The sequence below is a fragment of the Myxocyprinus asiaticus genome, chromosome 21, assembly GCF_019703515.2.
Source record: "Myxocyprinus asiaticus isolate MX2 ecotype Aquarium Trade chromosome 21, UBuf_Myxa_2, whole genome shotgun sequence".
Classification (NCBI taxonomy): Eukaryota; Metazoa; Chordata; class Actinopteri; order Cypriniformes; family Catostomidae; genus Myxocyprinus; species Myxocyprinus asiaticus.
This window is the reverse complement of record NC_059364.1, coordinates 40471790-40543878: the sequence shown is the minus strand read 5'-3', so window position 1 is coordinate 40543878 and position 72089 is coordinate 40471790. Positions and strand designations below refer to the sequence as shown.

General features: G+C 39.2%; 2 protein-coding genes across 3 annotated transcripts; one reads left to right on the top strand and one right to left on the bottom strand.

The window, feature by feature from the left end:
- Positions 1 to 2848: 2848 nt before the first annotated feature.
- On the bottom strand, positions 2849 to 19200 carry LOC127412507 (PHD finger protein 10). 2 transcript variants are annotated; one of them, XM_051648966.1, is made up of 12 exons: positions 19106 to 19200; positions 18619 to 18725; positions 18296 to 18426; positions 18055 to 18138; positions 16346 to 16488; positions 15989 to 16138; positions 13277 to 13386; positions 12952 to 13102; positions 12500 to 12643; positions 4863 to 4971; positions 4330 to 4518; positions 2849 to 3143 (listed from the first exon to the last, which is right to left on the bottom strand). In XM_051648966.1, the coding sequence occupies exons 1-12, from the start codon at positions 19184 to 19186 to the stop codon at positions 3058 to 3060; spliced, it is 1485 nt and encodes a 494-aa protein (XP_051504926.1). In that variant the 5' UTR covers positions 19187 to 19200; the 3' UTR covers positions 2849 to 3057. The 2 variants fall into 2 exon arrangements, with proteins under 2 accessions (XP_051504926.1, XP_051504927.1); XM_051648967.1 differs by lacking the exon at positions 12500 to 12643.
- A 20288-nt stretch (positions 19201 to 39488) lies between these two features.
- Positions 39489 to 71219, top strand: LOC127412022 (actin-related protein 2-A-like). The gene is made up of 9 exons (XM_051648058.1): positions 39489 to 39623; positions 46575 to 46685; positions 50245 to 50460; positions 56200 to 56272; positions 57075 to 57211; positions 57787 to 57936; positions 60634 to 60779; positions 65704 to 65836; positions 67629 to 71219. The coding sequence occupies exons 1-9, from the start codon at positions 39576 to 39578 to the stop codon at positions 67797 to 67799; spliced, it is 1185 nt and encodes a 394-aa protein (XP_051504018.1). The 5' UTR covers positions 39489 to 39575; the 3' UTR covers positions 67800 to 71219.
- The last annotated feature ends 870 nt before the right edge of the window (positions 71220 to 72089 follow it).

The following is a 72089-nucleotide window of genomic DNA, read 5'->3' as shown; positions in this document are numbered from 1 at the left end:
ATGGGGACATGAAAATGCACTTCATCACACTCCTTTTTTTACAACTCAGTGAAACATTAAAAAGGAGTTATTGCGCCCTCGTGTGGTTGTCAAGGTTTATAAAAACAGAAATTCACATATGCTCATTCATGATTTTTTTTTTTTTTTTTTTTTTTTCAACAAATGTAAACGCACTATTCCATTGGATACAATTTTTAAAAAATATTTGATACCTCATTAGCACAGTGAAAAAATGACCCCCAATTTAATGTGAGAGAGCTTCAGGCATCACATTAGACAGGCATGTCTCACCAACTAGACAGGTGGAGTGAGCACCATTTTAATCTTTTACAAACTAATTTGTTCATGGTAGCCTCATCAACTTGCACCTGTTATACACTTAATAGTATCAAGAGATACTATTCTTCGTTAATTTGAAGATCTTTCAGAGTTGTAGAACACAGGATTTTTGTAAAGTTTAATAAAAAATTGCTCAGTGGAAAAATCAGGTCTGAAGGGGTTAAGTAGGATAGAAGCAATTCGTCTAGGTGTATATCAATAAGTATGTCTCGGATGTCAATAAAACATCCAGCAGATGTCTTTGAGATGTTTATGATTTAGAATGTTTGTAAATCTGATCTTTTTAAGATGTTTAGCAGATGTTAATTAGATTGTGATGCTTTCCAGATGAAAAGATCTAAAACAGACATCTCGGAGAAGTTCGTGTGCTATCTGGGTGTAGAACATTATCAAAGAACGCATACCAACTCCATATTTCATACGTCTAGCTTCCTTTAAAACGGGCATATAATTTTCCTTCCAAAGGGAGCTTTTGGAAAGGTACCTGAAGATGGTCATATCCAGTTACACAACACAAACTCACAACAGCCAGACATCATTCTTGGCTTGGTCAAAACAAGTCCTGAATGGAAAGCTGGCTCCTTTGTAAATGAGGCTTTCACAAGTGTCTCTTTCCCAAAGAGCAGATTGGCGTGTCCATTGTGGTGCATACACACCTATCAGATGGCAGAGCAGCAACACCTGCTACCTGCTCTTTTTGTCTTGACCTCCACATGGCATCTGTTTCACAACACAATACACAACAAAAACTCAGTTCCATTGACTAGGCGGTGAAAGCGGAGACGAATGACTTGTGTCATTATGGTGTAGTTAAAATATCCTCCACTGCTACTCATAGTTGAGGCAGAATTTTAATATCAGAGAATTTTCTAACAAGCTTTCATGAAACTTTTTTTTTTAAATTTTTTTTTGCCAGTCTGAATTATGAGTGGCACTAAAACAATAATCTTGTTAAACACCATTTATGAAACACTAAAAAGTACCATTTAAAGCTGAAGTGTGTAACTTTGATGTTATATAAAATTCTTTCTTCTGTCCCAGCTTAAAGGAATGTTCTGGGTTAAATATAAGTTAAGCTCAATCGACAGCATTTGTGGCATAATATTGATTACCACAAAAAATCAGTTTAACTTGCCCCTTCTCTTCTTTAAAAAGAGCAAAAATCTGGGTTACAGTGAGGCACTTCCAATGAAAGTCAATGGGGCCAATCCATTAACATTAAAATACTCACCGTTTTAAAAGTATATCCACAAGACAAACAATACGCATGTAAACATGATTTTAGTGTGATAAAATCACTTACTAACCTTTTCTTTGTAAAGTTATAGCCAATTTTACAACTTCATTGCCATGACAATGTAATTTCAACAAACCCTAAAATGACTGAAAAAATGACAATTTAAACAATTTTACAGCTCATATAATACACACATTTTAACAGAAGAATGTAAGTACTTTAATAAAATTATAAGCATCACATTTCTGCCTTTAAACCCTCCAAAAATTGGCCCCATTCACTTTCACTGTAAGTGTCTTACTGTAACCTCTATTTTTGCTTTTTTAAAGGAGGAATGAGTCAAAATAATTTTTTATGGTAATCAACATTACGCCACAAATGCTGTCGATTTAGCTTAACTTGTATTGAACTCGGAATATTCCTTTTATATGCAGAGACAACTATAAGTAAACCATTTATAGGTTGATTTCCTCAAACTGTAAACACTGTTGCTGAGTTTGGAATGGCATACTACCATACTGTGGTTAAAATTGCTGCGTCTGAATATTTATACTTCCCTACTATATAATATGACAACAGTATGCCAATGGAGTAGTATGTCAGAATCCTCAGTATTCATAAAACCCAGACAAAAATACCTTGATGATCTACAATTTGGGGATTCTGAAGTGCGGATTGACTGGTAACTTTAGGATCCCATAATCCCTCTGGAGCTGAGGCGACGTCACTTGTATGCAAAATCCAAAACAATGGATTTAAAAGAACAGCGGTGAACTGCGAGTCAGACAGCTCTTTTCAACTGTAAGTGGACTGGTGGTGGTGTAGTGGGCTGAAGCACAGAACTGGTAAGCAGAAGGTTGCCGATCCCTACAGCCACCACCATTGTGTCCTTGATCAAGGCACTTAACTCCAGGTTGCTCCGGGGGGATTGTCCCTGTAATAAATGCACTGTAAGTCGCTTTGGATAAAAGCGTCTGCCAAATGCAAAAATAAAAATAAAAAAAGTGATGTATATACAAAGTTGTTCCTTGTGCTTAAATGGTGCTTGTTTAACAAAACCAGAGTAGATGTTACCATTTTAGAACGTACTGTTTTACCGATCAAGAAGCGTGTCCGTCAAATACAGTACATATTCTGACAGTACGTTTACAGATACAGGAAATGTTTATTTATGCCACTACGTTTAGTGAAGGTAATGGTGCAGAAATTTCACACTTCAGCTTTAACAAATATGAGCAAAATAAAAGCAGTACAAACAGTACAAAAACAGACCATTTTTTTCACCTTTATTTTAAACAATACAAAAACCCTAAATCGCTAACAATCGGCGGGGGGGTGGGGGCGTGGAATAAGCAACAAATATATGGCAAACCATTGCAACATATGAAATACATAATTGTATGGGTTTATCATTTCAAAAGTAGAAAAATAGAAATTAATATCAAAACTGTCATCCGAAATAAAAATGTTCTCTTTGGAACTTATTTCGATTTTTTGGGTGTTTTCGCTGTTCCTTTTTTCCGAGGTGTAGATATGTCTTTGTTGCATAAATCACAGACCCAGCAACCTGCACGAACAAAATCACAGAAAAAACACAATGAAATACATATAAAACACTTTGGACAGTACAAAAAGACCTTTGGACGGGACATTCTCAAACGCTTAACGTGAAAATTGCTGGCTTACGTTTACTAAAACAAAAATTAAACATGACTTAATGTAATAAAACCAAAAATCTATCACATTTCTTTTGTCATAAACAGATATTACCAAACTAATGACACCGAAAGACAATATTTTTTTACATCTAGTGTTTTCTCCCCTATAAGGAAACTACTTGTATGTACTAAGACAGTGGCCTTGGAAGACCAAACTCATTTTGCATGTTATTTGTCATAAATACTGTGTACAGACAAAAGGATAAACATAGAATCTAAACGAAAGGTGCACTCAGTAACTTTCATCTTTGTGTCATCTTGGACTTACACTGACACCTAGAGGCTTGGATGCAGCATCATCTAAATCAATAGTTTTCAGTTTCAGACGCCACTGTAGAAATTTAGTATTCACAGTCAGCCATGATTACTTTAATCAATGAGTGAAAGTGTCAAATAACAGGATGGTTACTGAGATTAAGCGAGTAGAGTTCAGCTGGTCATGTGATTCTAACATGGCCGCCCCCATGTGTGGACCCTCTCCATGTAGAATAAAACAGCTTTTATAAGGATACTGATATGACTGGAGTCTTCATTTTAATGTGAGTGCTCATGATTTCCTACATATATTGCACAATAACAATTCATGTCTTTAGGAGTAAACCATTTTTAATGAGGAAAAATTAATGAGGGCACCTTTAAGGTGAAGTGTGTAATTTTGTCTGTTAAAATATTTTCTCCTATCCAAGCTTAATGCGGAGACAACTATAAGTAAGCCACTCGTAGGTTAACTCCCCCCCCAAAAAATGTAAATGGAATAGTTCTGTGGCGATATCAAAACATTGCTCTGTTTGTTTGAGCATACCGACCAGTCCAACCCAACACCATTACATGAAACACAAAATACATGAGTTTGAGGCGAAGCAATCTATTTTCCTACAGACATTATTTTCACAAATCCATTTGCTGAGGCTAGTTACACACTTTACCTTGGTACATGAAGTCACTTTAAATGTTTTTTAACATAAAGCATTATAGAATGTCCCACTTGCAGTCTGGAGAATCAAAGAACAATGAGATTCCTTGATAAAGACTCACCCAAAGGAATAGAGTCCATGCCCACACAGAAGGTGTGGAAACCACGATCACAATTGTCACAGAACATCATCTCCTCCTCATGGTGGGGCTGCTTGCAGACGGTACACGTCTTGCATTCCATGCACTGCCAGGGATACATCTTGATCTGGAACACCAAATCTGCACTCATATCCAAGCAGGACGGGTGACCTGAACACAAAACGAGGCCTCTCTCAATATATCTGCTACATACATGCTAGACTTACATTGTTACAAATGAGCAGTGTCTTTAATTATTTCAACAAGACTGTGACCTTGCGGCTTCTGGTTAAAAGTTGCCCAACTACCACTACAACAAAGAGAAATGTGAGGCATAGACAACAAAATTGGAAAAATTCATTTGATGCCATTAGTGGTGCTGAAATTACACACGTCTCCATTAATGTTTATTTCTATTGTTTTAAAATATGCCAGCTAAATTTAGAACAAAAATGCTTAGGTACTACGTTAAGGAGAGATAGTTTTGGGGTTACAATTTGTAAATTTTGACTTACCGCTGTTTTGGCACTGGGAGCAGTGGATGAGAACTTCTGGTTTGCCTCTCTTGTTGGCCTCCTTACCCTTCTGACATATGCCACATATAGCATTGGGAATGACCTTAGGCTGCGAAGGCAGAGTAATGCTATAAACGCCATGGCAACCAAGGTCATAAACACCATGTGACATTATGCTCCAGTTAAACACACTATGGTTTTTAAAATGAACCCTTTGCTAAGCTCCGCCCCCCCGGCTACTGTTGATTGCGTTGATTTTTTTTTGTTTTTGTGGGGTGTAATTTCTATAAACTTAAAACTACACCACATTACACATTATGTAGACACTTGTTGGAAAAAAGCAAGCGCTTGTCAGAAAAATGGCTGACGGCAACAGTTGCTAAGATAGGACTGGTCAGAAATGCTATTAAGGCAGGGCTTAGCGAAGCGTCAATTAAATACCTGAATATACTATGTGCAGGATCTTAAAGTGAATTGAAATGGCCTAATATTGCAATATTACAACAAAAACCAAAACATGAGAAGCAATGAGAAAGATACCTTACAAACATCTGAATCCTACATGGCAAACCATGGCAAAATAAATAATGTTTGTTTTCAATTGTAACCAAAAAACAAACAAAAAATAAATAAATAAAAACAATTAAAAAAAAAAAAGAATACAGGAAAAAATAAAAAATAAAATTTTCTTATAAGTATTTTTGAGATAATACTTAAATCATGTTTAAAAAACACAACATTGCCAGAAGTACATAGAAACTTCTATTATTTAACAGGATCGACTAGGCCGCTTAATTCGTAATTGCTTAATTTCATAGTAGGAGTTATAAATAAGTGATACATTTATAAAAAAAAATTAAAAAGCAAAAAAAAAAAAAAAACTCAGATATAAATAAAGTGATATAAAAATAATTTTAATAATAAAAAAAAAAAAAAAAGAGTTTCCTATAAGCGAATACAGAGAAGCATCCAAAACAAAGAACACACAAAATAAAGAATACAATTTTCTACAAAAGTAGTCTGGACCCTTCGTTCCAGACTGATCTCACGGGAAATCTGTGACAGGAGGTTGAATTATTTGTCTGCTAAAAACCGGTCTGTGCTTTCTGAACTGCAGCAGTTCTGTGAACGGAAATGCCTTGTTGATGAGAGAGGTCAACAGAGAATGGCCAGACTGGTTTGAACTGACAAAGTCTACGGTAACTCAGATAACTGCTCTGTACAATTCTGAGATGCGGGTTGGCGCTGTTTTGGCGGCATGAGGGGGGCCTACACAATATTAGGCAGGTGGTTTTAATGTTGTGGCTGATCGGTGTGTGTGTATATATACACTATATTGCCAAAAGTATTCGCTCACCTGCCTTTAGACGCATATGAACTTAAGTGACATCCCATTCTTAATCCATAGGGTTTAATATGATGTCGGCCCACCCTTTGCAGCTATAACAGCTTCAACTATTATGGGAAGGCTTTCCACATGGTTTAGGAGTGTGTTTATGGGAATTTTTGACCATTCTTCCATAAGCGCATTTGTGAGGTCAGACACTGATGTTGGACGAGAAGACCTGGCTCGCAGTCTTCGCTCTAATTCATCCCAAAGGTGCTCTATCGGGTTGAGGTCAGGACTCTGTGCAGGCCAGTCAAGTTCTTCCACACCAAACTCGCTCATCCATGTCTTTATGGACCTTGCTTTGTGCACTGGTGCGCAGTCATGTTGGAACAGGAAGGGGCCATCCCCAAACTGTTCCCACAAAGTTGGGAGCATGGAATTGTCCAAAATCTCTTGGTATGCTGAAGCATTCAGAGTTCCTTTCACTGGAACTAAGGGGCCAAGCCCAGCTCCTGAAAAACAACCCCACACCATAATCCCCCCTCCACCAAACTTCACAGTTGGCACAATGCAGTCAGACAAGTACCGTTCTCCTGTTAACCGCCAAACCCAGACTCGTCCATCAGATTGCCAGATGGAGAAGCGTGATTCGTCACTCCAGAGAACGCGTCTCCACTGCTCTAGAATTCAGTGGCGGCGTGCTTTACACCACTGCATCCGACGCTTTGCATTGCACTTGGTGATGTATGGCTTGGATGCAGCTGCTCGGCCATGGAAACCCATTCCATGAAGCTCTCTACGCACTGTTCTTGAGCTAATCTGAAGGCCACATGAACTTTGGAGGTCTGTAGCGACTGACTCTGCAGAAAGTTGGCGACCTCTGCGCACTATGCGCCTCAGCATCCGCTGACCCCGCTCTGTCATTTTACGTGGCCTACCACTTCGTGGCTGAGTTGCTGTCATTCCCAATCGCTTCCACTTTGTTATAATACCACTGACAGTTGACTGTGGAATATTTAGTAGCGAGGAAATTTCACAACTGGACTTGTTGCACAAGTGGCATCCTATCACAGTACCACGCTGGAATTCACTGAGCTCCTGAGAGCGGCCCATTCTTTCACAAATGTTTGTAGAAGCAGTCTGCATGCCTAGGTGCTTCATTTTATACACCTGTGGCCATGGAAGTGATTGGAACACCTGAATTCAATTATTTGGATGGGTGAGCGAATACTTTTGGCAATATAGTGTATATATATATATATATATATATATATATATATATATATATATATATATATATATATGTATATCACACACACACACACACACACACACGCACAGTATATATTTTTCTTCACCACATGAGGTTTTTTTTATTATTTACAAGATATTAAACTACTATATCTACACAAAATCTAAATATGTGTGAGTGTGTGTGTGTGTGTGTGTGTGTGTATACATACATACATACATATTTACCAGATGAGTATTTTTAAGATATGAAGTTGGAGACACGATGCATGTGCTGACTGGGCACGTTTAAATATTATAACTTTTTTTTGCATGCCCTCACTTAAATTTAGAACACTTAATTTTCTAATAAAGAAATGCAGATATGGTTCCAAGATAAAAATATGGATGAATATTGTCAATGATAAAAGATTTAAACACAGCAAATCCCTATGAGACGTTAGTGAGGCTGCTGTTATTCTGTAGTATCAAGCAGTTCTAACTGTAGAGGAACACAGAGAGAAAAACCCCAAAACAAACTATCGGCAACTATCGGCATAGATTTTTGCCGATAACCAATAGTTCCAAAAAGCAACTTTTACAGTTTTACAGATTAATTGGTACGATATATCAGTCTCTCTCTACTCCTAACCCTAACAGTTCCAAGATCAAAACTACGTCCTTTCACTCATTTCTTTGAAAGTATGTGAAGGCACAGCACGGACGACTTTCAGGAACACATGAATAATATAATATGAATGATATACTCCTAACTCTAACCCTAAACCTAACCCTAACTGAGACCAAAACTGCATTCTTTCACTTACTGCTTTCCAAATGAAGTATCTCAGCAGAAATCAAAAGTGATGTGATATCAAAGGCAAAGCACAGGTGATTTCCAGGGCATTCATTGCATATCGGGTTCAAATTTGTGTGGATAATACTTCTGAAATAACAAGCCGATTTCCTGTGAGATCATATGTTGTTCATTCAGTGCTGATCACACCCATTAAGAAATCTCTCTACAATCTAATTTCTTTAAAACCTCTTTATTAAAAGGCTTAACTGTCAAGGTTACTCTAAATACTGACAAGTCAAAGGCCCTACTATAAAAACCATTCTACTGAAAAGAGTAGTGACAGCATTATGAAAAACAAAAAAGACAGCGGAAACAGGCTGGCCAGACAACAGTTCAAAGACACATTTAGACGTAAGTGAAGCTCACAGTTACGTTAATGGAAGGGCAAAAGCCTTCATTCAGTCACAGTAGGAAAATACCAGCTGAGCTAGCAGTATTACATCATTAAAAAGAGAAACCACATAACAAGACCAAGAAAATTGAATGTTGTTTAACTACAAACACCTTAAACAAGACACAAGAAATTGTATAAAGGAAGGAATGGAAAAAAAACAAGCCAAACAACTTACTGTACAGAATCAACAGAAGCTGTAACTACCGTATTTAACAAATGCAGACTTTCATACTTAGTGCAATGACTTATTACTAAAACACATATTTAAATTAGATGAATTCAATAATTTTGTGCAAAGTGTAACCAACGTTTCCAAACACATTCTTATGGCAGCATCATGGCCATATTCAAAAAATTTTGGGAACACTGGAGGAAAAAAATAAAGAAAAACAAATCCAATCCATAAACTGTATACAAACTGTACATTTTAGCTTTAGGGAAACAACATGGAACTGTGAACATTCATGTTATGACAAACTAATGTTATAGAGTAGAAAACAAACTCAGGCTATGTTTGGAATTAAAAACGAAATTACTTGCTGAATTCTGTGTAGTATTTAGTGTATACCTGCCTACTCTTCTTTAAAAAGGGCAAGTAAAACAGACTGCATTATTTCAAAAATAAAAGTTTCAAACATTGTTGTCACATGACACCAACGTTGCATGTTAGTATCATCTAGTGCACGTTTTTTTTAATTATTATTATTTAGTGTAAAATGTCTTAATATTTGGCAGTTTTATTAAATAAGTCAAATTTATTGTTTTTTTTTTTTTTTTTTGTTACAGCTGTGTCACATCCTGCACATATAGAAAATATACATACTGTGCACAGTACACATACTATATACTGCAGGAAAGTATGAATAGCATGGTAGTGTTCTATTCCGAACAAAACCTGGGACAACTGACATTGCTTGTACTTCCCGAGACTACAAGGGAAACTAACGTGAAAATCAGCCTTTAACTTGTGTGTATTGTAAAAACTCATTCATCTACCAATACACTGATATGCAAACCTTTTTTTTTTTTTTTTCCAACAAGGTAAAGTTTGGTAAAAGGAAAACTTACATTAAAACTTTGCACACCTATTGCACAAAAAAAGCTTAATTTATGTAAAACTACAACTTCAAAAGCAAGCATATTTCTTGTGTTAAATACTTGGATAATAACCTCTGCCAAATTATTGTTTGTTGTGATATTCAATGGATAATATACTCTATGTATATATTTTGTTTTGTATAAAATTAATGAGACCTATTACTGAATGATGCTCTCTTTTATATCAATGGCGTGAAGGTAAACCTTTCATTGATCCAGCAAGCATTCTGACAAGAAAATAAACAACAAGATGCTGGTGTAGAGAGCCACTGGCATCCAGCTCAACATAATAATTTCATTTCAAACAATAGTTTGATAACCATTTCATGCCTGAAATAAAACAAGAAGTAATGCATCACTAGCAAGAATTTATTCAAAGGATAAATAAAGCTAACTTTAAAAGGTGCACTCAAAAGGTTTTATTTATGTTATAAAGGCTCCTTAACCCCGTGGAACTTTAAACAGACACCAAGTTGTCAAACGATATGTGTTTTTCAATTGCCATTGCTGATACTGACATCTATAAAATAAGGTTTATATGATACAGCAAAAGTATATGTTATCTAATTTAACAAAATCAAATAAGAGATACTTTAAATCATGGAAATAACACTGACATTTATTTTATACAATATTTAGATGAATACTCTTCCTATTGATTTCTTCAAATGTAAAACTTTAAATGAGAAAAAAATAACCTACTGAATGCACCTTTAATTTTTCTTCAACTGATATATATCAATAGAAGTTAAAGGAACAGTTCAACCAAAAATGAAAACTAATTATTTACTCACCCTCGTTCTAAACTGCAGCTTTTCCATACAATGACAGTTCAGTAACCACAGCTGTCATGCACCAAAAATGACAAAGAAACATCATAAAAGAAGTCCATATGACTTGTACACTATATTCCATGTCTTCTTAAGACATATGAAAGCTTTGTGTGAGCAACAGGTCAACATTTAGGTCGTTTTTAAAGGGAAATGGAAATTCTCATCATTTACTCACCCTCATGCCATCCCAGATGTGTATGACTTTCTTCTGCTGAACACAAACAAATAATATCTCAGCTTTATAGGTCCATTCAATGCAAGTGAAAAGCATATAAAGGCAGCGTAAAAGTAATCCATACGACTCCAGTGGTTTAATCCATGTCTTCAGAAGCTATATGATATGTGTGGATGATAAACAGATCAACATTTAAGTTTTTTTTTTTACTATTAATCTCCACTTTGAAACAGATTTGCATTCTTCTTGCATATTGCCACCTACTGGCTGTTGTGCAAATATTTATTTATTATTTTCCTTTATCCCTCCCTTTTTTCTTCCTCATCTCTGCTCAGTAGGTGGCGATATACACAAAGAATGTTAACTGCCAAAAAAAACAAAACAGAAGTAGTAGAAGAACTTGTCCTCTTGTTAACGCATAGGACGGCTGTTTAAAAGTGCATATTTATAGTAAAAATAGGACTTAAATATTGTTCTGTTTCTCACCCACACCTATCATATCCCTTCAGAAGACATTAATTAAACCACTTGAGTCGTATGGATTACTTTTACGCTGCCTTTATATGCTTTTTGGACCTGCAAAGTTTTTGCCACCATTCACTTGCATTGTATAGACCTACAGAGCTGAGATATTCTTCTAACAATCTTCATTTGTGTTCTGCAGAAGAAAGAAAGTCATACACATCTGGGATGGCATGAGGGTGAGTAAATGATGAGAGCATTTTCATTTTGGGGTAAACTATTTGTGGCGGCGGGGGCGTGGTCGAACATTCGTCCAGAGAGAAAGCGGTATAATGTCTAACACCTGTTTCTGATTGCAGAAAGCACTGCGGAGAGCAATAAAAGGAGAGAGAGAGAGAGAGAGAGACAAGCTTCTGAGTTGTGTTTGTGTTAATAAGAGTGATATGCTGAAAAGCATGTTTTTGAGTGTACAATAAATTACCCGTTTGAGTTAAACATACCCGAGTCTCACTTCAAACTCTGTTACACTATTCCTTTAACAAACAGAAAGATTTTTATGAATTTGTATGCGCATATCTGGAATATTTTTATGGTGTGTTTTTTTATTTTGTCCTTTTTGGAGCTTGACAGCTGTGATTACTATAAACTGTATAGAAAAGAACTCCAAAAGATTCTTAAAATGTCTCGTTTTGTGTTCCACGTAAGAAAATGTCACACAAATTTGGAATGACACGAGGTTGAGTAAATAATGACAGACATTTTATTTCTGGGTGAACTATTCCTTTAAGGTAAAACATTTTTTATTGTTTAGCAGCCAAATAAAATTGCTCACTTGCCCTTCAGTTCAACTGGCAGGCAGGTAGATCAGGTAGAGGTATTTTAAGCTATATGAAGTACTGATCACTTTATAAGGGTAAATAACAAGTGCATCACAGCAAAAAAAGCCCTAAACTAATGGCAGAACCACACAAAAAATATTATTGCTCCGAAGATCTGTGCAGAACACAGAAACTGTCACTGGGATTTGCTGGCACTGAAAAAATGAGTGCCACTATTTAAAGGAAGATAAGTTCCATTGACAAGTGCAGTCCCAAATTATGACCAGCAGGAGGAGTGTGTCTGTATATGTGTGTGTGTGTGTGTATCTCTGCTGAAAGTGCTGGAAAAAGGGTGGGGTGGCGAGAAGGGGAGAAGAAAGGTGTTGGGTTATATAAAAAAAAAAAAAAAAAAAAAGATCAGGGGCTTTTTTCTTCTACCTTGTACCCAGGGACAGATTTGTGTTGGATGGTGCGAGGAGTGGCGTCTTTGCTCTGGGTGCCGGGTCGGTCTTTGCTCTTGTTTTTCGACTGAATTCCACTGTCCTGGCTGTCCCCGTCCGAAGTGTTTCCACATGAACTGTCCTGTAAAATATGAAATCTAAACTGACCCTATTTACTTGCAAACGCCATTTTATTTGGACTTTTTGCACTTTTTACATCTACATTTTTGAAGGAAAGTTTCTGTATTAACAAAAAATTTGTCCAGCTAGAGGGGGCTGAAAATATCTGACCTAATGACATACTATTTAGTATTCGCAGCATCATATTCAGTATAAAACTTGATCTACATAAACCATGTGTAATTAAAACTGCAATCTTTAACTAAAGCGACTGTGCATCAATAGTAACAGTCAAAGATGTCAGGCAGTCACAACATTACATCAACTTACAGAGGAACCTTTTTTCTTGCCGTCTTCACCTTTTCCATCCTCTCCATCATCAGAATCGCCATCACTGTCCAGGGCAGGCAGCTCTGGGTCCAGGGGAGGCTCGTATAGAGCCGTGTTCATGGGCAAGTAGCGGAGCTCATTTGGAGAGTACCTGCAAATATACAAGATGAGTTCTGTTCAACAACAATGTCCTCTAAGCATGCACAACACTGGTCACATTTTTGGAGAACATTGATGTTTCTTATTATCAAAATAATTAAAAGATAAATCAGAAGCACAGCAGGGTTTTGCAATTAGGGAAGGGATGATACATGACATAACTTACCGTTTGTAGAACTCTTGGAACTGCCCAGGGATGAGGGCCACTGGGTATGGACCAGTCTTTGTTTTTTCGGGAGGTAGGACTTTGTATTTTCCTTGAGGTACCTGAATAATCTACAGGTTAAAGAGAGAGAGACATTTAGTGCACTAGCAATGATAAGTAAAGGTTAACGACATAACGAAGTTTGTCAAGACAAATTTTCAACATTGGCTTGTCAAAGTCTGCAAGTTTACAAGGTTTTCAGTGGCATTGCATAGGTTGTAATTTTTACATTAAAAGTGCAAAAATTCTGATATGATTTATCTTTGTTTAATTTTTTACATCACAAAAACCTGCTGTTGTATATACACCCTAGTCATGGGCTGCTCTCACTGCTACCATCAGGCAGGCGGTATCGCAGCATCAGGACCCGCACCAGCCGACTTCATGACAGCTTCTTCCCCCAAGCAATCAGACTTTTGAACTCTTGATCTCTCACGATCAATATACATCAGCCCTGCACTTTATTAATCTCACACTGGACTGTCATAAATAATATTTTCTCTTAACAACTGTGGCAGAATGATCCGCCCCTCCGGCTCATCATCGTCGCCCCGCCTCTTAGGGCCGCCCTTCAGCCAGGCTCACGATGGGAGTTGGGCAGGAGAGCGAGAAGAGGTGCATAATTAATAAGCCTCGTTCTGACAGCGGTGGATGAAGCACACCTGATGTGAATAATGCTTCATCACCGCTGTCTTTAAAACACAGAGCGCACCTCTTCTCAGGGGGCGGCTTCAAATCTCCATGTGTGCACACACTGGCATCCTCGCATGCCCAGGACCAGAGCTGGGAGGGTTCGGATGAGATGATGCCCCGCCAGACCCGCTCCTCGGACCCCTGGGCCGATTAGATGAGTCACCAGGGGAGAACTGCATACGTCACGGCCGACGGGCTAGAGGCCGGGCCACCTTCCCCGCTCACCTGCCGCGGACCTGGGAAAACAGGCCACCAAGGACGCCGCGGACTCTGGAGGAGAGCGTGTGCAGCCGACGGACCCAGCTCATGCCTGGGCCAAAGACACTACCCCGTAGGTGCCCCGTATGACCGCAAGGATGCCAGAGTCCCCCTTTATTATGAACACTATTCCCCTTGGACACTTTATTATCCCCCTTTATGGACTTGTTATTTTGATTGTTATTTCCAATAAATGCCTCTCCGGGGCTTGACGCCACACCCACTGTGTCGGTCTCTTACTCACCCCGCCACAGTGGTGGAGAATGCAGGCACTTTTGTGGGCAGAGACGGCACAGTTGGGCACCAACAGTGACATCACTCTTCCTCTCATTCGCCGGTTAGATGGAAAGCCTGGAGTGGGACAGATAAAACACGAGGACAGCCTCCCAGCTGCAGAAAAGGGTAAGTGGCATTTAATAAGCATTTACCCTGTGGCTGGCTTAGGCTGTCATATTAATTCGTGTTTTTTCTCTGTTCCCACCTGGGTGCGAGTGAGAGGGAGAGCTGGCCAGGAGAGGTATGCCTCATACATCCACTCCAACCGTAGGGCCTGGTTGAGGAAGTAGCATTCCCGTGTAGGCGGCTAAATAGTGTGCACCTCCGGCTCTGAACTCCATGATTGGATACGAGTGTGGGAGGAGGTGCCGATGGGGTGACGCTTGGCGGGGGAGATGTGGTGGAATGATCCACTCCCCCGTCTCATTATCGTCGCCCCGCCTCTTGGGGCTGCCCTTCAGCCAGGCTCACGACGGGAGTTGGGCAGGAGAGTGAGAAGAGGTGCATAATTAATAAGCCTCGTACTGACAGCGGTGGATGAAGCACACCTGATGTGAATAATGCTTCATCACCGCTGTCTTTAAAACGCAGAGCGCACCTCTTCTCGGGGGGCCGGCTTCAAATCTCAATGTGTGCACACACTGGCATCCTCGCACGCCCAGGACCAGAGCTGGGAGGGTTCGGACGAGATGATGCGCAGCCAGACCTGCTCCTCGGACCCCTGGGCCGATTAGATGAGTCGTGGGGGAGAACTGCACACGTCACGGCCGAGGGGCTAGAGGCCGGGCCGCCTTCCCCTCTCACCTGCCGCGAGCCTGTGAAGACAGGCTGCCAAGGACGCCGCCGCGGACCCTGGAGGGGAGCGTGTGCGGCCGACGGACCCAGCTCATGCCTGGGCCGTTCCGAAGACACTACCCCGCCCTTCACGGAGCCCCCGTCTCACCATGAGGATGCCAGATTCCCCCTTTATAGAATTGCTATTTTGATTGTTATTTCCAATAAATGCCTCTCCGAGGCTTGACGCCACACCCACTGTGTCTGTCTCTTGCTCACCCCGCCACACAACACACTGGCAACTGACTATCAACCGACAGCCTGAATGTCAATACAACACAATACAACCTACTGTATATTTTATATATATTATTTTTTATTGTATACTGTGTATTCTATATTGTGTGTATTGTATACTGTACATTGTATATTATTATTTGTATATTGTGTTGTGTGTAATTATGTGTATATTAGATATGTAAATTGTGTTGTGTAAATCTGATGTTTATTGTAAATTGGTATATGTCTCATCACTGTCATGACTGCTGTGTTGCTCAGAACTGCACCCAAGATTTTCACCCACTGTTACACTTGTGTATATGGTTGAGTGACAATAAAGTGATTTGTATATATATTATATATATATATATATATATCTATCAAGAACCTTACATGTGTTTGAAGGTCAAAATATGCCCTTCTCTCTTCCATCCGCTCTCGGTTGAAATTACTGTTGAATTCTGCAGCTTTTTTAGCTGCTTTCTTTATGTAATCTGGCACTTTACTGGCTTCAACTTTTTGAGGATTTTTTTGTTGCATTTGCTGAAAAAGAGAGAGTCAGATCATTAATACTCAAAAGACTTTCTGCAAAGTACTACCAACCTTAATAATTTTTTCTGCATAAGACGAAAGCACAGCCTTTTAAAAAGTTTGAACTTGTTAAGATGTCATCGTTGAGCCACACTAATGTAAAATCAGTCAAAACATTGGATTTGAGTTTCATAAAATAAGTGTGTGTCCATTACTTACTGCACTAAGAGTGCTCACAGAGTATTCTTTAGTTATCCTCTGCCGCTCTCGCTCTTGGAGTATAACCGAGTACTCTGCATGTTTGGCTGGGTACTCTTTAATCATCAAATCAATGACCTCATCACTGCGGAGAGCAGTGAGACCTACAGAAGAGGGAGAGGGAGGTCAGTAGGTTTGCAACGGTATGAGATTTTCACGGTACGATAATGTCTCAGAAAATATCACGGTTTCATGGTATACGGTATTACACAATTATTATTATCAGTTACAATGACCCTTAAAGGAGTGAAAACAGAAGGGTTTTTTTTTTTTTTTGGTTGAGCAAACACTTTATTATAATTGAAACTTGAAACCATTTTTTTTTTATTGAAGTATTTGTAAAAAAAAAAAAAAAAAAAAAGTCTCCCTTTTGAAAATAAATAAAATAGAATAAGAAAGCTAACAGAATAATAATAATAAACCGAATTATAAACATGATAAAAAAAATTGCATGTAACTATAACATGTTATATAACTAAAGCATGTTAGTTTACATGTTAGCACAGCATGTTAAATTAACTACTAAATGAAAAATAACAATCAGCTGTGTGAGCTTTTAAAGTAATGTCCTATGATTATTAATAATTAACATATACTGTAGGTGCATGACAGCACAGCCAGACTGCTCCTGTCTGTACCTTTAACTCAGTGGTTCTCAACTGGTTTTGCTTCAGGACCCAGATCTTACATTGGAAATCAAGTGGCGACCCACCATAGTAAAAACATAACCTGTATTTTATGTAGCCTGGGTCGCATTTCCTTTTATGTTGCATAGTTTGTTCATGGTTTCAAGTACAAGGACATGCATCAAGCGACAGGAAGTTTTCTCTCCCCCCTTTTAACAATTGAAGAGCATATTTACTTATATGAGCCCATTATTATCCCGTTTGTTTCTAATTTCAAACATAATTCAAATAGAACATACATATTACACAGGTGGAAAGGCTCCTCATTAGCATGGTTAGGTCAGTGTAGCTAGTCTTAAATAATAGTAATAATAATAACAACAAATTATAGTATTTATGAAAAATAAATACTAGCTGAAACACATTTTGAAACTTTAACTACAACTGCCACTGTTGATATAAAATGAGGTCAAATAGATTCTACCTTCAGTTTATTTCATATGAAACTATAACATTTTGTCAAAATATAACAGTTACTTTTATTTATGTAGAATCGTGAAACAATTTTGAAAAGGTGATGATGTGTAATGAAAAAACAAATGAGCACATAACACAGTGTTGCTCTTTTCCTCCTCAGTGCTGTTTGGCATGTCAGGGCTGCCTACTGTTTGAGAGGTTTGACTTGACTTCCTCCATAACACTTTAAACTAGAAAAGTCTCACTAGAATTGAAATTGGTCTCATCAGGTTTGAGGTCTGCGCTCCGCAATATCAAGGGAAGCCCGGTTGTTGCACGCATGCGCGCCAGAGAGAAGAGCAGATCATGATCGCGAGCTGGTTCCATTACACTCGTGCGAAAGTGCAGATGAGAAGCCTTTAGCTGATTGTGAGATTATCATTAAATCTGTCTCGGCAGTCCTAAATAGACTATCACTTGGGTATCAGCATTGTCAATTAGTAATTGTACAATGTATCTTTTTCTGTTACACAACTTCAAGATGCAAAAGCTATAGAAACAAGAAAGGCTGCATGAATAAAATCTTACCTAATGTACACTGTGTTTCTGTGATGACATTTTGCTCTCTCAGGTAAAGCTTCTCTTTGTGAGACAGATCTCTTCTTTCCAAATCTAGTGTGCGGTGGAAAAGGAAAAATATGCAAAACTTGCAAATGTTGTACTCCCCACAATACAGGAATTCACTTCATTAGGATCAGTGATTAAAAATAAAACCATCATTCATCACAATGCGAGACATTTTTCCTACAGAGGGGTTTGTTGCTGGTACCTGGATATTTCCGCTTAAATGACGTGACTCCTAAATACTCGCTGACTTGCTCTTGTAACATATAATACTCTCCTGTGTCATCCGCAGGCCATTTGTATTCTGTTAGATTTTCAGCAGGGAAGTATGTAGGTCTATAATAAAAAAAGTAGGTTCAATTCACAGTAATAGCCAAGGGTGTAGATTTGTCTTGAACATTGGGGGGTTGCAGCGTGAAGCATTTACATGTTTCCATTGATCATGGTGTAAATAATGGGGGGGGTTGTACTTGCTTGTTTTGATTATTGGGAGGGGGGCTTTTGTGTATTTTGATAATGGGTGCTCACCCCAGCTCATGGTTGGATGTGTCACAGCTCCTGGAACTGTCTCCTGAACCCATCCTGCGTCTCTTGGGGGCTTGACTGCCATCACTGGAATTTTCTTCAATGTCATCCTAAATAAACAACAGTCTGTCAAGGTATCCTTCCTGGCTTCTGGCTTGAGAATGAATGTTTATATGTGCTACCTTGATCTAATAGCCATTAATTAATGCTGCCCTGTCTTAAACTGTCAACTGTTTTCCAAAACCACCTAAAGAGGAAAAGTATGGTCCCTTCATATGTTTTGAAGTATCACTACTCTGAAATTCATCCATGTCTGCCATAAATGTCGTTGGCTACCTGTGCTAGCAGGCTAATTGTAAGTAAACAAAGGCGAATGTGGCGCGCACGCACACTGTTATGGACCTGTAAACTGCACAGATAAATAGTTTATAGGCAACAATGTTCTAACTGTGGTCTGTGCAAAAATATCTAGCCATAAACACACACAAACCTTCATGGACTGCGTCCCAGGAGTTGCAGGATTGCTATCGCACTGTCTAGGGGACAGTACAGCTGCCATGTTGATGCTCATCCTGCTAATGAAAGTGTGTCACATTCCGACTGAAAACTGGGAGCGAAACTGTGTGTTCCGTCCAAAACACACATGCACACACACACGCACACAAAGAGTTTTCAGATGCACTGACACTCATTATTGTGACCATTTTAAGAATGAAACAAGATTATTTTTGCAACATTGCAAGCAACATTATCCTTTAACGGAACATAAATGTTAGCAGATAAATAAACATTTGTGAACTTCTACGTTGAAGACATTTTTGAAGTGAAAAGTGTTGCTCTGAGTGCTCGTGAACGCTACACATTTTTAATGACTATTTAATTTCTTTATATGTTAACAACTCATAGGCTATAAAATTAAACATACGATTCAGAGCACTTTAAAGAGAGGCAACAAAGGAAATAATGCTCATCTGTCACTGTTTCCTGCATTCAAACTTCGATAACAATACAAAAATAAGTCAAATATGAATGAAAATACAAGTCATTACACACTGTAATCAATTTACAACAATATGTGCACAAACACACAGATTAATTAACAACAACACAGTAATAAAATAAGAAGTTATAACTGCTATTTAAAGCCATACACACTGGTGGCCAAAAGTTTGGAATAATGTACAGATTTTGCTCTTATGGAAAGAAATTGGTACTTTTATTCACCAAAGTGGCATTCAACTGATCACAATGTAAAGTCAGGACATTAATAACATGAAAAATTACTATTACAATTTGAAAAAAAAAATTCAGAACTTCTTAAACTACTTCAAAGATTTCTCATCAAAAAATCCTCCACGTGCAACAATGACAGCTTTACAGATCCTTGGCATTCTAGCTGTCAGTTTGTTCAGATACTCAGTTGACATTTCACTCCACACTTCCTGTAGCACTTGCCGTAGATGTGGCTGTCATGTAGGTAGGTCTGCCACCCGTCCTGTAAAATACGCAATTGTGCCGTATTTAAAGATAAAATGATGCATCCCATATTTAAGCTGGTCAGATGGTGTCACAGTGAAATCGTTCCAGATCAGCAATTTAACGTTGATATAAGTTATTTTAAAACTTCAAAAGTGGCAACCCTACTTGTCGGGCACTTCTCACGCACAAACGCTCAATGGGGTTAAGATCCATAACACTCTTTTCCAATTATCAGTTGTCCAATGTCTGTGTTTCTTTGCACACTTTTCTTTTTGATTTTCTGTATCAAAAGTGGCTTTTTCTTTGCAATTCTTCCCATAAGGCCATGCACCCCTGAGTCTTCTCTTTACTGTTGTACATGAAACTGGTGTTGAGCGGGTAGAATTCAATGAAGCTGTCAGCTGAGGACATGTGAGGTGTCTGTTTCTCAAACTAGAGACTCTGATGTACTTATCCTCTTGTTTAGTTGTACATCTGGCCTTCCACATCTCTTTCTGTCCTTGTTAGAGCCAGTTGTCCTTTGTCTTTGAAGACTGTAGTGTACACCTTTGATTTCAAGCATTGAAATTGCCTTCATTCCTCAAAACAATGACTGACTGACGAGTTTCTAGAGAAAGCCATTTCTTTTTTGCCATTTTTGACCTAATATTGACCTTAAGACATGCCAGTCTATTGCATACTGTGGCAACTCAAAACCAAATACAATGTTAAGCTTCATTTAATGAACCAAATAGCTTTCAACTGTGTTTGATATAAAGGTAAGTGATTTTCTAGTACCAAATTAGCAATTTATCATGATTACTCAAGGATAAGGTGTTGGAATGATGGCTGCTGGAAATGGGGCCTGTCTAGATTTGATCAGAAATGACTTTTTCAAATAGTGATGGTGCTGTTTTTAACATCAGTAATGTCCTGACTATACTTTGTGATCAGTTGAATGCCACTTTGGTGAATTTAAGTACCAATTTCCTTCCGAAACAGCGAAATCTGTATATTCTTCCAAATTTTGGTCGCCAGTGTAGGTCTAACGGATATTGCAATTTATTGGCTTGCGGAATTGTCATTTGTATACTGAGACTGCTACATTTTTAATGATATAGAGCATTTATGAAAGAAAAAAATGTTTAATCATTTATAACAAATGTTCACAATAACTCCAAACTTTACAATATTATACAATATCCCATGAAATATTATAGCTACTATAGAAATAAATATTCTTTGTTGTATCCAATTGTGTACTTTAATCCTAAAATGATGAACCTTACTGAAAAATAAACTGTGATCAATGGTTTCTATATTGTTATTGCATTTTTAATGTAGCCTATTATTGAACAAGAAAGTATATGCATAACAAACAAAAAGAAGATAAATACAAATTTAAAGAATTACAAAAATAAGCATATATAGAGCAATTAAGCCGTGGCGTCAATTTCTAAGCGAACCAGGAAGGCCAATTTGCCATGGGTTCCCTAAGGAATTTCCTATGGGTTTTTATAATGGGTTTTTAAAAATAAGGTCTGTGGCAAACATAACTTGAAGATACTTGGATGTTTTGTTTTACAACATGACACACAAAATAAATTTCCATCCAAGGGTTTTTTTGCGACAAAAAGTGTAGCACATCAAAAAGTTTAATGATATAGCTGATGGAAATGCAAATTATTGCTAAAATTTCACAAGTGTCGACATAATATTTACTCTAGCGCATAAATTCTAAACACTTTTTGTCGAGAAAATTGGCATTAACCCGAAAATATAGTGTCACACAGGGGCGTAGATTCCAGGGGGGATGGAATCTACACTTCCAGGAGTGCCAACACAAATATCTCATATCATGCACCTGTCATCGACAAGTGCACGGAGAACAAATGAATGGCCACTGCTTTGCGATTAATTGAATCGCGGTAGCCATCCAGTTATTTATTAAAGCTGCTTTGCCACACCATTCAAAATAATAGACAGCAGTCATGGAATTAGCCCACAATACAAAAAACATCATTTCTGTGCACAAATATATTTTAAATTAAAAATAAATTTACAATACTAGGAGAAAAGCTTCAGTGTGCGTTTTTGGAACACTAACATATAGCCCAATTCTATAAAAATGATTGTTTAGCTTACTTTTGAAAAAATGTTGGCTAAATTCCTTGTAATAAATAAAATAAATTACCAAACGAATAAAGCATTAAATTAAAAATATAAATTACCAAACGAGAAAATAATATTGCCTTTTTTTTTTTTTACACACACTTAAATTAGCCTTACCCTGTTCTGTAGATGGAAAAAGTCGGCTGAATGACTTTCTCAGAATGTTCTACACTTTTTTCAAGACTATCAGAACTATTTGTCCAGTGCTGAGTTCACTTTCAGAAAACTAACTTTTGAATATTTTAAAACTTTTAAATAGTTTAAATCTAACCCTCTTTACCTCGGATCGCATTTGCTGAGCTTCTTCAGAAATGTAAATTGCATTATGACACTGAAATTAATTTTAGATGACAATCAAGTTCAGTTGGTCGTTAAAAATTGCTGGACAAATATGCGGGACATAATGCAGTTGTGATGGTGATGCTTTAGATTAGATGATTGTTCAAAATAGCCTATTGAATATCAGGAATTTATCATATGTAAACCCTGATATTACACCGCTTCAGTTTTTCTTTAATAGTTGTGCACACAGCATATACACATCGATGGATGGTCCTTATACTAAGACTGAAAGTTTCCCCCACTACTTGGTGCAGGTTGCCAGCTTGAACAGGGCCATGATGATTCGCTTTAGGGTCAGAACCAGTGTCAACCTGCGATAGGCGCAACATCAGGACCAATATTACAGTCCTATCAGAAGGGCAGCTGCTCCCTTTTGATTATAATTCCTCTGCTTCTGATTGCATTTATTTGTGAAATTAAAATGACAGTAAGCTGTCTAATTTCAATGAATTGTCTCAATACTCTCCCCATTTTACCAAATAGGGACATCTGGGAGGCGAGAGGTACACAGTTAGCGATATATACACATTTCTGTATGGAAGGGGCAGATTTCTTTTGCGATAAACCAAAACTTATGCAACAAAGTGTTTTTTTTTTTTAAGCATGACGTCATACGCACACCATTTTTATCGAGTTTTTAACTTTGTCGATAACAAAACAGCGCAAAAAGTGGATGGAAACTAGGTTACAGTTATACCTCAAATGTGAATTTTGAAGCCGCCATGTTTTAAAAAAAGAAAATTGCTAATGGGTTGCTAGATAAGAACTACAAATACCATGAGCGTTTGGGTGAATGTGCCTGACAAAGTGGAAAACTGTAATAGTTCTTATCTAGCAATTTAGCAACATACTGTTTTAAAAATATGCTGGCTTCAAAATTCATGTTTGGGGCATGACTGTGTGTAATTTATGTTATAGAACAAAACGTCCAAGTAGGTAATGTATACCACAGACCTTGGTATACTCATAAATCCAAAACTGCCATTATAAAAACCCATAGGAAAATTATGAGGGAACCCATGACTCAAAAATGCTAATTGTCTTTCGGGGTTTTAGCTAAGAAAAGTCATACATTTTTACAAAGTTTTTAAAATAAAACCTAAATTAGATTCAGTTCTCTAAGGCAGTCCAGCATCTTCTTTGATATGGTGCTCCTTACACCCTCTAATGTTTCCAGGAAGTCTACGGATAAAATTACTATTTAAACTGTACAAAATTGTGTATCCTCCCATATACATTTATGAGTGCAATATTTATCTAATTACAAATAATTAATTTAGTACATAACAAAATTAGCTTTTTAAAGGTATGTCATACAATAATATACAGTATGTTTATACATTTTGCATTTGGTCAAACACTTGTATTTATGGAGGAACAAGCTAATATTAAAAAATAAATACATTTGCAAATAAATGTAAAAAATGAAAAAAGTGTACATAGAAAGTAATAAATTAATTTCAAATTCATGAAAAAAAATTTTTTCTACTTCAGGCATAGCAATCAAGCTCAGAGTGCTCCAGAATGTTTGGAGGCCACAGTGACATTATTAAAATCACATTTCACATACAACAAAATAAATCATATTATAAACAGTATCACCATAAATACAGTAAGACAATAAAAAAGGAATAAGACCCAACAACAAGTTACAAAAAAAAAAAAAAAACATACACACACCAGTTATAGTATGTAAATAGTATAGTATATATACAAATTATAGTAATGTATATTACTCTAAGACCACTATTCATATTTCTTCCAGATAAAAATACACTTTTAACAGTTATATAAGATGCACTGAAGCTTATAACTGTAATTATATATACACAGTTGAAGTCAGAAGTTAACATACACCTTTGCCAAATACATTTAAACTCTTTTTTCACAATTCCTGTCATTTAATCGTAGAAAATATTCCCTGTCTTAGGTCAGTTAGGATCACTACTTTATTTTAAGAATGTGAAATATCAGAATAATAGTAGAGAGAATTATTTCTTTCAGCTTTTATTTCTTTCATCACATTCCCAGCGGGTCAGAAGTTTACATACAATTTGATAGTATTTGGTAGCATTGCCTTTAAATTGTTTAACTTGGGTCAGACATTTTTGGTAGCCTTCCACAAGCTTCTCACAAAAAGCTGCTGGAATTTTGGCAAATTCCTCCAGACAGAACTGGTGTAACTAAGTCAGGTTTGTAGGCCTCCTTGCTCGCACACACTTTTTCAGTTCTGCCCTCAAATCAGATTGAGGTCAGGGCTTTGTGATGGTCACTCCAATACCTTGACTTTGTTGTCCTTAAGCCATTTTGCCACAAGTTTGGAGTTATGCTTGGGGTCATTGTCCATTTGGAAGACCCATTTGCTACTGAGCTTTAACTTCATAGCTGATGTCTTGAGATTTTGCTTCAATATATCCACATAATTTTCCTTCCTCAAGATGCCATCTATTTTGTGAAGTGCACCAGTCCCTCCTGCAGCAAAGTACCCCCACAACATGATTCTACCACCCCCATGCTTCACGGTCGGGATGGTGTTCTTCGGCTTGCAAGCCTCACCCTTTATCCTCCAAACATAACAATGGTCATTATGGCCAGAAAGTTAAATTTTTGTTTCATCAGACCACAGGAAATTTCTCCAAAAAGTAACATCTTTGTCCCCATGTGCACTTGAAAACTGTAGTCTGGCTTTTTTATGGTGGTTTTGGAGCAGTGGCTTCTTCCTTGCTGAGCAGCCTTTCAGGTTATGTTGATATAGGACTCGTTTTACTGTGGATTTAGATACTTGTCTACCTGTTTCCTCCAGCATCTTCACAAGGTCCTTTGCTGTTGTTCTGGGATTGATTTGCACTTTTCGCACCAAACTACGCTCAACTCTAGGAGACAGAATGCGTCTCCCCCTGAGCGGTATGATGGCTGCGTGGTCCCATGTTGTTTATACTTGCGTAGTATTGTTTGTACAGATGAGTGTGGTTATTTCAGGTGTTTAGAAATCGCTCCCAAGGATGTACCAGACTTTAGGTGGTCCACAATTTTTGTCTGAGGTCTTGGCTGTTTTATTTTGATTTTCTAATGATGACAAGCAAAGAAGCACTGAGTTTGAAGGTAGGCCTTAAAATACATCCACAGGTACACCTCCAATTCAGTATACATTCTATCAGAAGCTAATTAGCTAATTGTCTGAAGGATTGACATAATTTTTTGGAATTTTCCAAGCTGCTTAAAGGCACAGTTAACTTAGTGTATGGACCCACTGGAATTGTGATATAGTCAATTAAAAGTGAAACAATCTGTCTGTAAACAATTGTTGGAAAAATTACTTGTGTCATGTACAAAGTAGATGTCCTAAACAACTTGCCAAAACATAGTTTGGTAATATTAAATCTGTGGAGTGGTTAAAAAATTTGTTTTAGGATAGTCGCGTGGCGCCATGCGAGTGGTGGACGTGTGAACGGCGAGCTCTGCGCACTTCGCTAGTTTTTAATACTTTTTGTGTCATAAGCCGGTGAGATTTGATACACCCTGTTCCATAACAGTTATATGAAGACAATATGTCAAAGAATTTAAAATCTTTGGGCTCTGGAGACATTAAAAGACACTTATGTGCTCAAGCTGATACCCCAGACAGGGCCGCAGACCAGGGACTCAGTTTGGACGGTGCGGTGGGAGAGATTCAGCATCAACTGTCGAGCATGTCGGCAATGCTGGTGATGGTCATTGCTGACTTGGAGGATCTTGCTGTAATTCATCGATCGATCACTGCCATGGAGACTAAATTCTCTGAGTTGGTTACAAGAATGGGGGATGTCGAGAAACGGATCGATTACCTGGAGACATCGGATAGGGAATTAGCTGCTAACCCGCTACCAACCAAGACGGACTTGGAGCACGTTTGGGAAAAGTTGGAAGACTTAGAGAATCGTAGCTGGCGAAACAATGTCCCAATTGTTGGAATTCTTGAGAACGAAGAAGGCCGAGATATGGTGAAATTCCTAGATGAGCTCTTCCCGAGTCTGCTCGACATAACAGGCCATAAGCTGGAAATCGAGCGAGCTCACAGAGTTTCAGCTCAGAGATCCACTGAGGGAGACAGGCCCCGATCAATTCTGACCAAATTTCTGAGATCATCCTATAAAGATCTTGTGTTACGTGAGGTGAGGAGTAAAGGAAGGCTTTCTTGGAAGAACCACAACATTTTCTTGTTCCCAGACTTTGCGAATTCGACAAGAAAGAAACATGATTGATTTAAGGAATGCAAGAAACTCTTACATCAACGGCAGGTCGCTTTTGCACTGATGTTCCCGGCCAAATTGAGAATAGATACTAAGGATGGCTACAAAATATTTACATGCCCACAGCAAGCAATGTCCTTCATAAAGTCAATGGAATGAGTAAGTTATTGTGTGATACTGTCTATGCAGCCAAGTGGACCTGACTCATTGAACATTCACTTGACCGTCCGAGGAACTGAGCGCCTTCTTTGTTTCTTTTTGTACTGGTTCCGCCTAGTGGCTGGAGTATGTTTTGTGGAGTAGCATTCCTTCGGGACAGATTGTGGATGAATCTGCATGTTCTTTGTGCTTATGCCTCCTATTGGTTGGAGTTTGTTCTGTGGAATATTTCTTGCAAAACATTGGAGTGATTAGGGCATTTTTTGCACTCATGTAACAGCCGAGTGGGCCTGACTCACTGAATATTCACTTGACTGTCCGAGGAAACTGGGCGCCTTTTTTGTTTCTTTTTGTGCTGGTTCTGCCTAGCGGCTGGAGTTTGTTTTGTGAAGGAACGCACCTTCGGAACAGTTGTGTGGATGAATCTACATGTTCTTTGTGTTTATCCTGCCTATTGGCTGGAGTTTGTTTTATAGATTATTATCTGTTGTGTAATTCTGTCCCAAAAAATTTGTACAGAAGCACCGGACTTGAGCAATCCGATGGCAAAGTTGTCGCGGGGACTCTTGTAGGCGTACATGGACTGTTTGAGTTTAGAGGGATGGACGCCGGTTGGCACTGTTGTGCGAGGGGTCGTGCAAGGTGGTCTTTATAATTTTATTTTTGACACACAATCTATTTTTTCTAATATGTCAAAATGTCAAATGTTAATAAGAGTGGAATGTCTCTCTCCACGTGGAATATGAATGGGTTTATGGGCACCCCATAAAAAGAAGGAAGGTTATTTATTTTCTTAAACGTAAGAAATATGATATTGTGTTTCTTAAAGAAATGCATCTTTCCGTGCAGGAAGCTGAAAATCTGGGGTGAACATGTTTTCTTTAGTGCTGGCTCAAGTAAGAGCAGGGGAGTCATTACTTTGATAAGTGAACATCTACAATTCAAATGTCTCAAACAGATTAATGATACATTTGGAAGAGTCATTATTATTTTAGCAGAAATTCTGGGGCAAAGGTTGATTTTGGCTAATATTTACGCACCTAACGTTGATGATTAGGGCTTTTTTATAGATCTTGAAGGGATGTTGCAAGCCGCTGGTACCCCTCATGATATAATATTGGGAGAAGACTTTAATCTTTTGATGGACTCAGTCCTTGATCATAGTGAAGCAAAAGTGTGCAAGCCCCCTAGAGCAACATTGACGCGTCACAGGGTGTGTAAAAATCTTGGTCTTACAGATATTTGGAGACTTTTGTACCCATCTGGTAGGGACTATACATTTTTTTCATCAGTCCATAAGATTTATTCTAGAATATATATTTTTTTATATCTAAGTCCCTCATTTCATCTGTTGTGGATTGCCCAATTGGAAACATCTTAGTCTCAGATAATGCCCTAGTGTGTTTAGAGGTGTTGCCACATACGGAGAAAAAGAAATCATATAGTTGGCACTTTAATGTATCCCTTTTGCAAAATCCTGAATTCCAACAAATGTTAAAGGCTGAAATCAATGTTTATATGGAGACCAACTGGTCCTCAGTATCCTCTGTGGGCGTGGCTTGGGAGGCACTTAAAGCTGTTCTTAGGGGTCGGATCATACAGTATGCCTCGTTCATCAAAAAGTCCAAAGAATGAGAACTTGTTGGAAGGGAATATTAAAAGCGCCAAGGCAGAGCTGAAGCATTGAATGTCATCTGATGGCCTCAGAGAATTGACCCGATTGAAATACAGAAATAATAATATATTGTCGCGGAATGTGGAGTTTTGGCTATTCAGGGCAAGACAGTGGTACTTTGAGTCGGGGGACAAAGCAGGGAAGATTTTGGCTAGATATATAAAGCAGAGAGATTCTTTTTCTACTATTCCCTCAGTGAAATCTGCTGGTGGTGAAACTTTACCTCAGCCATTGATATTAATAATGATTTTAGAAAATTCTATCTTGATCTTTATAGTTCCACATCTTCGTTCACAAGATATTAGACATTTTGTGGAACCATTAGAACTCCCTAAACTGACGACTGAACAAAAAAATTCTCTTGACTCTGAGATAACCTTGGAGGAGCTTGGCAAGGTAATTAAGGCCTTGCCTACAGGCAAGACTCCGGGGCCAGATGGCTTTGCCACTGAATTTTTTAGATCTTATGCTACAGAACTGGCTCCACTTTTGTTAGAAGTTCATACGGAATCATTAAAGAATGGAAAGCTTCCGCCAATCATGACACAAGCCCGGATCAGTCTGATACTTAAAAAGGACAAAGATCCAAGCGAGTGTAAGAGTTACCGTCCAATTTCCCTAATACAGCTAGACGTTAAAATATTGTCAAAAATACTGGCTATCCGATTAAGTAGAGTTATGACATCTCTTATACATATAGATCATGTGGGGTGTATTCAGGGCCACAGCTCTTCTGATAACATTAGGCATTTCATCATATCATGTGGTCAGTGGCGAATGCTCAGACTCCGGTCGCTGCCATCTCACTTGATGCCGAAAAGGTGTTTGATATGGTAGAATGGGATTATCTTTTTAAGATTTTGGAAATATATGGGTTCGGAAATACTTTTATTGGATGGATTAAGTTACTTTATAGACACCCAGTAGTGGCGGTACAAACAATTGGATTAATTTCAGATTATATTACTCTGGATAGGGGCACCCGGCAGGGTTACCCTCTTCCTCATTATTGTTCTGTCTTGCCCTGGAACCATTAGCAGCCGTGATAAGAAGGGAAGATGATTTTCCAGGGGTGGTGGCGGGAGGTATGGCGCATAAGCTTTTGCTTTAGACAGTTGATATTTTATTATTCGTCTCCGACCCCACTAGAGCTATGCCTTGCCTCCACAGAATTATTAATTCCTTTTCTAAATTCTCAGGATACAGAGTCAATTTGTCTAAATCTGAAGCTTTGGCTCTGACAGCATACTGCCCAGTAACGGCTTTTCAGCCAGGCGCCTTCCAGTGGCCCAAACAGGGCATTAAGAATTTGGGCATTTTATTCCAAGCAAATTTGTCTGATTTAGTTAGAGTTAATTTTGACCCCTTAATAAAAAGTTTTTCGAGCGATGTGGGCACGTGGGTTTCATTACATTTATCTATGATTTGGAAGATTAATGTTATTAAAATTAATTGTATTCCAATATTTAACTACCTGCTACAGCCTCTCTCTGTAGATGTCCCCCTCTCTTATTTCAAGCAATTTGATAGCATAGCGAAGTCCTTCATTTGGAATGGTAAGCGTCCCAGATTACATTTCAATAAATTACAAAGGCCGATTGACAAAGGTGGGCTAGGCCTACCCATGATTTTGTTTTATTATTATACATTCGGTCTCAGACATTTGGCTCATTGGTCGCTTCTACCTGAGAGAGCCCCTCCCTGATTTTGTATTGAACAGGAAGTTCTTGCCCCTATTTCGCCATTGCAAAGCCTTTCTATCAAACTAACCAGAGAAGTTAAGTTACACCCCGTTATCTCACATTTGCACTTGGTATGGACAAAAGTGTCCAGAGTGTTTAATTCAGACATTTATTTAAATGTTGCCTTGAGCATATGGCTGAACCCCAAATGATGTATTAATAAGTCCCCTTTTTGCTGGTCAGAGTTGATTGTGAAGGAGGTTATTACACTTGGTGTCCTACATGAGAGTGGAGTGTTGAGATCCTTTGAAAATTTGGTTCAGCATTTTGGGATTCCCAGATCTCAGTTCTATAAATATTTACAGCTGTGCCACCTGCTCTGTACTGTTTTTGGGAGTAGTTTACACCCCCTCAAAGCAGCAGATACTCTGGGAGAGGTAATTACTGCTTTTGGAAAAGGTCATGAGGCGTCAGTGTATTACTCCCTGCTAATTCAGAGTCTGGGGGATGGAGCTTTAACTTCTATCAAGAGAGTATGGGAGAAAGATTTAAACTTGGTATTGGAGGAGGGAGTGTGGGCTAGGATTCTGAAAAACATTTTTTTTTTTTTTTTTTGCGTGTCTGTGTGTGTTTTTTTTTAAATGCTAGGGGATGGGGTAATGTCATTTGAATATATTACAGTGCAAAGAAAAATCTTAATCTCAATTACTCTTCATAAAAGCTCACCAGTTTTGTCAATTTTCTCAAAAACATCTTCTCTAACAGTTTAAACTAATTTTCTCTAACATGTAATAGTACTTCAAATATATTTTAAATGCAGGGCCCAATTCACAAAGGAGTTCTCCAAAGAGTTCCTAGCTAGCAGTTTTTACTTAAAATCTATTCACAAAACTGCTAAGAGCGAGTTTTACTAAGGAGATCTTAAAATATTAGTAAGGCAGAGTTGAACTTGTTGCTTTGTTGACGTCAAGTTTTATGAGAGCGCTCTTTTAAATTGCCCACAGTGACTGGTAGACAGGGAACCACTATTTGTCAGCGAAGACAGACAGTGATATATATATACTACACCGGGTAGCCCTGCGATGGCCGTGAATGCCACCTTTTTTTCTCTGCAGCGAGCTTGCATCCACAGGAGAAAATACGCTATGAATTGTCGGACAATGTGCGGTCTGGATAGGGCATATATAGTTTGATAGATGATTCTGCTGACGGATGACAGAAATTCTCAGTGGAAGGAGGAGGTGAGAAGCAAGGTGTAGAGCCGAGGAGGGCGGGGCCGGGCTGGAATGAAGCATGCCCGGTCCCCAATCAGCCTGATGGGGCGCGCGAGGGATAAAGGCGGCCGGGGACGACAGTTCGAGAGAGAGAGAATTACAGGCAGCTGTACTGTGTGTGTTTATGGTTGTGTGTTTTTGTTTAAGTTGTTTATTAAATTATTATTTAAGTTGTCAAGCCGGTTCTCGCCTCCTCCTTTCCACTGAACCCCCTTACACTGTTGCCGAAACCCGGGAAGGAGGAGGGATTCCCGTCGCAGTGTCCTCGACACTGCCGTCCACCCAGGGGAGCGCGCTGCCATCCGACGGGGGACGGAGTAGCCCGACCACCCAGACGCGGGGAACGGCCACCGTCCGCGAGGCGAGTGGGGACGGGACTCCCCGACTGCCTGGAGTGAGAGACCCGCTGCCGGGGGTGGAGGAGTTCCCTGCCGTCCCCCGGGAACGCGGAGGGGTCGAGAGAAGACCGCCGTCTGCGGGGGGAGGAGGGAAGCGACTTCCCGACCGCCTGGAGTGGTAGGGCCGCTGCTAGGGGCGGAGGAGTGTCCCCACGGGACGCTGGGAACACGGAGGGGCGTTCTGTCTGCTGGGGGACAGAGGTCTGACTCTGGTCCGCCCGGGGAGGAGCGGCTGCCGTCCGCCTGAGAGGGTGGAGGAGTGATCAAGGACCACGCGACGGCGCATCAGAGAACCAGTGAGTTCTTTTTCTCTCTCTCCTCTCTCTCTCTCTGTCGCTCCGTATTGGCCTTTCCCTTGCCTATTTTGTTTTGTTGTTGTTTTTCCCCTCCTGTCTCCTCCCAGGTCGAGGAAGGCGGGGATGACCCGCCGGCAGTTGGGGCGCAAGGCACGCCCCCCGGAGAGGAAGGGGGGATGTACATCATGCCGGGGGCTCTCCGGCCTGAGGCAACACCGGGAGGAGTGTAGAGCTGAGGAGGGCGGGGCCGGGCTGGAATGACGCACGCCCGGTCCCCAATCAGCCTGATGGGGTGCGCGAGGGATAAAGGCGGCTGGGGATGACAGTTAGAGAGAGAGAGAATTACAGGCAGCTGTACTGTGTGTGTTTATGGTTGTGTGTTTTTGTTTAAGTTGTTTATTAAATTATTATTTAAGTTGTCAAGCCGGTTCTCGCCTCCTCCTTTCCACTGAACCCCCTTACACAAGGTTTCCTGGTTCAGGTAGGCATTTAATTGTGCACCTTGTCGCTTACAGTTTCACACACTCAACAGTTTAAGAAGCAAATAGTTACTTAAATAGTCCCACTTCATTACATCATCGGCATAACAACATATAACACCGTGGCCTTCCTTGCGCCAATCTCTCTCCGGAGAGATGCTTGACCACGTCCATGCTGCCACATATCCCCACCGCCTGACTCAGGCCAGGGCGGCATCCGGCCTGCCTACCACTCCCCCCCATTCCTGGAGAGGAAGTCGGCGACAGCCATCTGGGCCCCCGGTCTGTGGCCCACCTTGAACTTAAATGGCTGAAGAGCCAGATACCAACGGGTGATCTGCGCGTTGGTATCTTTCATGCGGTGGAGCCACTGGAGCAGGGTGTGATCGGAACAGAGGGTGAAGGCCCACCCCAACAGGTAGTATCGGAAAGTGAGGACCGCCCACTTGATGGCGAGACACTCCTTTTCCACGGTGCTGTACTTAGTTTCCCTCAATGAGAGCTTACGGCTAATGTACAGCACCGGGCGCTCCTCCCCCCACCACCTGGGAGAGCATGGCCCCCAGCCCTCTGTCTGAAGCATCTGTCTGTAAAACAAAAGGGAGAGAGAAGTCAGGTGAATGTAAAAGCGGCCCCCCGCAAAGTGCGGCTTTAACTTGCGTGAACGCCCGCTGACACTGCTCCGTCCACTGGACCGGGTCTGGAGCTCCCTTTTTAGTGAGATCAGTCACGAGCTGGTGACGTCCGAATAATTAGGCACGAACCTTCTATAGTAGCCAGCCAGCCCCAGGAACTGTCTCACCCCCTTTTTGGTCTTTTTGGGGACGCACCTGCCCGTGGCCCAAGTGGAACCCCAGATACCGTACTTCCACCCGCCCAATCGCGCACTTCTTTGGGTTTGCTGTGAGTCCCGCTCGGTGCAGCAATCTCAGAACCGCTCTCAGATGTTGCATGTGCCGCTGCCAATCATTGCTGTAAATGATGACGTCATCTAAATAGGCAGCGGCGTAAGCTGAATGCGGTCTGAGGATTCGGTCCATGAGACGCTGAAACGTAGCCGGGGCTCCAAACAAACCGAACGGAAGTGTCACAAACTGGTGTAATCCAAACGGTGTGGAGAAAGCAGTTTTTTCACGGGAAATTGGTGTCAGGGGATCTGCCAATAACCCTTCGTCAAATCCAGTGTCTAATAAAATTGAGCAGTGCCCAACAGATCGAGCAACTCATCAACGCGAGGCATTGGATACACGTTAAATTTAGACACTGCGTTGACTTTCCTATAATCCACACAGAACCGTACAGACCCGTCGCTCTTAGGCACTAGAACAACTGGGCTGGACCAATCGCTGTGGGATCCTTCTATTACCCCCATATCGAGCACTGCATCCAATTCTTCCTGAACGATTTTCTTCTTGTGTTCGGGTAATCGGTAGGGGTGGCTACGTACCACGACCCCCGGCTCGGTCTCGATGTGGTGGTGAATGAGGTTCGTACGACCCGGTAGATGGGAGAACACAACCACAAAATCCTGTTGCAACCTGGCAACCTCCGTGAGTTGACTCGGTGAGAGGTGGTCTCCGCAAGTGACCGGGGTGAACTGTTTATGTTTTGAACACACCTCTGGTCCAAGCTCCGCCTTCTCTGGAACTACCGTTGCCAACGTCACAGGGACCACCTCCCTCCACAATTTCAGGAGGTTGAGGTGGTGTATTTGACGTGTGCCCCCTCTATCGGTTCGTTTAACTTCATAATTGAGATCTCCCACTTGTCGTGTGACCTCAAAGGGTCCTTGCCACTTGGCGAGTAATTTAGAGCTCGATGTGGGAAGTAATACAAGCACTTTATCTCCCGGTGCAAATTCCCTTAGCTGAGTTCCCCTGTCACACAGTTGGCGCTGTCGTTCTTGAGCGTGGAGCAAATTCTCCTGTGTTAGTTGTCCCAAAGTGTGGAGTTTTGCTCTAATATCAAGAACGTATTGAATTTCATTCTTACTATTTGAAGGTCCCTCCTCCCAGGCCTCTCGCAATACATCAAGTACCCCACATGGGTGTCGCCCATACAGCAGCTCAAATAGGGAGAAGCCAGTGGAGGCTTGCAGGACCTCTTGTACTGCGAATAACAGGGGGTCGAGCCATTTATACCAATTTTTAGCATCGTCGTGCATTAACTTACGAATCATGTTTTTGAGGGTTTTATTAAATCGTTCCACCAGGCCATCCGTTTGAGGATGGTACACGCTGGTACGACTTGATTTAATACTCAACAATTCGTACAGCTCGCGTAGTGTCCGTGACATAAACGTTGTGCCCTGATCGGTGAGGATTTCTTTCGGAATCCCCACCTGGGAGATTATTTTGAAGAGTGCCTCCGCAACACTGCATGCTGAGATGTTGCGAAGAGGCACTGCTTCCGGATATCGCATTGCATAGTCCACTAGGACCAATACAAAGCGATGTCCGCGTGCTGACCGTTCTAATGGCCCGATGAGGTTCATTCCAATTCTCTCAAAGGGGACCTCGATCAATGGAAGAGGGCACAATGGCGCTTTTGGGGTGGCCGGTGGGTTAACCAGCTGGCATTCGCAGCATGCCGCACACCACCTGCAGACATCGCCGCCAATGCCCGGCCAATAGAAGCAGGCTATTAGACGGTTCAGTGTTTTCCTTTCTCCTAAGTGACCCGCCATGGGATTATAATGAGCCGCCTGGAATATCATTTCCCGACGGATCCATGGTATCAAAAGTTGGGTTGTATCCTCTTTAGTCTGAGTGTCCTGTGTCACTCTAAACAACCGCTCATTTATAATCGCAAAGTAGGGCGTGTTTGAGGGTTTCATCTCCCGACTGCTCCAAAGGGAAATCCCCCTCAGGGAATTCCCTGAGAAGGGGAGGGGCTGCAGCCTCTCCCCCTCTCTCGTTAGTATGACGTGGAGCTGTCGAGGACGGCCCCGGCTCCGCTTCCCCTGCCAGAGTATTGCACATTGCACATCTCCCTAATTTCATACAGGACCCATCCTCACAAATTCCCTTTAATAAAACTCTAAAGTCAGGCCAATCAGTCCCCAAAATCAGCGGATGGGTGAGGCGGGAACTAACCGCGGCCTCCACTCTATGCTTTTTCCCCCGGAATTTAATCGTCAGGGTCACCACCGGATACTTGTGAATATCCCCGTGCACACATTTCACCCTCACCGTTTTAGTTGTGCCCAAAGCCTCGGGTTGAACAAGCGTTGGTGGATAGTGGTTTGATTACACCCAGTGTCCACCAAAGCTTGGTGAGTACCCCCGTTGACACTTACCGGTATCCGGTATGCTCCGGCCCGATCAGGGGCAGCCTGTGGGAGGTCAGAGACCCGCACCACCATCCCCAGCTCCATCAGAGGGCACTGATCCCGGAAGTGGTCCGGGTCCCCACACCTCCAGCAGGCTGGCCCAGGCGCTACGCCTGCACTTGCGTCCGTGGGTATCTACCCCGAAAGGGAGAGCGGCGGGGCATCAGGGTAGGGGAAGGTGTCACCTCCCACGCCCGGGGAACTGGTCTCAGTGTCTGAAGTCCTCCTTGTCTGCGTGTGGCAGGAACGGGCCCTGGGGAGAGAGCAGAACAAGAGGAGAGAGGGGAGCGGAATGAGACAGGGGGAAGAGAGAGAGAGTAGGAGGGCTCTTCCACCCTCGGGATCGCCGCCATGTGGTCCTCCGCAAGCCGGACGGCTTCCTCCAGCGACGCCGGGCGGTGGCACTGGACCTACTCCGCCGTCCCTTTTGGCAGTCGATGTATTAGTTGCTCCAGTACCACCTGGTCGATGATCCCGTCGACGCCGCGGTCCCCCGCTAGCAACCATCTTCGGCAGGCGTCGCAGAGCCGTTGGACAAAGGCAAACGGGCGGTCGGAGCTCTCCAGCTTCAGGTTCCGGAAGAGTTGACGATTCTCTTCCGGACTCCGCCCAACCCGTTGTAGGATGGCTTTTTTCAAATCACCATAAGCCAGGAGGCTCATTGCCGGCAGTTACCCGGACAACAGCGGAATAAGTCGGGCCGCCCAATGGCCGAGCGTCCAGCCCCAGATCTCGGCGGTGCGTTCAAACAAGTCCAGGAACGCCATCCCCATCTTCTGTAACGCAGGCAGGGGCAATGGCGTGTGGGTGTCCGGGGTCGCGGCTTGGGATGCCTCCTGGCTGAGGAGGCACCGGATCGCCTGCCGGTCCTCTGCTTGAGCTCCGGCAAGATCAAGATCGCCGGTTTGTGGAGCTCCTACGCACTCAAGCAGAGGACCGGCAGGCGATCCGGAGCCTCCTCAGCCAGGGTTTGCTGGTGGTTCTGATGTAAGCCAGCGAGGGCTTGGAGGATCTCAGCCAGCTGGGAGGACTCTACGGGGCGACTTCCATCCATCTTCAAACTTTTCCTAGGTTTCTGCACCAGTGTAACACTTCTCAGTGGAGGAGGAGGCGAGAAGCAAGGTTTCCTGGTTCAGGTAGGCGTTTAATTGTGCACCTTGTCGCTTACAGTTTCACACACTCAACAGTTTAACAAGCAAATAGTTACTTAAATAGTCCCACTTCATTACATCATCAGCATAACAACATATAACACCGTGGCCTTCCTTGTGCCAATCTCTCTCCGGAGAGATGCTTGACCACGCCCCCACTGCCACATATATCCATGCTACACATTTTCATTTTGATATGGCCAGGGAGCACAGATTTGTCAAAACCTTTATATCCGGTGTTATTGCGTTGTTTCGATTTGTGGGAGAGGTAACTGCATCTCTGACTAAGGTTACAATAATGAAAACACCCTCACGGTTCAGACAATTTGTCCTTTTTTAAAAGGACAATGTCAACATTATAATATTTATAATATTATATTATTAAAATACATCAACACAATTGTGATGGCAATATTTGAATAAATTGCTTTAATGTGGATTGACGGCAGCAGCCATGCTTTGGATCATTTGTAAGTCACTCTTAAGCCACGTTCACAGGCATTGCTAGACTTTGCGATCTATGTCACTGGTGGGCATTCCTACTGCTGCTGCCACTTTAATGTTATTGGTGGACTGCACAACTAGCCATAGTAGCATTTTAAATGCTGTTTACAGATGATACTACCAATAAAACTGAGATATCATACTAATTTGACAAGGAATCAGCCTCTAAAAATGCTCATTGTGCAGGGGAGAGTGTTTTATATAACCTGCAGCAGTGCTTAATGCATCATATCATTAAACAAGACAAACGTTATACCAATATATAAATAAACTCACTCAGAATGCTCGACACGGTTTTCCACACATCATTTTATTAGGCCATAACTATGTATGTGGTTAAAGAAAAATGATATAGAACAGTGAAATTGCTCACAGAAACTTTTAACTTCTCCTCCGTCTTGCCTGCACCTGAGTCGACTCCAGTATCTCACACTCACCCTGCCTGGAGACAGATGATGTAAGCTCCTCTTAAGTCTTCACTCTCATTGGTAGTCGCTCGCCAATGTCACTCGTTATTTGCATAAAGTTTACATTTTCTCAGCTTGTCTTGTCTCTCCCCACGGTGATCTCTGTCACCAGCGGTTGTGACAGCTCGTGTTGTGGGAACTCGCTGTGCTCTCATTGAAAATGAATGGGATGGTGTCACTGTCTCGCGTGATGTCGCTGGAAGTATGAACGGGGCTTTAGGGATTTAGAAGTTCTCAGGACGACTTCTAAGCTGTTGTGGGTTTAGGAGCTATTTTTTTTTTTTTTTTTTTCATTAAAATGCTACATGAATTACTCTTAGATGAAAATTTAAGAGTCTTAAAATTAGGAGTGAAATGCCCCTAATTTTTAAGATTGGTCCTAATTTCCATGGAAGGAGCTACTTTTAGCCTTAAGATTTTTTTGTGTGAATACGGACCCAGGTAGAGTTAAACCTTTACTATCAATTGTTTTGAAATTATATACTGTTCCATACAAAATAATACTAGAATTCAATAAAACATTTTAGTCCCCACCCACTTCTAAGTTATTCATTCAACAGAGATCATTCATTCCCTTTTAGACTTGATCTGTTCACAAGTATTTTTTCCAATTTCTAAATGCAAGTACACACCCATTTAAATCTGTAGACTCCCATTTAATTTTGTCAACCACAAAATGAGACTGTGAACTCCAACCTTCACTCAGGAGCACTCTGAGCTCGATTGCTATGCCTGAAGTACAAAACATGCCCCGTCATTACCATATGGACAAAGACATTTAGAAATAAATGTGAAGATAAATAAATAAATGTGAAAAAATATAAATGCTGAAAAAAAAAAAACATGAATAAATAAATCAATAAATTTATAAATACATAAATAAGAAAAATATTTTATAATATTATATATTTTTTACATTTATTTGCAAATTCAGAAGGTTGGGGGTTCAAGCCCCAGCACTGCCAAGATGCCACTGTTGGGCCCTTGAGCAAGGCCCTTGACCCTATCTGCTCCAGGGGAGCTGTATCATGGCTGAACCCGCAATCTGACCCCAGCTTAGCTGGGATATGTGAAAAAAAAGAATTTCACTGTATATGTGCAAAAATGTATAATGTGTGATAAATAAATAAAATTATATATATATATATATATATATATATATATTTATTTATTTCTCATAATGGCGGACTTGGTCCTCCATATGTGTTCGTGTTGTCAACGCTGCTCGCGGGAGTGTCTGTAACAGGAAGTGAAACCTCGCCGCCGCCGCTGCTGCTGCTGAGCGGGTGAAGCACTTTATTCAGAAAGTTCGGCTGCATCTGACGGCTCCGGGGCTTTGAAAAATGGACAGCCAAGGACGAAAAGTGGTGGTTTGTGATAACGGAACAGGGGTACGTCCTCAAATCTAACACCTGACACTTATTTTTTTTTGCTCGCTTGACTTTTGCTTAAAGTTTAATGAGAGTGTAAGACAGACAGACAGACAGACACCGAACAGGAAGTGCTGAAAGCTTTAGCGCAGCTCTGAGGAATGCATGCCAGTTGCGTTAAATACTTTCACTTTGCCCTAAGTTATTCTCCTCTGCCGCGAAATATATGTCTTAATTTTCACATTTAATACCAATTTTCGCTTATTCCATAGTCTGCATTAGAAGCTAGCTACTCAGATCCTAATTAATGTTGCATTATTTGTGGATATGTTCCTAATTTCTTGTTATATAATAATATACAATGTGGCACACTGATTCAAACTCCAAAAAGAAACATTTATCCTGTGGTTGCTGCATAACTCAAGCCCAAGGGTTCAGTCCTGCAGATAGCAGAGTTAACTTTAGACTGCTGGCCTGTTCCAGTCATTACTACCGTCATATATCATTTTAGATGGCTTTTGCGTAAGTATGATTAGAGGTAATGTTTCCTATACCCATTTACTCATGAATGCTACCTGTTATGATGTCATACAATTGCTTAGATATGGTTTTGCATATTGCAGTCATTGAGTAATGATGTTAGTTACTTCCTCACCTCGCCATTAGACTTGGTTGAGGGCGCGATAGGTGTGTCAGTTATTGATGTCCAGTTCGTGAACTAATCGTTCTTTTGAACCAGTTCAAAGTTAAACTAGTTCACCAAATCGGAATGAATCGTTTGAAACAGTTAGCATCTCGAGTCAACACTGATCCACAAGTTACTCTATCATAACCTGATACTCCGAATCTAAATGAGCCGATAACCAGGAGTAATACGATCCTAGAACTAGTGATATCTGCTTTTGCCATCTCTTCTTTGCAATTAACCATTGCAACTAGTTCACAAATCAGACTGAACGCTCGGGTCAGCAGTACAATGAGTCACTCTTAACAGTTCTCGGGTCAACAGTACAGTGAGTCACTCGTAACATTTCTCGGGTCAACAGTACAGTGAGTCACTCGTAACAGTTCTCGAGTCAACAGTACAGTGAGTCGCTCGTAACAGCTCTCGAGTCAACAGTACAGTGAGTCACTCGTAACAGTTCTCGAGTCAACAGTACGGTGAGTCACTCGTAACAGCTCTCGAGTCAACAGTACGGTGAGTCATTCGTAACAGCTCTCGAGTCAACTGTACAGTGAGTCACTCGTAACAGCTCTCGGGTCAACAGTACAGTGAGTCACTCGTAACAGTTCTCGAGTCAACAGTACAGTGAGTCACCCGTAACAGCTCTCGAGTCAACAGTACAGTGAGTCACCCGTAACGGCTCTCGAGTCAACAGTACAGTGAGTCACCCGTAACGGCTCTCGAGTCAACAGTACAGTGAGTCACTCGTAACAGCTCTCGAGTCAACAGTACAGTGAGTCACCCGTAACAGCTCTCGAGTCAACAGTACAGTGGGTCACTCGTAACAGCTCTCGAGTCAACAGTACAGTGAGTCACTCGTAACAGCTCTCGAGTCAGCAGTACAGTGAGTCACCCGTAACAGCTCTCGAGTCAACAGTACAGTAACAGCTCTCGAGTCAACAGTACATTGAGTCACCCGTAACGGCTCTCGAGTCAACAGTACAGTGAGTCACCCGTAACAGCTCTCGAGTCAACAGTACAGTGAGTCACAAGTGACAGCTCTCGAGTCAACAGTACAGTGAGTCACCCGTGACAGCTCTCGAGTCAACAGTACAGTGAGTCACCCGTGACAGCTCTCGAGTCAACAGTACAGTGAGTCACCCGTGACAGCTCTCGAGTCAACAGTACAGTGAGTCACTCGTAACAGCTCTCGAGTCAACAGTACAGTGAGTCACTCGTAACAGCTCTCTAGTCAGCAGTACAGTGAGTCACTTGTAACAGCTCTCGAGTCAACAGTACAGTGAGTCACCCGTAACAGCTCTCGAGTCAACAGTACAGTGAGTCACTCGTAACAGCTCTCGAGTCAACAGTACAGTGAGTCACTCGTAACAGCTCTCGAGTCAACAGTACAGTGAGTCACCCGTAACAGCTCTCGAGTCAACAGTACAGTGAGTCACCCGTAACAGCTCTCGAGTCAACAGTACAGTGAGTCACCCGTAACATCTCTCGAGTCAACAGTACAGTGAGTCACCCGTGACAGCTCTCGAGTCAACAATAGAGTGAGTCACCCGTAACAGCTCTCGAGTCATCAGTACAGTGAGTCACTCGTAACAGCTCTCGAGTCAACAGTACAGTGAGTCACCCGTAACAGCTCTCGAGTCAACAGTACAGTGAGTCACTCGTAACAGCTCTCGAGTCAACAGTACAGTGAGTCAGTCGTAACAGCTCTCGAGTCAACAGTACAGTAACAGCCCTCGAGTCAACAGTACAGTGAGTCACCCGTAACAGCTCTCGAGTCAACAGTACAGTGAGTCACCCGTAACAGCTCTCGAGTCAACAGTACAGTGAGTCACCCGTAACAGCTCTCGAGTCAACAGTACAGTGAGTCAGTCGTAACAGCTCTCGAGTCAACAGTACAGTAACAGCCCTCGAGTCAACAGTACAGTGAGTCACCCGTAACAGCTCTCGAGTCAACAGTACAGTGAGTCACCCGTAACAGCTCTCGAGTCAACAGTACAGTGAGTCACCCGTAACAGCTCTCGAGTCAACAGTACAGTGAGTCACTCGTAACAGCTCTCGAGTCAACAGTACAGTGAGTCACCCGTAACAGCTCTCGAGTCAACAGTACAGTGAGTCACTCGTAACAGCTCTCGAGTCAACAGTACAGTGAGTCACCCGTAACAGCTCTCGAGTCAACAGTACAGTGAGTCACTCGTAACAGCTCTCGAGTCAACAGTACAGTGAGTCACTCGTAACAGCTCTCGAGTCAACAGTACAGTGAGTCACCCGTAACAGCTCTCGGGTCAACAGTACAGTGAGTCACCCGTAACAGCTCTCGAGTCAACAGTACAGTGAGTCACCCGTAACAGCTCTCGAGTCAACAGTACAGTGAGTCAGTCGTAACAGCTCTCGAGTCAACAGTACAGTAACAGCCCTCGAGTCAACAGTACAGTGAGTCACCCGTAACAGCTCTCGAGTCAACAGTACATTGAGTCACCTGTAACAGCTCTCGAGTCAGCAGTACAGTGAGTCACCCGTAACAGCTCTCGAGTCAACAGTACAGTGAGTCAATCGTAATAGCTCTCGAGTCAACAGTACAGTGAGTCACCCGTAACAGCTCTCGAGTCAACAGTACGAGTCACTCGTATATTGATATTTGATACAATACAGGCATCAAAATTTAGCTAGCCTCCAATTCAACACTTTATTTTAAGAAAGGAAACCCCAGTGAACAAATTAGTTTACTTAACCTCGTGCGACCCCGCGGCCTCATATGAGGACTTGCTACTTTGGATTCGCTATACGCAACGCATAATTTAAATGAATAAAAACCAACTGAATACTGTTCACAAGACTCTAGACTGTCATTTTAAGGGTTAAACTTCTGACACACCGAGTCACATGAATCAACAGCATGCTGTCGATTTCCTTGAAGCGCTCCTACAGACAGCGGCAACAAAAGTGCCTCTGGTAAGAAATCTTTTTTTTTTTATTGAAACCTGTTTAGTTGTAAAGAGTAGAGGCTCTTGTTTCGTTTGATATGCCGCTTTAAAAAATCCATTCATTTTTTGCACATCAGCGTGCTGATAAATATAATGTCCACATGTGTGGAAACTGGAACCGCATTTCATTAAAAGTAGAAAAAAACATGTTAATTATTTTGAATAACTGTCAACATTAACATATCTCTTGGTCATTTAGCTTCATTTTAATATACACTTTATGTTTAATTTTGCTATCTCTGTGCAATACGATTCCATTCATTAACATTAGTTTATGCATTCCTATATTTCCATTTTCACATTGAGAATAAATGGGTTCATCCCAAAGCTGAAAAATATTGCTTTCAGAGGCTTTATATGGAGTTAGGATGAAAATAAGGTGCATTTCAAACTGTTCTGAGACCAGTTAAGACAGACAGCACACTAGAGGTTAAGTCATTCACTAATAGGGAGCAAGGGAACATCATATATCTTTCTATGCAGCTAAGTGCATTCAATAATAAAGTCCGACCAAAAGTTCAGAATTTTATAATGCAGAATTTTATAATGCTATATTTTATTTTAACATGATTGGCAGTGATTGGATGATGCTGGACATTACTTTGAATAAGAATTATTTATTCAGCTTTGTAGAAAATCAGCTGTAATGTCTCAAAACATGAATAACCAACACTCATGGACACATAATAAACAATTTGTTGAAAAAATCTGACTTTCTATAGCTTGGTAGTAATTAAAATTTCACAACTTAGTCCCACTGTCCACATATGTGACATTCGTTTTTAGGAAAACTATGTGCTCTAGAATTATTATTATTATTTTTATTTATTTTTGCTTGTTTATTAGGTGCTACTAGTTACAAATCAAAAAGGGAAATGGAAAATGCACACAGCAGTCATGCGGGGGTCTCAGGAGGTTATTCCATATTTATGTATGCAATACAAATTGATTTATGTCAATAACCTATCAATAACTGTAATGACAATAAGACTTCACTTGTCTCGTTTCAAATTGTGATGTTTTCTTCTGTTATACACAAAATATATTTTCTTTTTAAAATCATGGTAAGGTTTAGGGTTTGGGTTAGGGCTTACACTTTATGGTTGGGTTTAAATTTAAGTTTGGGTCAATCGTCTGTTGGTTTGTTTATTTTTCTCTGTGGGTGTAAAAATGATACTTTTCTGTAAAAGCCAACTTATCATTTCTTACAATTTCATCATCTTGTACTATTATTGAACATTTTTATACAATATTTACTCAAAATTCACAGAAATATTTGAAAAAGAATTGTGAATTTTTTAATTGGCACAAGGGAGAGCTAATGCTTCTGTTAATCGACCATCGGGAATGGTTATTGGCAGATTCAGTAATCTCAAAATGACCAAACATTGGCAGATTTATCGGCCTAGCTGATATATCAGTGTATCACTACACCAATCACTTAACTAACTTCATTCAATTGTAGACATTGGTTCCACACAATTAAAATGTAGGCTCTACTCAAATACTTTGTGTAACGAAAACCTAAATTAATTGAGTTAACCTAATTAAAATTTGATCTGTTCAAATAACTCTATTGAACTTTGCAGCTTGTTGCTAGCTAGCAACAAACACATTAGCATAATATATATATATATGCAGTGCATTCATAAAGTATTCAGAATTTCACATTTTGTTATGTTGCAGCCTTATGCTAAAATGCAAATTTATTAAAAAGAAAAAGTATTCAAACCCTTAACTCAGTACTTAGTTGAAGCACCTTTAGCAGCGATTACAGCCTCAAGTCTTTATGGGTATGATGCGCCAAATTTGCACACCTGGATTTGGGGATTTTTGCCATTCTTCTCTGCAGATCCTCTCAAGCTCTGTCAGGTTGGATGGGGTCTGTTGGTGGACAGCCATTTTCAGGTCTCTCCAGAGATGTTCGATTGGGTTCAAGTCCAGGTTCTGGCTGGGCCACTCAAGGACATTCACAGAGATGTCCTTAAGCCACTCTTGCGTTGTCTTGGCTATGTGCTAAGGGTCATTGTCCTGTTGGAAGGTGAACCCTCAGACCAGGTTTTCATTAAGGAGATCTCTGTATTTTTCTGCGTTCTGCTTTCCTTCAACAATTTTGCAGTGTGGAAGGGTGCATAATCCTGCTGAAAGAGGCCACTGCCATCAGGGAATACCATTGCCATGAATTGGTGTACGTGGTCTGCAACAATCTTTAGGCAGGTGGTACGTGTCAAAGTAATATCCACATGAATTCCAGGACCCAAGGTTTCCCAGCAGAACATTGCCCAGAGCATCACACTGCCTCTGCCGGCCTGCCTTCTTCCCATAGTGCATCCTGCTGCCATCTCTTCCCCAGGTAAACGATGCACACGCACCTGGCCGTCCACATGATCTTAAAGAAAATGTGGTTCATCAGACCAGGCAACCTTCTTCCATTGTCCATGGTCCAGTTCTGATGCTCACGTGCCCATTGTAGGCACCTTATGTGGTAGACAGGGGTCAGCATGGGCACTCTGACTGGTGTGCGGCTACACAGCACCATACGCAGCAAGCTGCAATGCACTGTGTGTTCTGACACCTTTCTATCATGGCCAGCATTAAGTTTTTCAGCAATTTGTGCTACAGTAGCTCTTGTGCGATCGGGCCAGACGGGCTAGCCTTCACTCCCCATGCACATTAATGAATCTTGGGCGCCCATGACCCTGTCGCCGGTTCACCGGTTGTCCTTCCTTGGACCACTTTTGGTAGGTACTAACCACTGCATGCCGGGAACACCCCACAAGATTTGCCATTTTGGAGATGCACTGACCCAGTCGTCTAGCCATCACAATTTGTCCCATGTCAAAGTCGCTCAGATCCTTACGCTTGCCCATTTTTCCTGTTTCCAACACATGAAATTCAAGAACTGAATGTTCACTTGCTACCTAATATATCTCACCCCTTGACAGGTGCCGTTGTAACGATATAATCAATGTTATTCACTTCACCTGTCAGTGATTTTAATGTTGTGGCTGTTCAGTATGTGTGTGTGTATATATATATTATTAGCATTTTTAATAGTTTTCCCTTTTTCTGAAAAAAAATCTTTGTGTTAATATTTTATTACATTTAATACATAAGTAATCTCTGCACCTGTTTTCCCCCAACAGTGATAAGTCATGAAGTAAAAAAACAAAAATTAAAAACAAAAACTGGTTCTTCAGTACTTTTTAAGCTAATATAGATATGAACATGCTAGTTTCATTACTTTCTCTCTCTGACATGTTTTTGTCTTGACTCTTGCACCATCTCTCTTTCTCATACTCTTAGTTTGTCAAGTGTGGCTATGCCGGATCCAACTTCCCAGAGCACATCTTCCCAGCACTGGTGGGCAGGCCCATCATCCGATCCACGGCTAAAGTGGGCAACATTGAGATAAAGGTGAGGTCCAGATTGCGTGTTGCACACCTCACGCTCTTCTATCTGCCTGGTCAAATGATCAGTTTGGACTTTGTTGTGTCAGGTTGTAGGATTTTATGAATGACAAAAGATAAATATATGGATGGATCCCCCAAGATAATATTTCAAACTTCAGCAGTTTAGTTGTTTTAAAGAAAGCCGTAATTGTCTCCTGTCCTTTGACCTGCTTTTTCATACTTGCATTCTTTCCCTCTTGTTGTACGTATGGTGAAGTAGAATAACAAAATGGTAAGTGCAGTCCAGCATGTGCTCTGTTTAACACTCATCGCCTGCTGAGGAGAGTGTGTTGCACCATGCAGTTTCTCAACGTAATAATATTTGATTTATTTTATTGCATTTTATTTATCTTCTCATCCATTTCAATTAGGGCTGGGCGATATAGTGAAATAAGGTCTATATCTTAATATTATTCCAGTGTTTTACAATATTCAGTAATACATATCTTGATATTTATGTATTTGCTCTGGAATATATATATATATATATATTTTAAATCGGAAGATTTTTTTTGAACAAACAGCAAGTGTCGTCATTTATATTTAAAACCTTTTAATGCAAGAGCTAAAATACAATTTTAATAATATCAGTCTAATGACACACTATTTAGGAAACTTACTTGCCAAATAAGCGCATTAAAATAATTTTGATGTTCACGATATGACTTAATTTTACATGGCCAGCAAAACCGTTGCGAATGTATCGTGAATATTGGATGTATTGCCCAGCCCTAGTTCTAATCTAATGTTCTGTTTGTGTATTTTCTTATTTTAAATTTTTTTAGTTAAATTGCAGTGGTGACTGATTCAGAGTTTCTCTCTAACATTTAGGTTTACTTTCTGTTTTTGGTCTTGTTTAAAATTTCTTTTCTTACTCCAATATTAACCACAGTATTTTGCTCAGTGCAGATGGAAATCTTACACTGCAGTTTCAAATCTGCAAATGTCTTTCACAGAACATGGCAACTATTCAAAGCTGCACTAGACATTATTGCTGAAGTTCCTCCTCCTCCGGTCCGAAATAGAGTTAGCAAAAGTTGACCTCAAGATGGAGGGAAATGTTGATGTGCGTGTTGCGAGTCATCCTATTTCTGTCTGTTGAATGTACTCTGGCCTCTAAAAAATGTTTGAGGAACAAAACAGAAAAGAAATGACAAGCCCTAAATAGATCTAATGTGTCATAATCAGTGTTTGGGTAAGATACTTAAAAATAATAATCCTCTACAAATTACTATTTATTTTTTTCCTAAAATTGTAATCAGATTGCTTTAGTAATTATTTTATTGAAAAAAGTAATCACATTACTAATTATTATTATTATATTAGTATTAACTATTATTACTATTAATGTTTATATTTCTTCCTTGTTCATTGTGACACAGAAGTCATACACTCAGCACCTCACATTTGTCCTTCACAGTGACTCATTACGGGCCATAATTCATGTATTCTACATAAATAATATATTAGAAATAAGCATAACCCTATACTGTACTTAAAAGTAATTCAATTAATTAAAAGTCAGTAACTGTAATCTGATTACAGTCATTTAAACTGCAATGTATTACACAACTTTTCTGACTAAGAAGTAGTTATATTAATGTAACTAATTACTTCATAATTAGATTACACCCAACAGTGGTCAGAATGGATTCTGTTCATTAGATATTGTTTTTCTAAATATGGTTACATGACGAGTTGATTTCAAAATGTTTTCTAGACATCCCTTTGCTTCCCTTTTTACATAAATAAGATGTTGCACAGTGCGCTGTACCCAGACAGATTAATTTTAAGTACTGCAGGGCTCCATTGGAAACACGTGGCACTACCAGACACATCCTGTACCAGTGCCAAAGAACACACAGTACTCATGCTGTCCTTTAAAATGCATACGATTAACATTCAATGCTTCTGTCTAGGCCTTGCGAAGGCAAGCACTCTTAGGTTCAGGGACTTTTCAAAACCCTAACCCTAAGTATTACACTTCGGTGAGGAACTTGTCTTGCACCATTTGTGCTACAGACATGAACAACACCTAAAATCATGCCATTTGTGGAGGAGAGGTTTATGTTACTCTCTAAGCAGTTAGACTTATGATTTTGAGCCTTGCAGACAAAAAACGAGTACAAAAATCCCATAGAGTTACATTGAAGGTGTCACCCAAGCCATATCTAAAGACCAGAATTTCATAGAGAATTGGAGTCGGAGTCTTTTAAACTAAGCCTGAAAAGCACCTTAGCAACCACATAGCAACTCCCTGGCAACTATCATTTTTGGTCTTTGGTTTGTGACCAAATAAAAAGCTAAACTTGTGTGTGAGGGTTGATCTGGGGTACTGGGTGGTCAGGAGAAAAGCCTGTATGAATGAAACTGACTAACAGTTCCTTGCATGGAAATCTGCAGTTCTGTGCATGCTGGTTACAGTGAGCAACTGGCTTTTAGGAGTGCAGCATCTGTCCGTCTGCCCATCTCATCTCAGCTGCTGTGTTTACTGTGCTTACACTCTCTGAGCCAATAATGGAGGCTTCCTCGCCTCATACCAGAATTTAGATAAAAAAAAGGCCTGGAGCTGATCTTGGACTTAAAATTCATGGTGTCATACATCTGTCATGGAAATGCCGCACATTTGATTCATAACTGATGCTGACTTGCTACATAGACACTGTTATGCAGTGTTACTAAACTGTGAAGCAGCACTTGCATATCTGGGTTCAGCTGTGTTCCTAAACTTAGTCAGCTGCCTTTTAAGACAGCATGCTAATATTCATGTAACCTCAAAGGTGACTAATTTGGAACCCTCTACATAGGCAGCAAGTCAAGCATTGTTACGCTGCATTCAAAGTACAAATCATTTTAACTTTGACCCCATTGCTGCTGCCCTTTTGAAGCATCAGAAAATTGATTACCAGACAGTACAGTATACAGAGTCTGTCTTTGTCACATTTTTACCTCACCAATTATGTTTTTTAGACTACAAAGCAGCAAGAAATATAAAAAAACTGTCAAAATGTATGAAGAGGAATTTCTTCTTATTAAATATTGACCTTGTTGTTTCCGAGCACCAAGAGACCGCAGTTATTACGCTAAGACCTTAACGTAAATGAGTCCTTTTATTACTTTCTGCAATCAAAGCAATTACCAGGTCTTTAATCTCTTCCAAATACATGTTTCCAATGTTTACTGTGCGCACTTCCTGCATTCTTACCTGGCAAACTCTTAAAACTGACCCCTTGTGATGCTATCTGCAACGCTTTTTGCATGGAGGTTAAAGCGGCGCTTGCCGCTGGTGTTGAGCGGTGCATTGACGCTGCGATGCAAGTCTTGTAAAAACCTTTTTAGAATATGACCAAAAGAAGGTTTCTTTAAAGGCAACGTACTAAGCTGCCTAACTTTTGGAAAAGCCTTCATGTCTGTAGTGTGCCTATGATGTCTTAAAATGCTACCTACGTAGTCAGCTCATTAGGAAATGGAACTGAGTGATTAGTGGAGATGATGTTTATAACATTTGACTTGTGATTTGTCAGGATCTGATGGTGGGAGATGAGGCAAGTGAGCTGCGGTCAATGCTGGAGGTGAACTATCCCATGGAGAACGGCATCGTCAGGAACTGGGACGATATGAAGCACTTGTGGGATTACACCTTTGGTCCAGAGAAGCTCAACATCGACTCACGCAACTGCAAGATCCTTCTTACAGAACCTCCCATGAACCCCACCAAGAACCGTGAGAAAATCATCGAGGTGTGTGTGTGTGTGTGTGATTTGTATGTTATCAGATAATTCAGGTAAATCTCACTAAATAATGTCCTAAAATAATTTTTCAGAAAGAAAATGAAGCCAGTTTTTAAGACCAGGATTTTTAGTTTCTATTAGATTTACTATAATCTAGAAATATTAAAATTCAATATTACATTATAATAGTATTATAATATTACAGTTATTATAATAAAATATTACAGTAAAAATGTATTTAATAGTGTATTTATCTGCATAAATCAGGGTTCGTACAGAGTCTTGAAAGATTGGAAAATGCTTGATTTTCCCAGTTAGGTTTTCAAGGTTTGAAATATGCTTGAATTTTGAACATGTTCCTTGAAAATGCTTGATTTTTCCTTAGTTTGTTGACAGTTATAAAATCAAATTTGAAATACAGTAGATATTATACAGTCGTTATGTTTGTGGTGTCTCGTAATACGCACACTTAAGTACTGCACGTCTCCACTGTGGTAGATTGGCACCAAATAAATTATACCTGCATCTCCTGCTTCCATCAACATGCCGGGGAGCCGTTTCAATGACAGCTGGCTGAAAGAGGAGACATAAAATATCTCTGTGCGGAGGAGCGATCAACAACAAGGGAAAAAGTGTGCAAAGAAAAAAAAAAGACGTCAATGGATGTTTGCACTCACTAAGCCATTCTGAAGGTATAAGATGAGAAAAAGATTTAGTTAAAACCTGAATTTACTTTGGAATCATTTACAATCAATAATACAATAAGTAGTATCGCATGAATACTTAAATAGGGCATGTGATTAATATAATAAATCTAGTGCTGAATTAATCACAATAAAATTGAAATTGCGATATGGCCCAGTGTGATTAATTAAACCCCCCAAAAGGCTGCAATTTTATTAAATAAATGTACTTAAAGTCTGGATTAACATGGCTAATCCAGCTGTCTCTGCAGTTCACAAACAGCGAACGGCCCACACTAACTCCATCCATCTCAGGAGTGTTCTAACTCTGAGTTTGGTTTATTTGTGCATGGTGTTTTTTTCTTATGTGCGTTGAGAATGCAAAGTGCTATGACCACTTTATTTTCATGTAATTCAGAACATTCTTGTAATAATGTGACACTGGGGCACAAAAGAGGAGGAGGTGGCATTTCACCACATTGTAAATGAGAGGCATGTTTAAAAAAAAAAAAAAAAAAAAAACTAAGCATGAAGTACAAATGTCTTTAGTTTACCGTTTACCAAGCACCGATGGTGCGAGGACCCTATTGTTCCTAGGCGTTTATTATTTTTTTCCCAAATGAATCGCATTTTTGAGGGCCTAAACATACTCGAAAACTCATGAAACTTTGCACACGCATCAGAAGTGGCGAAAATGTACATCTGATATGGGTTTCAGAATTAGGTGTGGCAAAATGGCTCGATAGCGCCACCTACAAACATTTAACGATGTGCGCTTTACGCTATGTTTCACCTACACGTGCGAAAATTGGTACACATGTGTAACATGCCAATACCTGCAAAAAAGTCTCTTTGACCCATGCCCTAAACTCAACAGGAAGTCAGCCATTTTGATTTTTCTCTTCAATTTTTGCTCAGTTTTTGCCATTTCCAGGCCTCGTACTTTAACGAACTCCTCCTAGAGATTTCATCAGATCTACTACATATTTGCTTATTCTAATCTAAATCGAAGCTTTTGAGTTTTCACTGCACGGCGTGGCTGTGACGGTCTGACAAAGTTCGATGTTTCGCCATGAAACAGGAAGTTGTTATAACTCGTACATACAATGTCCAATCTGCCCCAAACTTCACATATTTGATAATAGTCCCAGCCTGAATACACCTACATGCCTATTTTCAGTTATAGTCTTAGCGCCACCTACTGGCAACAGCCAATTCCAGGTCTTATACTTTAACAAACTCCTCCCAGAGATTTAATCAGATCAACATTATATTTAGTAAGTCTTAATCTAAAGACCTCGGTGATGTTAAATTGCAAAGCTTTTGAGTTTTCGTTGAAGGGCGTGTCTGTGGCGGCCTGATAAAGTTCGATATGAAACAAGTCACATTTTTGAGGCCTAAACATGCTTGAAAACTCATGAAACTTTGCACACATCTCAGAAGTGGGGAAAATATACATCTGATACTGGTTTTAGAATTAAATGTGGCAAAATGGCTCGATAGTGCCACCTACAAAATTTCAACGAAGCAGCCCTCACACCACGTAAGAAAATCGGTAGGCATATGTAACCTGTCAACACGTATAAAACAGTCTCTTAGAGCCATATCCTAATCCCAACAGGAAGTCAGCCATTGTGATTTTTCTCTTCAATTTTTGCTCAGTTTTTGCCATTTCCAGGCCTCGTACTTTAACAAACTCCTCCTAGAGATTAAATCAGATCAACTTCGGTCGGTGTAATCTATAGGCCTTGGTGATGCTAAATTGTGAATGGTGTGTCCGTGGCGGCCTGACAAAGTTCGATGTTTCTCCATGAAACAGGAAGTTGTTGTAACTCATACCTACAATGTCCAATCTGTCCCAGACTTGACATGTTTGATAATAGTCCCGGCCTGAATACATCTACATGCTAATATTCAGTTATAGTCATTGCGCCACCTACTGGCAACAGGAAATGACATGTTTTACACTGTGATACACTCTTAACAACATTTAAATGCTAAAAAAATTATAATAATTGGAGTGACATTCCCCTGGCACAGCAGACCCAACGTGCACCAGGGTGCGAAGGCCCATTCATCGCTGCTTGCAGCTTTAATTTATAATTGCATTTTTGTCAAGTAACATTTAGAATTGGATAATATTTAAAGCTTCGAGGTGCTTGAAAAAGATTATTAAGGTACCTTGAAAATGCTTGAAATGTGCTTGAATTTCACTCTTAAATGCTGTACGAACCCTGCTAAATGTTTTTTTTATTTTTTAAGTTTAATTTATCTGTTTTAAACAAAAATAATGAAACAAAATATTTTTTTTTATTTAAATCAGCATAAATTAAAGTACAGAAAATGCTGCAACAATGTATAAATACTTTATTATAACAATTTAGATAATATATATCATTATTTTTTACGTATTACAGTCATAGAAATTAGATTTTTTGTCGCAGTACAATAATGAGAATGGCATAGGTATGAATAATTGTCATGAAAATAATGTCACAAATTCAGTGCAAAAAGATCTTAATGATCAGAAAATATACTGTTTATACAAAATATAATTTCTCATTTTCTCCCTTTGATTTTAGGTGAAATGTTACAATGCTAGACATTTTCTTGACAAGTTTCACCATTTCAATGCCTATTCAATAAGTCAGAGTAAAATGAAAACCAAATTTTAACATTTGTAACCCCTTGGTACAGCGATTATTAGTTGTTTTATTTATTTATTTATTTTTATTTGAAAGTTAGGATGAATTTGTTCAGGTCCTGAGAAGTTAATTCAAGTGTCCAAGCTTTTTTTTTAGAGAATGACGAAAATTTGCCTTTGAATAGTGTAAATTGTTTTGATGTGAAAAATAGTTTGTAAATATATTTTACTTGCGTGTTGTTTTGGCACATTGGACATGGTGTGAACCATGTGTCTGCAGACTAATTAAGTCAACATTTTATATTGTCTTTACTGTCTACAGATTTGAATCTGCTTTTCTTAACAGTGAGAGATACAAATAGTGTGTAGAAGTGAAGGCTTTGATGTAGAAACACTGTTTTTTTGGGAGGTTCTGCAGACTGGCACCAGTACAGTCAGTTCATCAGCACGTATAATTAACTGCAGCTGTCTGCTCATCTCAGCACTCATCATTAGAGCAGCTGGGAGGCTCACAGATGCTTTGTGCACCTCCAACCTGATACCAACCATTCACTTCCTTATGGAGCAGAAATAAAACATCAGAGATTATTGGAGTTAAACGAGACTCTTATATTCAAACCTGAGTTATTGAATGCTATTTAATCTATAATATAACCTGGACATTGACTGGGTTAATGAAGTCTATTACTCAGTAATAGGCTTCATGTCATTTATTTTATTTTTATGTCATATATTAAATGGTTAATTTTAGGAATGGGACAGTATGGTTATCTCACGATTTGGTTCGATGATCGATATGAGGTTCACGATTCAATATAATCTTGATTCGATAAAACAGCACAAATAACAAAGTATGACAGAAAATTGTTTATATTTTAGATGAATGTTTGAGCAAAATTATAATTTCTCATCAGAATAAAGTATATAAAAAACATTCATAAAAAATAAAAAATTCTCATATCCTATTCTCTATAAGAAAAAAAATCACAAACATTAAAAACAATTGTCAGGCTGAGTAGGTGCAGGACAAGAATATAACTGAAAATGACATATTTGCGAAGCTGTTGGTTCACCACAATCCTTCCAGGTTTTAATAATGTGTTGGACAGTTCTTAATCTTAACCCAATTCCAGTGGTTTCAGTAATCTCCTTAGTTGTTTTCTTTGCTTGATGCAGGCCAATAATTTGCCCCTTCTGAAACACAGTAACATCTTTTCCACGACCACGGGATGCATCTTCTGACATGGTTGTTTAAGAAATGAGAAGCTACACACTGCATCAGTTAGGGTTAAAAGTATTGTTGCCTGCTGAAACATATTAATCACTGAAATAATGATCCAATCATAGGCTCTTAAAGAATCTGCTTATTTAAATGTTTTTGGCCAGGCAGGTGTATGTAGAAGGGTTGGCACTCCTAAGAACATATAATATTTAATTTTTATTCTGTCTTTCTTACATTAATGCAGAAAATCGACAAATGGACTTGACAGTTGTGCAAGCGGCACTTACTTATAGGTTCGATAGCGCCACCTACAAAATTTCAACGAAGCAGCCCTCACACCACGTTTCACAAAAAACAAAATATTCTTTCTTTATTATGGCGAGCAAAGACAAAGAGTCCAAAATGAATAAAATCCCAGAAGCAGTTTTTTTTATTTAACCAAAATCCCAATAATAGCCAGAAAAATGAAGATTTGGTGCATAACGCAGGACTTTTAAATATAAATAAGCCTGAAACACATTGGGGACTCTAATTTTGAAATGACTAAATTATGAAAAAACTATCTGCAGCTATCAACAGATTTTTGCAGATAACTGATAGTTCCAAAAAGCAACTATCGGCACAGATTAATCGTAAAACCGATATATCGGTCTACCTCTAATTTATAATGGAAATTATATGTATTGTAAATGATTTAGTGTTAGAACAGCAAAAAAGCTTTTGTGCCTCTGTATTAAATGTTTCAAGCATTCCATTTTTTAAGTAAATCAGTGAAAGTGGCAAAATATCAGTGTCGGCCTATAGTTTGGTATTGATATATACTGTATGCCAAAAATGTTCATATTGGTGCATCGCTAGTATTTACACTGAGTTTACATTCATTTGCACAACAAGCCCAAAAATGGTACTGTCTCTTTAAGAATTGTGGCAGTTCAACTAGCATCTCACAGAAGTGTTTCAGTTCAGTGCACATTAACGAGAGTGGAATCGCACAGATTTCTTTACCAGATCTATGCTATGTGTGATTAAAAGTTTCTTTAAACTTTTTGATCATCAACTTACTGTAAAGAAAAGATATGATTTGTCATTTATTTTGGTTTGCGTTATTTTAAAATGTGATATATTGTCCCATCCCTAGTCCATTTGTCTTATTTCAAAGTTCATTTGTCTTTGTCTGTATATGTCCCATTGTCCTTTAGGTCATGTTTGAGACTTACCAGTTTTCAGGCGTTTACATTGCCATACAGGCTGTGCTAACACTTTATGCTCAAGGTGAGTTACTCCAAGCACTTATTTGTCCTTGTGCTTGCATTTGTGCTGAGCTCATTGATGTAACAGACATTCTATTGCACTTATTGTGTTGTGTACTGGGGGTATTTACACTTTGTCACTTAATGCATTTTTGCTGATCAGATTTCTACCACCTCCGGAGGTGGTTTGAGATGCATTCCAGACAAAACTTGGTCAAGTGTAAATGCATCTTGCTGTTCAAGCTACATGGAAACTTTACTCTGCCCAAACAGCGCTACGTCAGCATGGGGAAAATGCAACACGTAACAGCTGTTACAGAATATTTGCATAAGGCTGGCGTCACTCAATAAATAATAACAAATTAAGAAACGGATGGACGTTGTAGGAGAGACTTAATTTTTCTTAATTGATTTGATGGAGATCGCTAAAGAAACTGAAACTAAACACTGACATTAAGCATAGCTGATGCATATGGATATATCTGAACTACAACATGCCCCGAGGGGAAAAATACACAGCGCTCAAATGCACAGAAACCTGCGTGCTGGGCAAAGTCAGTTGGAATAATAAATCACATCTTTTTAAATTGTCTGCCCGGCATTTGCACAATCACGGAAGTGAACTCCATTTTATTTGCATATAGAGCGGGAATTATAGATCAGATTTATATCCGTTTGGTGGAGACACATTGATGTGGCCAAGTGTAAATGGAATGTGCTTATTCAATCGGCTAGTAATCCGATCAGAAAAAAAAAGTGACCAAGTGTTAATAACTCCACTAACCCATGAGTGTATAAATGCTTGTCTTCTGTGTTACACCCAGGCCTTCTGACTGGAGTAGTGGTGGATTCAGGCGATGGAGTCACCCACATTTGTCCTGTGTACGAGGGTTTTTCTCTGCCCCATCTGACGAGGAGACTGGATATTGCAGGAAGAGATATTACACGCTATCTCATAAAGGTATGGAGTACTGATGTTACAGTGAGGCACTTACAATGGAAGTGAATGGGGACAATTTTGGTGGTAAAGTTTTTAAATCGTCATTTTTACAGTAGTTTTAGGTTTTGTTGACATTACATCATCATGGCAACGAAGTTGTAAAATTTACACAGAAAAGCTTAGTAAGAGATTTTATCACACTATAGTCATGTTAACATGCACATTTATTATGTCTTGTGGCTATACTTTTGAAACAGTGAGTATTTAAATGTTTACGTATTGGCCCCACTGACTAACTATATGTTGTTCTACAAAATTCTCAAAAGATTCACATTTGCTGCTACTAAGTTTGAGGTTGAGGTAGGGGTAGGTTTAGGGGTTAGGGTTCAGGGTAAGGGTTAGGTTTAATATTAGGGATAAGGTTAACTGTGCATCTATAGATGTAATATATGCAGATTCTTTAAATGTAAGTGCAATGCAACAACACATATGTACATAATAAGTACATTGTATCAAATGCATAAGTAGTTAAAGAAACCTACTGTCAGCCAAATGAGAACACATGAGCATTTGCATGTTTTTGTTGTGTCACACAGCTGCTCTTGCTGCGAGGTTATGCCTTCAACCACTCGGCAGATTTCGAGACGGTCCGCATGATGAAGGAGAAGCTCTGCTACGTGGGCTACAACATCGAGCAGGAACAGAAGCTCGCTCTGGAGACCACTGTACTGGTGGAGTCCTACACGGTCAGTTTTATGGAATTTCATGAACTGTTTTAATGCAAAGTTGCAGTCTGAAGAGGTGTTAACAGCCTGCAGGCTGGTGGTCTCCTTCTTGAAATTCAGAAGTTACAGTTCAAATGTTAGTTTATGAGGCAGATGTTTTTCTGGCTGGAGTTTTTAGTATGTGGTTTTGAAGATTTCCCACTGGGAGGCAGAAGTGTTCTGCATTTCCATGGTAAGATGCTCTTCGGATTGGATATAGCAGCAGAGAAATTCTTCAGTCTACACTTGGACATCCTGTATGTTAGATGCCAGACATTGCTCTATTCTGATTGGCTGCTGCATGTGTGATGGCCTCAAGGGGGCAGTGGTGAGGTCTTTAGGAAGAGAGGAAGTTGCTGACAAGTTGTTCAATGTTTTACCAGTTTTGTGCAAAAGCAGTTCCTTCTTTCCTTTGGTTTTGTAGGTATGGGGGTGACATTTTCCTTGTGCTTTCTTTTCTTTTAAAACAAAGGAAAGAATCAAAAGAAAAGAAGAAGTTTTAAAACAAGAAAGGCAGTGTGGCAACTCTGTTGCCTAACCAGCATGTAACATAATTTCCTGCATGGCCACAGTCCTTTCCCAGCTGGGAACCTCTGCGTATTCGACCTCTGGACACTCCTCAATGGGCCCTTTATATACACCCACGCACCCTGTCAACATTTTCTTCTTAGTCATCACGGTTAGGCTCGACTGCGGGTTACCGTTCAGTCCAGCCAGTCGAACGGAAACATTGAATTATGCAAGCTGATTTTAAATCGAGATACATGTTGTAAGTGACCAGCCAAATGTTGACATGAGGTGTGGTCGACCAGGTCGCCATTGGAGGCAGTGTAATCGTGCAAATCAACAAATTACTTATTACTTCATGTACTTATAGCTGAACTTGGGGTTTGTCTATATAACTAAAAAATATTTTAATAATTTTCAGCCTTTTGCCAATATTTAATATATACCTGAAATGAAAAATAATTTGAGATATATTTCTCAAATGAAAAATAAAAATATATCTCAAACTACTTATATACACAGATCAGCCACAACATTAAAACCATCTGCCTAATATTGTGTAGGTCCCCCTCATGCCACCAAAACTGCGTCAACCCGCATCTCAGAATAGCATTCTGGTGCCAGATGGGCTGGTTTGAGTATTTCTGTAACTGCTGATCTCCTGGGATTTTCACGCACAACAGTCTCTAGAATTTACTCTGAATGGTAACAAAAACAGAAAAGATCCAGTGAGTGGTAATTCTGTGGACGGAAATGTCTTGTTGATAAGAGAGGTCAACAGAGAATGGCCAGACTGGTGTGAACTGACAAAGTCTACGGTAACTCAGATAACCGCTCTGTACAACTGTGGTGAGAAGAATAATATCTCTGAATGCTATTCTGAGATGCGGGTTGGCGCAGTTTTGGCGGCACGAGGGGGACCTACATAATATTAGGCAGGTGGTTTTAATGTTGTGGCTGATCGGTGTGTGTGTATATAGATATATTTACAGTATATACACTACCATTCAAAAGTTTAGGGTCACTTACTCATTCTTTATTTTTTTATTTTCTTCACATTCTAGAATAATAGTAAAGTCATCACAACTATGGAATAATAGAAATGAAAATATGGGAATTATGTTGTGACTAAAAAAAATTCAAAATAAATAAAAACTGTTATATTTTAGCATCTTCAAAGTAGTCACCCTTTGCCTAGAATTTGCAGACATGTACTCTTGACATTTTCTCAACCAACTTCTTGAGGTATCACCCTGGGATGCTTTTAAACAGTATTGAAGGAGTTCCCATCTATGTTGGGCACTTATTGGGCACTTAAAACTGTTTTTTTTTTTAAATAAAATTTTAGTTTTGTAATTAAATATATTAATATGTTGGCACAATTTCAAAACAGAATTTCAAACAGATGTATTTTGATTTTTCTTTTATATATATATATATACACACACACATTTGTTGCCATTGGATATTTAATCAGTGGAACTATCGTTTTGACGAAATTTATGCAATTAATGCATTGATAATTAATTATTGCCAGCTAATGAAAGGAGTGAAATGCAGTATAAATCCAGTTAAAAATAATCAAGGCATGTTTTCCACAATGATCACAAGAAAGAATATTTAATTATGTATTTTCCAATGCATGTTATTTTCCTTCTTGTGCACCAATAAAACAATACATAGTAATAAACAGCAATGTTTTCCTTCATTTATTTTTATATGAAAAATGCCACACAAGGGGACTTCCGTAACTATTTTTGAGTAATGATGCAAGTGAATCAGACTAAGTAATGCATCAGTTTATTAAAATAAACAGTTTGAACTTCTTCACTGAAATGAATCAAACTTACCAGCTCTAACACAATTTTTGCTTTTGAAGTTATAATGAGACACGCTAATAAAATATCTGTCTCAACAAAGTCATCCTCATGGGTTGCGAGACAAGGAGGGATCACGAAACTAGTCTGGTCAAATAAAACCCTAATTAAAATCTTTGCCATTTTCACAGTATTGATTGATTTCATATTGCCAGCAAAATTACCACCAATATATTGTCAAAAAATTTGATATTTCATCCAACCCTAGTTGAACATTTAATACAACTTCTTACATTTATGACTTGGCATTGCGATTGATTTAAAGCCTTAAAATCCATGTATTCTCCTTGTTTAGCTCCCTGATGGCCGGGTTATTATGGTAGGAGGCGAGCGGTTTGAAGCTCCAGAGGCTCTGTTCCAACCTCACCTCATTAATGTGGAAGGGGTCGGAGTGGCTGAACTTCTCTTCAACACCATTCAAGCAGCAGACATTGACACCAGGTGAGCTCAAATGACACACCTCCAGTTCTTTCTTCAGTTGGGTATACCACCAAAAGTTCTGTGTCATAGGATCCTTTCTCCAATATACACAAGTTTATTCTATGCTATACTAAGTCATGCTTACTTAAAGAGATTGTATGTGCAAAAATGAGAATTTTATCATCATTTACTCACTCTAATATCATTTCAACCCCATAGCATTTGTTTTTTCCGTGAATCAAACAGCAAGTTTCAGATACCCACGGTCATGGAAAACCTTGAAATTTATTGGCATTATGGCAAATATACATGACAATAATTCGCACAATGAAAAAGTGAAGTTCTAATCATACAAACCACAATACCCCCCCCCCCCCACCTTCACATTACAGCCCTTGCAGTGACAATAACAGGAGTCAACAAACATTCCATACAGGCACAAACTTCCTTGTTTTGTCCAGCATGTCTAATTTTTGTTCCACGTAAAAAGCTGAACTGGATCATTGCAAAAAAAAAAGGAAAGAAAAAGTAAAATCAAATGAACAAAAAGCCAAATTGTAAAATAAATAAAAGGTGAGATCCGACTGATGCAAAACTGAGGGATAGTAAAATAATAAAAAATAAATATCAGGGCACGACATTAAGCATTGTCACGTGCTTGTCCTCCGGACAAGTAAATCGGTCATTCACTTGTATGAGTAAAAAGATTACTAAAAGGACATTTAAGTTACATGCTCAAGGAACATGTCAGAGTTTCTGTTGTATACTTGCTAAAATTACACCAGATGCCCAACCTAATAATGTACCTATGCAACCAACTCAATTCTCTGCAACAGAAATGTAAACTGCACTGGGTAGGGGAGGAGGCTGTTCAAATCAAATCAAATCACTTTTATTGTCACACAGCCATATACACAAGTGCAATGGTGTGTGAAATTCTCAGCATTGTTGTCATATGGTAATTATTTTATGTCACGCATGGTAGTCAAATAAAGAAAATCCTCCATTGCCACCATTAACAGCAGGGATACTCATAGTTCTATGGAATGAGATCTACTTTTTATTGCAGCAATATCTACCATGTACAATATAGGCTGTACATTATCACAGTGCCAAAATTTCAGTAGTCTGTAGTGAAATTTGATGATTCTCAATACCAGCTTCAATACCACAACAAATAACACTAACTAACTTCTTAATTATGTAAGAATGGTTTCAAGTTCTTAATTATTCAAGACTAGTAAACAGTCAGTAATAATATAACAATTAATCATCATAATCATGATAATCATTATCGACATAATCGTGAAAGCCCTAAAACTGACAATTAATTATCATAATCGTGAAAGCCCTAAAACTGACAGTTAATCATCATAATCGTGAAAGCCCTAAAACGGACAATTAATCATCATAATCGTGAAAGCCCTAAAACGGACAATTAATCATCATAATCGTGAACGCCCTAAATCGGACAATTAATCATCATAATCGTGAACGCCCTAAAACGGACAATTAATTATCATAATCGTGAATGCCCTAAAACGGACAATTAATCGTCATAATTGTGAAAGCCCTAAAACAGACAATTAATCGTCATAATCGTGAGCGCCCTAAAATGGACAATTAATCGTGAAAGCTCTAAAATGGATAATTAATTGTCATAATTGTTAATGCCCTAAAATGGACAATTAATCGTCATAATAGTGAAAACCCTAATACAGACAATTATCATAATCGTGAAAGCCCTAAAATGGACAATTAATCATCATAATCATGAAAGCCCTAAAACGGACAATTAATCATCATAATCGTGAAAGCCCTAAATGGACAATTAATTGTCATAATTGTTAACGCCCTAAAATGGACAATTAATCGTCATAATCGAGAAAGCCCTAAAACAGACAATTAATCGTCATAATCGAGAAAGCCCTAAAACGGACAATTAATCGTCATAATCGAGAAAGCCCTAAAACGGACAATTAATCGTCATAATCGAGAAAGCCCTAAAACGGACAATTAATTGTCATAATTGAGAAAGCCCTAAAAAGGACAATTAATCGTCATAATTGTGAAAGCCCTAAAAAGGACAATTAATCGTCATAATTGTGAAAGCCCTAAAAAGGACAATTAATCGTGAAAGCCCTAATACGGACAAATAATCTTTATAATTGTTAACGCCCTAAAATGGACAATTAATCGTCATAATCGTTAACGTCCTAAAATGGACAATTAATCGTCATAATCGTGAGCGCCCTAAATCGGACAATTAATTGTCATAATCGTGAAAGCCCTAAAACGGACAGTTAATCGTCATAATCGTGAAAGCCCTAAAACGGACAATTAATCGTAATAATCGTGAGCACCCTAAAATGGACAATTAATCGTGAAAGCCCTAATACGAACAAATAATCTTTATAATCGTTAACGCCCTAAAATGACAATTAATCGTCATAATCGTTAACGCCCTAAAATGGACAATTAATTGTCATAATCGTGAAAGCCCTAAAGCGGACAATTAATTGTCATAATCGTGAAAGCCCTAAAACGGACAATTAATCATCATAATCGTGAACGCCCAAAAGGAACAATTAATCGTCATTATTGTGAACGCCCTAAAACTGACAATTAATCATCATAATCGTGAATGCCCTAAAACTGACAATTAATTATCATAATCGTGAAAGCCCTAAAACTGGCAATTAATCGTCATAATCGTGAAAGCCCTAAAACCGTCAATTAATCGTCATAATCGTGAAAGCCCTAAAACGGACAATTAATCGTCATAATCGAGAAAGCCCTAAAACGGACAATTAATCGTCATAATTTTGAAAGCCCTAAAACAGACAATTAATCGTGAGCGCCCTAATACGGACAAATAATCTTTATAATTGTTAACGCCCTAAAATGGACAATTAATTGTCATAATCGTGAAAGCCCTAAAACGGACAATTAATCGCCATAATCGTGACAGCCCTAAAACGGACAATTAATCGTCATAATCGTGAAAGCCCTAAAATGGAAAATTAATCATGAAAGCCCTAATACGGACAAATAATCTTTATAATCATGAAAGCCCTAAATTTGACAACTAATCGTCATAATTGTTAATGCCATAAAATGGACAATTAATCGTCATAATCGTGAGCGCCCTAAAATGGACAATTAATTATCATAATCGTGAAAGCCCTAAAACGGACAATTAATTGTCATAATCGTGAAAGCCCTAAAACGGACAATTAAACCTCATAATCGTGAGCACCCTAAAATAGACAATTAATTATCATAATCGTGAAAGCCCTAAAACGGACAATTAATCGTCATAATCGTGAAAGCCCTAAAACGGACAATTAATCGTCATAATCGTGAAAGCCCTAAAATGGACAATTAATTGTCATAATTGTTAACGCCCTAAAATGGACAATTAATCGTCATAATCGTGAAAGCCCTAAAACGGACAATTAATCATCATAATCTTGAGCGCCCTAAAATGGACAATTAATCGTGAAAGCCCTAATATGGACAAATAATCTTTATAATCATGAAAGCCCTAAAATGGACAATTAATTGTCATAATTGTTAACGCCCTAAAATGGACAATTAATCGTCATAATCGTTAACGCCCTAAAATGGACAATTAATCGTCATAATCATTAACGCCCTAAAATGGACAATTAATCATCATAATCATGAAAGCCTTAAAACCGACAATTAATCATCATAATCGTGAAAGCCCTAAAACGGACAATTAATTTGCATAATTGTGAAAGCCCTAAAACGGACAATTAATTTGCATAATTGTGAAAGCCCTAAAACGGACAAGAAATAGTCTTAATCGCAATTATTTGTTTGACAATTAATCGTCAGCCAAATTTTCATAATCATGACAAAAAAGAGGGACCATGTTTAAAAAAAACATGCTTTTGGAACCTCGGATAGTAAATTTGATCTGTTCAAGTTGACTGTTAGTCATTACTTCTTTAATCTATCCATTATGTGTTTCCAGTGTAATAGAATTTGAGCATCTCCAATGTAATAGAAATTAAGCAATTAAGCATCTAGCCAAAAGCACAGTAAAGGCGATAACTGTATACATGTCTTTCTTAAGCGTAATACTCTCAGGTCTAGCACCAAAGATGGTTATTAAGAGGTTAGGGTCAGTAGGGTCAATAAATATCACTATAGGATTTGAAGATTTCTCTGGGAACTTTTCAAATGTAAAACTGCGTGCAAGCCATAGTGATGTTCGATTTGTAAGCAAACCGTTCTTTCGAGTCTTAACGGTTCACAAAACAGTCTAAATGATGTATAAGCAAATTGGTCTGAATCAAACTGATTTTAAACATTTTATATCCAGTAATCACAAATGACTGAAAAAGCCGTGGAAATTCATTAGTCTAAAATGGTGGGAACCCTGAAGTTTAAAACAATGCTTCCACAAATGAGATTTGAAAGCTATAGCGTGGGGAAGATTATCACAACTTAGATTTCAGTCTGTTCCACGCAAAGCTATCGAATGGCTTTAGAAGATTTGGAATACAGCGCATTTGTTGAATAGATCACATTTATGGTGCTTTTTTTGTCCTTTTTGAAGCTTGACAGTAAAAATCACCTTTCACTTTGCTGGTATGGAAAACAAAAGCTTGGACATTCTTTCAAGCATTTCTTTTTGTGCAGAAGAAAGGAAGTCATACAGTTTTGGAACGGCATGAGGATGAATAAGCTATGACAAACAGTTAATCTTGGGCGAACTATTCCTTTAAGACATGGTTATTGTTTCATTATATGACACTAAAACAAGCAGACCATGCAATAAAATTAGCATGTAAGGAGAACACTGGGTTCTGTCATCTTGTCATTACCCCTCCAATATGAATTAACCTCACTGTATGTTATTATCTGCTCCCTCCCCTCCATTGCTTTCTCTCTCTCTCTTTCTCTCCCTCAGGGCTGAGTTCTATAAACATATTGTTCTGTCGGGGGGATCCACAATGTATCCTGGTCTGCCCTCTCGACTAGAGAGGGAACTTAAACAGCTGTATCTAGAGCGGGTACTGAAGGGTGATGTCGACAAGCTCTCTGTAAGTTTGCCCACTCAATACACGTCTAAGTGTGCCAGCCAACAAACACAAGCAGTCAGAAATAGCCCTTTTACTTCTGTGTATTAACAGCTGTACCGTAACGAATGTATTTGCCTGTCACATAAACAGCTGTCATCGCCATGTGTGAAAATTATTACTCATATAAGCTGCTTTAAAGGAGTCATATTATTCATTTTTATATTTTTTACTTTTTCCCCCAAGAGGTCGTCTTATAATGTTAGTAACATATTTTTGTACCAAAAACAGTCAAAATTTAGCTCTTAATTACCATTTGCGCTGATGCATACTTCAATAACAGCCTTTTTGCAAAGCCTGCTTTACCTTCACAGGTTCACAAAACAATCATGAAACAGCACAGTTTTACTCATATTGTTAGCTATTTTGATCTTTTGGAAAAAGTATCTGTCCCACTTTATCTTAAGTACTTCACGTGTCTGGGCGGGGAAAGTTCGTTAATGTGAAAATGTGAGCGGTCGTGTGTTTATGTGTTCAAATGTATTTGTTTGTCTGACCTCAGAAAGTGCAGAACAAGCCATTTTTGTACATTAGTTTCAATAGATCGCAACAGTCTTGCTCCGGAAATAAAAATCCTGTTCATTTTCTCCATAGGGCATTAGATAATTAACGATAACTTATGAAACTTTAAAGACAGACCTACCGTGAGTGCAGAGGTTGTTAATCGATGGTATATGCTTCTGTTAAAGCCATCAGTCTGCGCTATGTCAACTCTCAAAGCACTTGTATATTAGCAAATATCGGAATATTTTGTAAAAAAATTGAAATCTGTTTTTATTCTTATAATCAACAACTTTAAATCAATAGTTTAATATTTTGCATTGCTTTTAATTTGATTACACGATTCGCTTCAAGGATTGTAGTCCATTCCCTCAATTAAGACGTTAAGTACACAGTCCCTTTGTCTTTTTGATTTTTAAATAACTTTTTGCTTCAGATCAGAGCTTGCAATCTTGTGACTCGCCTTGGAGCTGGTTGATTGGGTTCATAGTTCTTTTATGAATACTTGAATGCAGTCCCAGTGGAAAAATGAATGGGAAAATCACTTTTGTGCTTTTCAAATGATCTTTTTGGACTGAGTAGGAAGTTTTGAGTTCTGACATTATAGTACAATAAACTCTTTATCTCAAAATTTGACTCTCCCTACAGAGTTAGATGTGTAGTAATGCCTCCTCTGCACCAGCAGATGGGGCTGCATTACCTGCTCCTGTGCACACACTGATAAACGCCATAAAATCTGTCTGGTTGAGCAGTTCAGAAGCCCGGCTTACACACAGACTGCCCAGCTGGGCTCCATCTCATTTAGAAGCTGGCCATTGGCCTGGAAAAGCATTTTGGGGAGCCTCAGAGCCGCCCGAATGTCAGGCCGCTATATATAGGTGATCAATTACAGATGGCATGGCCGATGTGGTTGAGCGGCGTGTCTGTCTGCCTGTCCCAAAACTGTGTTTAAAGTGAATTAAAAACCCATTGACTTTATGTGAAAGCCTCCATGAGACCCCTTTCAGCCACCTGTTTATAGCATGTTCAGGGTCTGAGAGTGGATGAACACAGTTCAGCTCCAGAAGAGTTCACATTCACTGTACACCTCATTATTCTCCCATTTGGGTTTGCCGCTCGATTCACAAGTTGACAGTGTGCTTTTGATATGTATTAAAGAGATCCATTCAGAGCGTTTTCTGGTATGTAGGTCAGTGTCCATGCTGTTCCACTCCTCTGAAATTCTCGTCACACTGTCTATTTAATACCCCTATAGAAATTCAAGATCCGGATCGAGGATCCTCCCCGGCGCAAGCACATGGTGTTCCTGGGTGGGGCCGTGCTGGCTGACATCATGAAAGACAAGGACAACTTCTGGCTGACGCGGGAAGAGTATCAGGAAAAGGGCATGCGTGTTCTGGAGAAGCTCGGAGTCACCGTCAGATAAACATGGATGCAGATCTCATAAAACCACACCGGCCCTTGCATCTGTCAATTGATCTATTTTACATTACCCATTTATTTTCTTCAGATGTGTGGAGAGATGGGTTTGGATTGTGAAATGTGCTGGGGAGGTTTTGTTTATCTTTTTCAGTTTTGTTTGGTCCTCTGTCCACTGACGAACAAGTAGCACAGCATTGTCATCAGCGGTCATTGTAGTTTTCTCCACCAGTGCTTGTGTTTGCGTAACATTAAAGGCATTTAAAGGAATATTCTAGGTTCAATGCAAGTTTTTGTGGCATAATGCTGATTACGACAAAAAATTATTTCGACTCGTTCCTTGTTTCATAAAAAGAGCAGTAACAGTAAAGCACTTCTCCCCCTCTATTTTTTTATTTTTTATTTCAGTTCATATGTTGCATCTGTATTGGGCATTAACAACAAAAAATCTCAAAAATGTCAATGAACACTGCTGATTTATAACCTCTTATAATTGTTTCCCCCTGGCTGTTTTTTATTTTATTTTTTTTTTCACAAAAAGCATATTACATCATTATGATTGTTCTTGGCATTAATATACATACATACAGTTGTGCTCCAAAGTTTGCATACCCTGGCAGAAATTGTGAAAATATGACTGATCATGCAAAAAAAATGATCAGTCATTTCCCGGGTGTGGGAAATTAACCTTTAATTGCCATTTAAGCCTGTGTGTGTCACCTTGTGTGTCTGTAACAAGGCCAAACATTCAAGGGTATGTCAACTTTTGATAAAGGCCATTTGGGTGATTTCTGTTATCATTATGATTTAAAAAGGAGCCAGACAACTATGTGATGATAAATGGCTTCATGTGATCACTATCTTTAAATAAAAGACAGTTTGTTTGCATGATCAGTCATATTTTCAAAATCAATGCCACAATTTCACAATTTCTGCCAGGGTATGCAAACTTTTAAGCACAACTGTATATATGTATATATAAATTACACAACAGTAAGGCACTTACTGTAGAGGTGAGTGGAACCATTTGCTAAAACGCACATCTTTTACACAAGATGTAAACATTATACATGTTAATGTGATTTTAGTTAGAAAAAAAAAAAAAAAAAAAAAACAATTGCTTTCTAAGCTTATCTGTGTAAAGTTATATCCAATACTGGGAATACAAGGTTTTGTTGTCATAACAATGAAGAAAATACTGGATATAACCATTCACTACATTTGTAAGTGCCTTACTGCAACAACAATTTTTACTTAAAAGACAAACGATCATTATTATTTATTTTTTTTTTATTATTTTTATTTTTTTTTGTGGTAAACAACATTGTCACAAATGCTATTCATTGACCTGAACTTGTATAGAACCCAGAGCATTCCTTTAATGTAATCATGAAACAAAAAAAAGAGAATCATTAAAAAAAGATTATATTTTGCCTAAAGAAAATGAAGCCTATTTTAGGACTAATAAGGTTTTTGCATTGTGAAAAAAAAACAATGTGTCTGGACAATTTACCAATATTTTTAGTTATAAGTTGAATATATTTTTGTTTTTTCACATTACAGTAATGAGTATTTTTCACAGTAATTAAATTTTTTGGCCCAATGGTATTGTGGATTGGGGAGGGAATGTTTCTAAAGGAATGTTCCGGGTTTAATACAAGTTAAGCTCAGTCGACCCAAAAAAAAAAAATATATAATAATAAATATATATATATATATATATATATATATATATATATATATATATATATATATATATATATATATATATATATATTAATAAATGTGGTTACAGTAAGGCACTTACAATGAAAGTGAATGGGGCCAGTCCATAAACATTTAAACACACTGTTCAAAAGCCACAAGACGTAAACACTATACATGTTAACATGATTTTACTGTCATAAAATCATTTACTAACCTTATCTGTCTTAAGTTATATCCAATATTACAACTTTGGTTCATGACGACATAACGCTGGTAAACCCTGTAATGTGGTAAACACCGTAACGCCATTAATCCCTGAATCTAAAATCATGTTAGCATGTATAATGTTTCCATCTTGTGGCTATACTTTTGAAACGTGTGTGTTTTAATGTTTGTAGACTGGCCCCATTCACTTCCATTGTAAGCGCTTTTTAAAATAAACAAGGGACGAGTCAAAATTATTATATATAATGCTACAAATGCTGTCGATTGAGCTTAACTTGTAATGAACCTGGAATATTCCTTTAACACAGTGTCCTAACTCATTGATTTTGGACCAGTGATATATCACTGTAGGCAGGTCCACCCAACGAGAAATGTCCAGTCCCTCATCACTTGCTACGGTTGCGGCTGGTTGGGAGAAAACCTCAGATTTACATGGAAGAGATGGCTTTTATTGAGTTGTGCCTGGTTAGGACCCAGTGTAATTGTCATGTAAACAGGCTTCTTTTTTTTTTAATATATAAACATATATATACAAAATGAAATTTCTGCTTTCTTTTGATTTTGGACTAAAAAGTGTCCTAGACATATTCTTGACAGGTTTTATGATATTCACACATAGACTGTCTGTGCATATTTCTGAGAAACCATCATATCACTCCTGTTTTACTGCAAATACGAATAGGCTACAAGCTGTAATGAATGCACACTGCACCCATTTCATGACTGTGTACTGTATGTCAGTCTGGTGAAAGAGGATCTAAATGCTTTATCATATGTGTGACTCTAAGGGCAGAAACAAAGTGCATTTACTTTCCCCAAGGGAAATAGATGTTCTGAGCCAGTGTGACCACAACTAAACTGAGCAACCAAAAGTTATTACAGTTATTTTGATTCCAATGTGGTCATTGAGCTTTAGCCCTGGAGCTACAGAGGAGAAAAACTTTTGCTGTTTCCGTCAGTCGTTTCTGTCCTATTTCCCTGTCCTCGTGTCATATGCTTATCCAGAATAACAAGAGGGACTTGTGCAAAGTGTTTTTTAGTGTTTTGATAGATTGGACTGAGAGACTGTGGGATTTTTGGTAAAGAATTAACCAAGCTGGCCAGTCTTCTATTAGATTGCTGTTGAAAATTGAAAAACTTAAGCATACTGGTGTCAGCCTTTAAAAATTAGATCTGAAGTGTTTATATATGAGGAGAGTGATTTGGTTTGCTACCCTTAGCTTTCCAGTCGTTGTTATTAGTATTGTTGTTGGTTTTTTTTTTTTTACTTTTTATCTATTCTTTTGCAGTGCTGTGTCTGGCATACAATTAAAGAATATTATTTTGCAGTGGTCAGTCAAACAGTTGCTTTTATTTGTCCAATATTATTTTATATATATCTTAAGCAGTGCCAAGCACGGTTGATGTAACTGGATCTTTTTCTTCCTCTTTTTTTTATTTTTTATATTCTAGCATAACTGCCTAATGCTGATTTAAATAAAGAACATGATTTATACTTTTGGAGTTATTTCTTTTTATTTCAAATCTACATTTTGGTTTCATGCTTTATTCAAAAAGAGGACAGTTTAAATGGTCTTCTGTAAATGGTCTCACATTTCTGACGATCAAACATTTTCCTCAGCTGCCAATACGTGCATGAGATTCAGTTTTTCTATGGTGCAGTGTCACATGGTCATGGGACTGCCAGAGGGGGAATCACAATGGTATTCTTATCTTGAAGTATGACTGAAATCAGTGTAAATGTTGATCATGATAACCAAAGCAGTTAACTATTGCCAAGTGACCGGAGTTTACATGAGTGTACACCTTCCTGATTACTTTATGGCATCTGAGACAGACTTTGATAAGATTTGCAGATTGGTGCGTATGGGCCAATAGTAAGAGCTGCCAGTAAAGTCACTGTATAGAGTGCATCTCTGCGAAAAACACTGATTTGATAAAGAATGCTTTTAAGGCAGCCCTGATCTGATTTGAAGTGATCAATAAGGAATTTGGACTGTCACTGGTGAACATACCCCTCAGTTCTAAAAATACCTCTTTGGTCCCTTGATCAAAGCATGTCTAATCCTCGGCTTTCCTTCTGAGTCAGAAGTTAGACAGATAAGGACTCTGTGCTGGCCACCTTTGACCCTGATTACACTTTTTGGAGGAAGTGGAGCACTAAAGTAGCACTTTAAAAGCCTTTGTTGTGTAATGGTAGACATCACTGATCACATAATGTGAAAAAAAAGTACAAATTAAAAGTTGCATTTTTTTTTCCCACAAGATGTCTCAGCTGTGCCAGTACATAGCCACGATATATTGTCCCTTTTACTGTATTAAGAAAAACTTGTCTTGCAAAATAGCCAACTTTTTATTTTTTTAT

Coding starts and splice junctions, on each gene's coding strand:
- LOC127412507 (XM_051648966.1), bottom strand. CDS start 19,186: ATGAGCATCAACATGGCAGCTGTACTGTCCCCTAGACAGTGCGATAGC. Junction 13,387..15,988: donor ATTTTGACCTTCAAACACAT/GTAAGGTTCTTG, acceptor TTTAACCTGTAG/ATTATTCAGGTACCTCAAGG. Junction 4,519..4,862: donor CTCCCAGTGCCAAAACAGCG/GTAAGTCAAAAT, acceptor TTTTGTGTTCAG/GTCACCCGTCCTGCTTGGAT.
- LOC127412022 (XM_051648058.1), top strand. CDS start 39,576: ATGGACAGCCAAGGACGAAAAGTGGTGGTTTGTGATAACGGAACAGGG. Junction 57,937..60,633: donor TACTGGTGGAGTCCTACACG/GTCAGTTTTATG, acceptor CTCCTTGTTTAG/CTCCCTGATGGCCGGGTTAT. Junction 60,780..65,703: donor GCAGCAGACATTGACACCAG/GTGAGCTCAAAT, acceptor TCTCTCCCTCAG/GGCTGAGTTCTATAAACATA.